The following is a 71,016-nucleotide window of genomic DNA, read 5'->3' as shown; positions in this document are numbered from 1 at the left end:
CTCTGGACCTCAGTGTCTACAGCCGTTTCCAGGTCCTCGCCGACGGGCTTTTCAGCTGTCTGGAGCGCCGGGTGGACCAGCTGCTGAGCACGCTCCCATCGCCCTAATATCCTTTTTAATACTCTCGATAAAATCAATATAAAAAAAATGATATAATGATATAATACAGTAATATATTACAAAGTCAATGTCTTAACACCTACCCTCTATGACCCCCCCTTTTACAGATGCTACCTGTTGCAGTTTAGTTGGGGCCTACCAGTACCTTCCTGAGGACTAAGTACATCCAAGGACACCTGGAGGATCTGAAGACTCCTGGAGACATCTGAGGACACGACACCTGGACATCTGAGGACGTTGCCACACCATGCAGAGCGCACGCAATAACTGCATACCTTTTTTTCCCCCCAATAAATCAGTCATATTGAACTTCTGCTTGTCCTGGGTTAATATATTACCATTATATAATTGTCATCTTATGATAACAGATATAAACAGCAAAACAATAAATTTTTCTCATGCTGCCATTTACTTTAACCATGTTGCCAGGCCACATTGCCTGAAAAACACCCCAAACTAATACTATAGCGATTCTTCACTGTGGGTAATGGGTATGGTGTTTTGGTGGTTAAAATGTTCCTCCCATCCCAAAATGGACCACTTGGCAATCATGCTGATCATGGATCACTCTTCTCCAAATATGCAAAGCTCAGCTTAACCTTTACAAGAGTATACCAAGGGCCTCATTTATAAAACGCTCTTACACACAGATTTGATCTTAGACCGTGCATATGCTCAAATCCATGCCAACGCTTAGATTTATAATAAACAGTCTCTGACGTGGAGACCTGCCCCAATAGGCAACATTCAATTTCAATTAAATTTAAATTTATTGTGCTTATAGAGCGCCAAAACATTACGCATGTATCATGGCGCTTTACAGAATGTAGGCAATCAGAGAAAAAGAAAAGAGGGAAAAAAGAGAAGAAAGAAAGAAGGCCCATGGGTAACAGGGGGGAGGAAAAACTCCCTAGAATTGGAGATACATATAGGAAGAAACCTCGAGCAGATCCACGACTCAAGGGCCTGACCCATCTGCCTAGGATCAATACAGACAGTAAGGTCCAGGCCCGGAGTGGGTAATCGGGAGAATTCCTGGTGGGCCGCTTCACTTTTGGGCCGGTCGAGGGAAAAATATTGACATTTGTCACGTTAATCTATCTTCTCTTAAAGTTGGCTACACACGTTCGCATTCTATGCCTAACACCGCAGCCTCTGCATGAGTTCTCCCCTCCCAAGAAAAGTTAACTGGTTGGGTCCATATAGCCCGTCTTTCCTAAAAAGTTTTCTCAGATAGCCTACCAGCCGGGCCGGCCCTACCGTAGTGATAAGCGTCAAGGAGGATGGATGGTAGAAAGACGCCAAGAGGGACTGAAAAGGCCAGGAAAAAAAGACGAAAAGTATTGGAAGATAATGCTGCCAAATGTGCCAAACTTCCAATACATGAGGCTACATGATCAACGTATATGCCTTGTTTGCTCAGAAGTGGGTGTAGTAAAGGAGCAAATCACCAAACAACAACATGATAGCTGACCCATGCAGAAAAAAAAAACATGTAAACAATACAGTAGTTCAATATGCCTCTTAGTGGAATTGTGGGATACATTTCAAATGCTTTATTTCTTCCTTCCTGTTTTTGTTAACTTATCAACCTATCCTTGTGGAATATTGGTAGCCTATAATAAAAACTACAGGATAAGAGCTGAAATGTTGCCTTATTTATCCAATTTTCTACCACCACTAAAAAAGTGGGCCGGTCTGTGAAAGTTAGGTGAAAGTTACAAGAGGTGGGATGATTACGTATCCGGTATGATAATGCATTAATCATGATTTAGTGAGAGAAAATGCAAATAAATAGTCCGGCGTTGGAATTGTTCATGGAACATTGGACCGTTAAACCACACAATGATCTCAGAGCCAAACAAGGCAAGAAGTGGTTAACAGAGAACAATGTCAGGCCCAGCCAGAGTCCAGACATGAATCCCATCAAAATTATATGGAGGGAGCACAAGGCCTGAGTGATGGCAAAGAACCATTCTATACTCAAAGACCTGGTAACTGTTGCAAGAACATTGCCGTCCAAAATTACTTTGGAGACATGTACAAATATTTGTGATAGCAAATAAAGGCTTAAAGGCCATGTTTCTACCACATTGACTTACAACCTTTTGCGTGTGGCAGTGTTATTAACAGTCAGTACAAACATATTGGTCAAGAGAAAATCAATATTAAATCAATTTTTTCCAAGGGAAAGTTGTATCATGCTGAATTGCCATCCTCATGAGTTAAAAAGAGTAGCCTATGACACTTTTGTTATAGGTGTAACATAAATCGACAATTATCCTAGTAGTGATTCTTGTCAACTTGTCACACACTAAGTAACATAGACATTGGTGTTTCACTCTTATACCTGTGCAATCAGCATCTCTTTATAGCTCTTTTTTGTCATTAGTTCAATAAAGCATCTGATCATTCTGTCAGAGCAGCATATCAACAGTGTTGTTTTGAAACTACGCAACAACATGCAGATGGGGACCTTATAGGGACCGTCTTAGTGTGATCACTACACTAAAACACAGATTACATTTTAAGTACTTTAACAGTAGAAGATTGCGATTTGGAACTCATAATAGAATTTGAAATTCAGTGTAAATGTAACGGAGGTAGTCTCTCCCAGAGCCATATAAAGGTACCTTTATATGGCTCTGGTCTCTCCCCTCCCTCGATCACTCTGCGTTGTGTTTTAGAAAGGATGGACGCTACAACCGACCTTGATTTTACTGTTTATTGCTGAGATGACAGAAAAGAAAGAAACTAATCAGGCATGGAGCGAGCCAGGCGCAGCACAACTCCTCTGCCGTGGGACAGTTGCAAAAGAGCTATTTAAACAAGTCGACAATAGTCGCACAAGTTTACATAAGACAATATTCAAACAATTATAAAATATGTGGCGTACCTGAGATGACAGAAAAGAAAGAAACTAATCAGGCATGGAGCGAGCTAGGGCGTCCACAACTCCTGCAAAACAGACCAGGTAAACCACTTATTAAAACCACGACATCAGTCAATCTATCGGGCCACGCACCCTGTCATAACTCAGCTAGCAGCACACTAACTAGCCTAATACACATGCAGCACTCTAACTGGCTGCAGTATGAGAAAACATTTAAACATATTTAAGTGTGCACGATCGAAATACATTAAAAAACACATCTCATGTATAACGTGCACAACACAGTATGACAGAGCTCTCACCCTACAGATGCATGACAGAAAATAGGCAAACACCAAAATCATAAAACAAAAGAAATAGCACATTTTAATACACCACCTACCTCAGCTAGCACATTTTAATACACCACCTATCTCTGCCGTGGGACAGATATGTATATATCAGTGACCATATGAGGTAAACTCTGCTCAGGTGACCTGTTCAAGCTAATGCTCATATACCCAGACCCAAGGGAGAAGTGTACTGCATGTGAGAAGAGCTGAACTGTACTTGAGGGCACCTCCCGAGCCTCAGGAGCTGTCCCCTGATCCCTACCATTGCAGATAGTACAGCGGCTAAGGCCAGATTTTTACCTGAATCGTTTAGTTTTTGCAGAAAGCACGGAACTTGGTACAGTTATAGTACTACCCCTAGTGATCAAAAATTGAGATGGACCCCAACACATAGCGCCCCCTAGTGGCCCCTATCTTGACTTCAAATATGGCCACCAAAATATGCCCTTTTTCTACATTTATAATGCTATGCAGCTTTTAACACATAATATCTGACGTGTCTATAGCCATCTTTCAGCATTATGAAATACATGTGACAGTCATGCATAATTCAAATGGCAAACATGTTGGATTTTAATAAAGTATCCATAAATTCTGACAGAGTCAAAAACGGTTGTGCATTTAGGCTATGTGTTAAGTTTTAACTGTGTGACTAATCCCTGAACTTGCTAGGGCTCAATCCTTCTAATTTGGAGGCTGGCATGCTAGCAAGGAGGCTAAAACCCATGGATTCTAGCGTCTGTCAAGTCTCTTAAAGAAACATATGCTGCCTTTTGGGAAATTAGCTATTTGGCTTCTACCCTAGAGTTAGATCAATTGGATCAGTTAGATCAAACACCCAGTCAGAGTTAATTAGTACATAACCCAGTCCAACACATCCCACTGTTAGCCTAATTCAATTGAGATGGGTGGGGCCAATTAGCATATGCTAAAGTTTCTTTTAAGGCATACAGTGATCGTGTTTTATTGTAGTTTAACATTTTGCATCCCATAAAATGGTTATACCTGTCCTTGCATCTACAATTTAATGTCTTAAAGGTGCCCTGCCACACAAAACCGTTTTTACTTGCATTTTTTTTAAACATAATAGGTCCATATGTGTTTGTGCTATGTCGTGAATGTGAAAATAAACAGCTACCTCCTCCGTCAGCTCTAGCCACTGAAAAGAAATAAGCAGAGAAATTAGGCCAATTGCAAAAGCTCTTCAGATTGACGTGGAATTGATGAGCTCATTACTATTCATGAGATCGCCCAGTTGAGACTGTGCCCACAAAATTCGCTTAGCTCTGTGACAGTTTTAGTAGGCCTATGCAAGGATGGCTGAATGTCAACTGACTTGTGCGCTATGCACGAATAGAACTTCAACAATGCATTTTGCCCAAGAACCCAGACTTGAGGATCAAATGGCTTCAGTTTATTTTTTGGAACGATGCTACAGGCTTTGCAAAAAGGTTGCTGTTGAAGCCTGCAGTAGACTACCATCGCAGCAGTCTACGACCAGTGCCCATAAGTAAAACGTTATTGTCAACTCAAGGAAGTGCTATGTTTTACAGGTTTAATGAACCCGCTAGCCTAGCAGGTTTTATTTATGCACATTTGGACAACGCTAGCACTCGCTAGCCAAGCAAAGTTCATGCCATGAAGCTAAAATTAGTTGATAACAGCTACCATCCCGGTAGTCTACAACCAGTGCAGTCCGTAACTAAAACTGTCAACTCAAGAAAGTCTTATGTTATAGGTTTGTTTTCTTTGTGTTTCGGGAGTATTTCAACCACAACTGACCTGTCGCTAAGCTCCGCCCCCCATTGTTACCGTGTGAAAACTCGGACAAACAAACCAGACTTGATTAGAAATACATTGTGGACAATGGCAGCTGACAGTATATGAAAGCAGGCTTTGAGGACGTTTTGGTCGATAAAGGATTTACTTTCCTCCAGAAGCTATCAAAAGGGACTTAACTAGATGTACCGCATAGCGAAAATAAATCATATTAATGAATTTGTCTCCATCTTCTACTCCATCCCCACTCTTGAAAATGTGTTTGCTTGTTTGGAATGTGGCCGGGCCGCACACAAAGTAGCCTACTGGCGCTGCAAAGGTGAATAGATTTGTAGCACTTGCCAAAAAATGTGTAGCATTGTTATAAAACCTTTAAAATATCTAAACAATCACAAGTAGGGCAGTTCATCACAGTCCATCCATTGCAACTGGACTGATGGAAGGTACACCTGTAGGCTACATTGTATTTGGGAAAAGCAGAAGGTAGCAGCATAATGTATTTATTTATTTATTATTATTAAACAAAACAATCCCTGTCAGTTCCATGCAGTTTTTTAACAGCTATCAAGAAGAGAGGTCATGTCATGGATTTTTGTGAATGTTTCTTCTTCTACATATGCATAAGTTTAGTCATCTAGTTCATATGATATTCAGCTTTATTGTCAATGGAAAAATTAAATACCAGTAGTCTAAAACAAAATGCCGTTTTACCCAGTGGTGCAAATAACTGACATGTCCAAAAGGGCCTTCATGAAATGTGTTGCTAGACTGTTCATACACATTTTAACGGGCCAAGTTGAAGAGCTACTGTCCGTTATTGTTTGTGCAAATAATACGCTGATTCATGTTCACTTGCATTTTGCAACTATGAGGTCCATGGTTAGTCTGGCTTTTGTCGTGGAAAAACCGGTCCACTTCCGAATCCACTGAACAATTTATCACTTAACTACTTACTAATTAGCACTCTGGGACAAAGCGTCCGAAGGAGACAATGCAGACAGGAGATCTCTGAAGACTGTTGATCTTTATTTACCGTATTGCAGTGATAGTCCAGCCTAAACGATGTCCAGACCAGGTGTCAAGCAATAGGGTGATGTGAGATGTCATCAGCTGGCGCCCCCGATGAGATCTGACTAACAGGTGGCTGCGACCTATCTTTTATACTCCTTAACCTTGGGGTTGGGCCCTCTCGCTACCCTCGAAAGACACCTGTTGGCCTATCAGCATCCACCAAGGTTACAACTATTGGTGGAACCCATTGTCTCATCATGCATAAATTATATGCAAAACTGTCTCCTTCTGGGTTTTTTCCCAGATTCTGTTTTTTTCCAGTTGTAACAGGGCTTCTTATCTTGCCACCTGTTACTTGGCCTTGCTGTTACCACCATTACATCATCCAATTACATCATCCTCTCGCTCTCGACCATCTAGTTCACTGTGAACTCCTTCACCCCCTCGACCATCCAGCCAGGTGTCACTGTGAACTCCCTCACCCCACTCCTTGACTGCTGGTCTGGTCTGTTTAAGATGTGTACAGGCCTTGAAGTCTCATAATAATTGCAGTAATATCAAAGTTTATAAAAACCATACATGCATCCGTTAAGTCATAGAAATCCACCACACTTTCGCCAGACCAAGCTCAATCTTTTAAGAAATCGAAAAGGAATCGCCGGCAGATCAGGCTGAGTTCACCCAGCCTAGTCCATAGGCGCCCGATAGAAATATTGTTTAATTTTGCGATTGAGATATCCACGCACTGTCGCCCCCCCTGCGACGTGTTCATCCCCGGTTTCAGAGCTATTCTAAATGAAAAAATGCATAGAGGGAGTTATGACAAAACCGTTAGTGTTAACAAACTATAGGCTATATAATGTAGGCCCTATGCTAGGCCTATTACACAACATACATTGTCACTAGGCTATGCTGGCTCCTTTGGGAACCAATGGCTTACAGTATCAAGCGGACTTAAAAGGATAATTCCGGTGTGATTTTGACCTAAAGTGTGTTGAAACATGATACCGAGTGTGAATGTATGTCTCATAGCTCACTTTGGCTTGTCCCCTGCACTCAGAAAGCTGGCGCTAGTTAGCCAATGCTACCAACACAGTGTTTCGTTGTGGTGCCTCGAGCATCGGCCTAGCCATGCAAATAAATCACTGTTTCACACCATTTACGAGACTCAAAGTAGCTCCATACTTCATTGGTAGACTTCCGAGGGCCTTGACATTTAAAACGAGACATAGAACTTTGAAAAAGCACTGGTAGTTTATTTACAAGACGATTTATACAGACAGTCCCTTAAAGAATTTTACCGTTCGACGCCATCTTGAATTTAGTCACGATAAGTCGAGCGACGAGTACGAACCAACAAGTATGATAAGGGATCAGATTCCAGTTGCTGCTACTGGAAGCAACTGAATCCATGCATTTCCACTGAATTATTTTTGGAATAATAATAAGCCTAGCAGGTTTTATTTATGCACATTTGGACAATGCTAGCACTCGCTAGCCAAGCAAAGTTCATGCCATGAAGCTAAAATTAGTTGATAACCAAATATCGACCAAAACGCCCTCAAAGCCTGCTTTCATATACTGTCAGCTGCCATTGTCCACAATGTATTTCTAATCAAGTCTGGTTTGTTTGTCCGAGTTTTCGCACGGTAACAATGGGGGGCGGAGCTTAGCGACAGGTCAATTGTGGTTGAAATACTCCCGAAACACAAAGAAAACAAACCAAAATATATCTATGCAAGAACATGGGATGTTGTTGTATTCCAAACAATAAGCCAACAGTCGTGGAAGGGCATTACTACGGTTAAATCTCACTATAATCCCCTAGCTGTGCGATATGTCCCATTACAACCCATTAATTTGATTCGTGTTCTTGCCGTCCACTAGGCTATTTTGCTGTGGCGCGAACAAAACGTGACGTCACATGCAAGGGGTCAAAGTTTTTGGAGAAAGTGGTCTTCAAGCAAGTCTTGGACTTGGACTCTGTTTTCAAGAGTCATTCTACTGAAACTGCTTTTCTGTCTGTGACTGAAGCATTGAGAGTAGCTAAGTCCTCATCTAAGTTGCATCTAAGTCCTCATCTAAGTCATTAGTATTCATTCTACTAGACTTATCTGCAGCATTTGATGCTATTAACCATGACATTCTCCTTTCTACACTATCTGAACTGGGAGTTCTAGGAAAGCCCTTGACTGGTTTAAATCCTACCTTAAAGGGCATTCTTTCAGCATGTCTTGGCAGGTACAGGTATCACAGTCACATGACCTCACAACTGGTGTGCCTCAGGGATCAGTCTTAGGGCCCCTACTTTTCTCTATTTACACCACTTCCTTGGGTGAGACCATTTGCTCCCATGAATTTGATTATCACTGCTACGCGGACGATACTCAACCTATCTTGAGCTCTTGGTGTTTCTACCACGAAGTCAGTGTCCTAAAACCCCAGAGTGCTGGTTCACTGACTAGCATGAGTCTTAATGTGTCAGGAGGGAACTAAACTCAAGGTATTACGTATTTAAATTAGCTTCATTGTCTTAAAGATGCCCTGCCACACGTATTTCATTACTTTGTGGTAATGTCTGAAGTTCTACCATGGAGTCTGTATATTTTTTGAGGAAAACATGCCTTGGTTACCTTGTTTCAAGCCATTCTAGCGTGGTATTGAAAGCCTGCATGAAGACTCAGCTCGAACGAGCTAAGCTGCTTGACTCTGATTGGCTAACAGCTAGTAGGTTTCGTCCATAACATGACAGCCGTTATCAACAAATTTTAGCTTCTTGGCATGAACTTAGTTTGGCTAGCGAGTGCTAGCATTGTCCAAATGTGCATAAGTAAAACCTGCTAGGGTAGCGAGTGCATTAAACCTATAACATAAGACTTTCTTGAGTTGACAGTTTTAGTTACGGACTGCACTGGTTGTAGACTACCGCGATGGTAGCTGTTATCAACTGATTTTAGCTTCATGGCATGAACTTTACTTGGCTAGCGAGTGCTAGCGTTGTCCAAATGTGCATAAATAAAACCTGCTAGGCTAGCGGGTTCATTAAACCTGTAAAACATAGCACTTCCTTGAGTTGACAATAACGTTTTACTTATGGGCACTGGTCGTAGACTGCTGCGATGGTAGTCTACTGCAGGCTTCAACAGCAACCTTTTTGCAAAGCCTGTAGCGTCGTTCCAAAAAATAAACTGAAGCCATTTGATCCTCAAGTCTGGGTTCTTGGGCAAAATGCATTGTTGAAGTTCTATTCGTGCATAGCGCACAAATCAGTTGACATTCAGCCATCCTTGCATAGGCCTACTAAAACTGTCACAGAGCTAAGCGAATTTTGTGGGCACAGTCTCAACTGGGCGATCTCATGAATAGTAATGAGCTCATCAATTCCACGTCAATCTGAAGAGCTTTTGCAATTGGCCTAATTTCTCTGCTTATTTCTTTTCAGTGGCTAGAGCTGGCGGAGGAGGTAGCTGTTTATTTTCACATTCGACATAGCACAAACACATATGGACCTATTATGTTTAAAAAAAATGCAAGTAAAAACGGTTTTGTGTGGCAGGGCACCTTTAAGACATTAAATTGTAGATGCAAGGACAGGTATAACCATTTTATGGGATGCAAAATGTTAAACTACAATAAAACACGATCACTGTATGCCTTAAAAGAAACTTTAGCATATGCTAATTGGCCCCACCCATCTCAATTGAATTAGGCTAACAGTGGGATGTGTTGGACTGGGTTATGTACTAATTAACTCTGACTGGGTGTTTGATCTAACTGATCCAATTGATCTAACTCTAGGGTAGAAGCCAAATAGCTAATTTCCCAAAAGGCAGCATATGTTTCTTTAAGAGACTTGACAGACGCTAGAATCCATGGGTTTTAGCCTCCTTGCTAGCATGCCAGCCTCCAAATTAGAAGGATTGAGCTCTAGCAAGTTCAGGGTTAGTCACACAGTTAAAACTTCACACAAAGCCTAAATGCACAACCGTTTTTGACTCTGTCAGAATTTATGGATACTTTATTAAAATCCAACATGTTTGCCATTTGAATTATGCATGACTGTCACATGTATTTCATAATGCTGAAAGATGGCTATAGACACGTCGTATTATGTGTTAAAAGCTGCATAGCATTATAAATGTAGAAAAAAGGGCATATTTTGGTGGCCATATTTGAAGTCAAGATAGGGGCCACTAGGGGGCGCTATGTGTTGGGGTCCATCTCAATTTTTGATCACTAGGGGTAGTACTATAACTGTACCAAGTTCCGTGCTTTCTGCAAAAACTAAACGATTCAGGTAAAAATCTGGCCTTAGCCGCTGTACTATCTGCAATGGTAGGGATCAGGGGACAGCTCCTGAGGCTCGGGAGGTGCCCTCAAGTACAGTTCAGCTCTTCTCACATGCAGTACACTTCTCCCTTGGGTCTGGGTATATGAGCATTAGCTTGAACAGGTCACCTGAGCAGAGTTTACCTCATATGGTCACTGATATATACATATCTGTCCCACGGCAGAGATAGGTGGTGTATTAAAATGTGCTAGCTGAGGTAGGTGGTGTATTAAAATGTGCTATTTCTTTTGTTTTATGATTTTGGTGTTTGCCTATTTTCTGTCATGCATCTGTAGGGTGAGAACTCTGTCATACTGTGTTGTGCACGTTATACATGAGATGTGTTTTAATGTATTTCGATCGTGCACACTTAAATATGTTTAAATGTTTTCTCATACTGCAGCCAGTTAGAGTGCTGCATGTGTATTAGGCTAGTTAGTGTGCTGCTAGCTGAGTTATGACAGGTACGTGGCTTCGATAGATTGACTGATGTCGTGTTTTAATAAGTGGTTTACCTGGTCTGTTTTGCAGGAGTTGTGACGCGCCTAGCTCGCTCCATGCCTGATTAGTTTCTTTCTTTTCTGTCATCTCAGGTACGCCACATATTTTATAATTGTTTGAATATTGTCTTATGTAAACTTGTGCGACTATTGTCGACTTGTTTAAATAGCTCTTTTGCAACTGTCCCACGGCAGAGGAGTTGTGCTGCGCCTGGCTCGCTCCATGCCTGATTAGTTTCTTTCTTTTCTGTCATCTCAGCAATAAACAGTAAAATCAAGGTCGGTTGTGGCGTCCATCCTTTTCTAAAACACAACGCAGAGTGATCGAGGGAGGGGAGAGACCAGAGCCATATAAAGGTACCTTTATATGGCTCTGGGAGAGACTACCTCCGTTACATTTACACTGAATTTCAAATTCTATTATGAGTTCCAAATCGCAATCTTCTACTGTTAAAGTACTTAAAATGTAATCTGTGTTTTAGTGTAGTGATCACACTAAGACGGTCCCTATAAGGTCCCCATCTGCATGTTGTTGCGTAGTTTCAAAACAACACTGTTGATATGCTGCTCTGACAGAATGATCAGATGCTTTATTGAACTAATGACAAAAAAGAGCTATAAAGAGATGCTGATTGCACAGGTATAAGAGTGAATCACCAATGTCTATGTTACTTAGTGTGTGACAAGTTGACAAGAATCACTACTAGGATAATTGTCGATTTATGTTACACCTATAACAAAAGTGTCATAGGCTACTCTTTTTAACTCATGAGGATGGCAATTCAGCATGATACAACTTTCCCTTGGAAAAAATTGATTTAATATTGATTTTCTCTTGACCAATATGTTTGTACTGACTGTTAATAACACTGCCACACGCAAAAGGTTGTAAGTCAATGTGGTAGAAACATGGCCTTTAAGCCTTTAAGCCTTTATTTGCTATCACAAATATTTGTACATGTCTCCAAAGTAATTTTGGACGGCAATGTTCTTGCAACAGTTACCAGGTCTTTGAGTATAGAATGGTTCTTTGCCATCACTCAGGCCTTGTGCTCCCTCCATATAATTTTGATGGGATTCATGTCTGGACTCTGGCTGGGCCTGACATTGTTCTCTGTTAACCACTTCTTGCCTTGTTTGGCCCTGGGATCAATGTGTGGTTTAACGGTCCAATATTCCATAAACAATTCCAACGCCGGACTATTTGCACTTTCTCTCACTAAATCATGATTGATGCATTATCATACCGGATACGTAATCATCCCACCTCTTGTAACTTTCACCTCAGGTGCTTTAAACACCATGTCCTATTCTCCACACCTGACTATCATATGCATTTGTCATGTGTACAGACCTTCCTGTCAGGCCCTTTTTTCCTCGCTCCTGTTACCCATGGACCATCTTTCTTTCTTTTCTTTTTTCCCTCTTTTCTTTTTCTCTGATTGCCTACATTTTGTAAAGCGCCATTATACATGTGTAATGTTTTGGCGCTCTATAAGCACACTAAATTGAAATTTAATTGAAATTGAATGTTGCCTATTGGGGCAGGTCTCCACGTCAGAGACTGTTTATTATAAATCTAAGCGTTGGCATAGATTTGAGCATATGCACAGTCTAAGATCAAATCTGTGTGTAAGAGCGTTTTATAAATGAGGCCCTTGGTATACTCTTGTAAAGGTTAAGCTGAGCTGTGCATATTTGGAGAAGAGTGATCCATGATCAGCATGATTGCCAAGTGGTCCATTTTGGGATGGGAGGAAAATTTCAACCACCAAAACACCATACCCATTACCCACAGTGAAGAATCGCTATAGTATTAGTTTGGGGTGTTTTTCAGGCAATGTGGCCTGGCAACATGGTTAAAGTAAATGGAAGCATGAGAAAAATGTATTGTTTTGCTGTTTATATCTGTTATGATAAGATGACAATTATATAATGGTAATATATTAACCCAGGACAAGCAGAAGTTCAATATGACTGATTTATTGGGGGGAAAAAAGGTATGCAGTTATTAAAGTGTGTGCAGTCTCTGTGTGTGTGTGTGTGTGTGTGCGTGCGTGTGCGCTCTGCATGGTGTGTCCAGGTCCACGGCATGGTGTGGCAGCATCCTCAGATGTCGTGTCCTCAGATGTCCAGGTGTCGTGTCCTCAGATGTCTCCAGGAGTCTTCAGATCCTCCAGGTGTCCTTGGATGTACTTAGTCCTTCAGGAAGGTACTGGTAGGCCCCAACTAAACTGCAACAGGTAGCATCTGTATAGAGGGGGCATAGAGGGTAGGTGTTAAGACATTGACTTTGTAATATATTACTGTATTATATCATTATATCATTTTTTTTATATTGATTTTATCGAGAGTATTAAAAAGGATATTAGGGCGATGGGAGCGTGCTCAGCAGCTGGTCCACCCGGCGCTCCAGACAGCTGAAAAGCCCGTCGGCGAGGACCTGGAGACGGCTGTAGACACTGAGGTCCAGAGAGAACACCTCCTCCAGGAACGCCCGGACGTCCGCCTACAAACCAATATACCGGTTAGTATTACACTTTTGGAGTAGATCACAGGAAAATGTTCTCAGGGTGCGGTCAGTACTTACCTGCAGCATCTGCCAATATTGATGTGCAGCTGGTGAACAGGCCTCAAAGGGCAGGAAGGCATGAACCACTGCAAGCAGTCGGTCCATGAACCCACCCTGCACCCGCTATGGGGGAGAGAATAGAGAGAAACAGGGTCAGTTAGGCATCACAACACAATGAAATGCGTCACAACAGGCACGGAAAGTGTAGCGTTGCTTACAGGGACCAGCTGGCGTTGAGCCACATCAAACATGCCAAACAACACCAACTCGAACACGATGTCCAGCACATTGATGTAGTGGATCTGAAACAGAAACACGACATGAATTATACATCTATACAAGAGATGTGTCTGTGCTATGAGTTTATAATGCTAACATACCCTCGCCTCTAGAAGCTCCACCTGAATGCTCAGGGCATTCTCCGGGTTCTGGACGTAGGCCACCAGGTCATCAAAGGCCCGCTGAAAGAGATCCGCATCCTACAGGAAAGATAAAGGTGAGAATGAGATAGGTTGTAAATGCTTACAGTATGTATCAACCATCAGGATGGGCACATTATCTATAACACAGATGTCAGATAAAGCGCATACCCTCCCATTCAGCGTGGCCAGGTTCCATGGGATCATCCTCACAGCAACTGGCGTGGTTGCACTGCTGGGCCGCTGCTGAGTAGGATCTGATGGAGACAGGACAGGGTTTTGTTAAGGAATCGCTGTCACTATCCACACGCACATCTTTCCTGCACAGAAGAGATGAACTACTCACGGTGAAGGCCTGCCTGAGGGCTGTCAGTCTGGTCGAGAAGTCCTCCAGGTTCTTGGACTGGAAGAAGTTGCTGTTTTTTTGTAAAAAATGTAGTTAGTGCATTTCCAGACAGTTTGAATGGACTACCTGGGCTGTCAGTAACCATATGAGGTAAACTCTGCTCAGGTGACCCGTTCAAGCTAAAGCTCATATACCCAAACCCAAGGGAGAAGTGTATACTGCATGTGAGAAGGGCTGAACCGTACTTACAAGATGAAGGGCACCTCCCGAGCCTCAGGCAGGAGGCAGCTGTCCTCTGATCCCTACCATTACAGATATTCATTTACAAATCGTCAGCATGGTGAGGCAAATTCAGCTGGTCTAAACAGCAACTAAACAACATAGAAGATACCTTTCTGTCGGTGGTTGGTTGAGTTAAACACGAGTGCTCAAAATTACCTGGGCAGAGCTCTGGGTGTCGTCAGCAGCAGCTGAGGCGTCAGCACCAGGTGGGTCAGTGGGACCAGAGGCGTCAGCAGCACCAGCAGCACCATCAGCAGACGGGTCAGGGACCACAGGGGCCGGGACGGAGGTGGTTTCGGACCTCTCTGAGCTCACCAGTGATCCGTTGGCAGACAAGGTCACCTGCTTGTAGGTCTTGGATGTTTGGATGACCTGATTGGAGACCATATCATTGTATGTGAAAAATGAAAACCTGCTCCATCTGTTAGCACAAAATGTAAAAAGATAATTTGATCATAATTAAAACTAGTTTGTACCGGAACTCCATCCATGAGAACCAACAACTTGGACTCTTGCTCATGGTAAGACACTGCACGGACGACCTCACCACAGCGCCACTAGAAAAAGAAAATAAGGATAAATTTTAAATGAATGAATGATCTCCACACAGCTACTGGTATGTAAAGGCAAGAGGACTGGTAGCTCAGTAATTCCTCTTCAGCCAAATCAACACCATCTCTACCTCGATGATGGTTGCAGCATCAGTGGTGGTGTAGGTGTCACGGTTGCCCTGAGTAAACAGTAAAAGACCGCTTTATGTCTTGATCAACTAAAGCCAATTGTAATACATAAGTAATACAATGCAATAATAAGTAATACAATATTATCTTTTTTTAGTTACCTCTGCATCAAGCACACAGTTCTCATCAGCGGTGAACCAGAACTGCGTCCTCAGAGATCCCTCCACTGTCTCCCCTGAGCACCGCCTCTCTCCGACCATCTGGATACAAGACAACATGTGGGAAGGAGACAAGAACATTCTAGATGGATTCATATCCACAATGATATCTAACATTTTCAAAATGGTGTATGTGCATACCACAGGACCGCAGAAGAACAGGGTGGACGATCTGTACACCATGGTGTAACGAAGCAGGGTCTGGACATCCCACTGCAATTTCACAAAACATTATACATTTTCAGTAAGGCAGACACACTGAGCGTTTCAATTTTGAACTGGCTTCACTTGGTCATTTGGATACATTTGGATATTTCTTTTCTTTGTTAGGTTGTTTGATGAAGAATTACAAATATCAGCACCCTTGTCAAAATCAAATTGATTAAATACCCCAGACGGCTGCAGCTGTCCATCCACGCCATCCAGAGTGACCTATAAAACAGAAAACTGGTTAAAACTTGCTGTTGTAGCCTACATTTGGGTTTTATTGCTCAAAGTAATCAGTAGAGTGCTAAACCAAAAGACAAAGACAAACAAATGCCTGCTTACCACCTGGGGTGCGACAGTGTCCACAAGGATGAACCCTGTGATATGAATCAAATGTTTAAAGAATTCCAATTATTTTTTCATAAAACAACCTAAAAAGAGTGATCACTATAAGTTAACAAAGCGCACAACTGTTTATCTTATCCGACTAGATTACAGGGTAGTTAACCTGATGTTTGATTTACAATATACCTAACACATTCAATAGTTACCGTCTGTCCAGTCCGGCTGAGTTCCGACCTCCGCGGTCTCCCACACAGCCTGGGTTGCAGAGACAGCCGTCTCCTGTACCGCCTGGACACCTGCCTCAGCCCTCTGACACTCTGCCTGAATGCCAGCCTCCACCGTTTCCCATTTGGCCAGGGTCCCAGCATCAGCCGTTTCCCAGCCGGCTTGGGTCGAAGCCTCTGCTGTTTCCCACAGTACTTGGGTCCCAGCGTCAGCCGTTTCCCAGCCGGCTTGGGTCGAAGCCTCAGCTGTTTCCCAGTCCGTCTGGGTGCCGATCTCGGCAGTCTCCTTCCGCCACCTGGAAAACAGAAAAACAGCGCCCACTGCTGTCGCAGTCAGGCCTGCTGTGCAGACCACTGGGCGAAATCCTAATCTAGCGAAGAGGTTATCACATGACGCCATTAAAAATATAAAAATAAACTGCAACAATTTAAAAACAAACAAACCCAACAATCTTGTGCCTATTGAATTTGATTATAGCTAACTTTGCTAAGTTTCTTAGCCTAGACTAGCCGATAGGTTTAACCTGATGAACCAAGTAGCCTAATTGACAGTTATCAAACTTTAAATGAACAAAATATAAATTAGCAGTAGGTTGTAAAATGTAATTAGCAGAAGATCAAGATCTCAAAGTCGTTGGAGAGCAGTCAAAATGCGTCTGGTCAATGTGTTGTCCAAGAGCAACTGATCGGAAAAGTGCATTTTTCTTAAATTTATACTTTGCACGGGTTCTAGAATTTCTGCAAAATTCTAGATTTCATGACGTTACAGGTCAAATGCATTATCTAGGTTTCATGCTATTTCTTGGTGAAACAATGAATGATTATCAATGAATAAATCGTTAAATTTGTCGTTGTTGTAACTTTATTTTTATGATATTTTGCATATCATAAAAATAAAGTTAAATGGTATATGTAGTAACCGTTTTAGAAAAGTTTATTATTATTATTATTATTATTATTCAAATGTTTGAAAGGATAGCACCGTGATGGGTTACCGACATGTTCAGCTGGATGGTGACGGATAGTGACGCGCTGCCCAGTTGGGTCGCTCGCTCAGTCCAGCTGGATGGGTGGTGTCCTTTTTTGCTTAAACCTTTGAATTATTTGGCCTCTCCCACACATCAGCACTAGTTGCAGCGGACGGGTCAGGGACAGGGGGCCATACGGAGGATGCCATGGTGATTGTGATGGCTTATTAATTGCGATAATGTAGGCTAATGATATTGTAGCCTAATGATAACATAGTAAGGCCGTGCTGTGAATAAAACTAACAAATAGCACAACTTAAATTTTCTAAATGAATGATTTGCGAACCCGGACAGCAAAATATAGTGTCAAATCGACGTTAATTGTTGGTCAGATTGATCAGTTTCCGTCAGACGCCCAAAATTCAACATCGATGGCATGAGTGGTGGTTCTCTCAAAGTAGAGAAGGGTTCTATCTGGGAAGGGTTATCATGGTAAAGAAGGGCTAAAAGACTAGACTGACGGAAATGTAGGTTACAAAACGTCACGTCATGCACAAGCCAACTAAACTACAGTAGCCTATACGATAGGCTACTGGAAGACACTAAAGATAATTAGTTCATGTAGCTGTACTTTTCCAAAATGTACCAGCAATGTAGGTAGGTAGTATAGCCTACAGGAATAAAATATTTCCAACAGTTTATTTTGTGTTGTTTCAGTTGTCCTACAGCGATAACTGGTATAAATTACATTAATGTCATATAAGACAATCTGGGTAATTTAACTCTTTACACATAGGCTTCAGTAATTTTTGGTGCTGCTGTCAATTGTAGCCCATTGAATAATTTGAAATGATACTTTGAAGTCAAGCAGAAACTCTTTAATATTTGCTCGTTAGCCTACTTGAATGTGGAGATCATATGCTCCATGCCTACGTCTGATCAGTCAAAGAGATGAGGCCTACATCACTTTCAGTGCTCCATGACAGTTGAAAATATATGCATATTTAAGGGTAATGCAAAGATTTTGTATTTAATTAGGTGTGCCCAACCGATTTGAGGGCCGCTTGGGCCAAATATGCCAGGGTCGATTTTTGGTCCCAGTCCGCCCCTGTATACAGTCCATACGGAAAGAATTCACAGCGCTTCACCTTTTCCACAGTTTGTTATGTTTCAGACTCATCTTAAAATGGATTCAATATAATTCAATATTAAAGAAGTAATTATTCAAGGCCAATTTCTTAATTTTATACAGTCAGATTAATCATAGTTTATCGCAATATTACCACTGCATCACCATTATGTCCTAATGTTTGAGACGCGTTAAGTCTTTTCCTTGGCCAATGCTATTCTCTTCCTGGGGTGTTGTAACCTCAACAACAATTTAAAGCTGCAGTTGACTGACAGATTGAGGGGACTTAGCCAAAATTTTGAATGTAGTAAAGATTTGTTATATCCTCCTGAGACCCAATCCATGGACCTATGTCCTCTGTAGTGGACATAAGTTCTAGATGCATACCCCTTTAACCCTTTGAGCTATTCTATCAATTCCTGTGGTCTTTTAAAGAGGACATCCCGGGCTTTCTAAGGATATATCATGTGATTGGCTGGGTTGTTGGGAACCTCCTCTTTCTTGTTCTCAAAAATGGTTGAAAACAAGCACATTTTATTGAAGGAGAGATAAGTCAAATAGTGTCTTCTTATTAAGCATTCATTATGATGGCAATATATGGTCTTGTTAATGAAAATGTCAGGAATCATATGATTAATTTGGAAAGAAGTTAAGTTATTTACATTTTGAAATAATAGTGACTTTATGAATGTCCATTATAATGGACACCAGGACCAAAATATTTTGATTTTTTTGGGAAATTTAGGAGATCATTTGTATAGGATGAATGAGGGGGGGGGGTCAGATTTGAAGCTCTCAGGTGATGAGTGAGTGAAACAGAGATGAAAGAAAAACATGAAAATGAAATTAACAATCCAGAAAAAAGAAATACAACTGTCCAAAAAGGCAAATAAAGTAGTCTAGAAGGATAAATAACCTTAATTTAATACCACTAAAAGCATAATTAGTCCATTTTTGTCTAAATTTCATGGCTACATTTTCACACTAAAACGGTTCTGTTGTCACCCACAGGGGACATGCTATAAAATTTAAAATAAAAATAAGTAAGATGCTTTTTTAATCCTAAATAGAAAGGAAATCACAACAAAAAATAAATTGTTGGAGAATTTTTCTTGGTTCTCAGGAGGATATGGTCCTCTGATGGATTTGTCCCCTCATACCCATTGAGATCAATGAAGGTAAAAAAGATTTTGGCTATGCTGTAATTTAAATTAATTATAAAAACATTTTTGAGAAATCACATTTGTTACAATTCTTTGATGGTGAAAGCAACTGTTGAAAACCAGTCTCCTTACCATCCTCCTCATATACCAGTACTGTGCTTCTGAGTTCTGAGCAAAGCGATCTTAGCAAACTAATATACAGTACAGCACCACAATGACGATCTATCTATTTTAATTTAAAACTTTTGAGAAATAACATTGTAACCATTCTGTTATGGATGATAGCAACTAATTGCAACATCAGTGTTTGTATTTGTACAGCTACCTTGTATCGTCCGTTTTGAAGAGTGCCCGCTCACAATGATTTTTTTTATGCTCAATGCACAGATGACCTCTTAATTGTTGTGCACACATTCATATTGCTGCCAAGGTTCAGTTTAAATACGAACACACACACACACACACACACACACACACCTTTAAACTAGACAGAAACACAGGACTAAAGGCTGTACTAAAATTACTTTATTACAGCTGATCTCTCCAGTATTCTTCCATCAAATAGTAATTACAGTACAAACAAAATAGTACATTTGACCCTAGACTCTTTTCATATCCATGTTTTATATTTTCATACAATTTCAATGCTTTTGCTTCTGTTTTGCTTTAAATTTTTTATGTATAATCTGTATAATCTTTTTTTAGACATTCAATAACATGTTTCACAATCTATACAGTTTAATACAGGTTACTCATGGGTTGTAGTGGTGATGTGGAAGGGGGTGAATACTGACATACTCTATACACACAAAATGGATTTTTTTTTTCCTCTTTAAAATTATTCCCCATCTCCACTGCTTTGCTTGAGTCATGGGATGCTATGAGCTCCTCCTCTTGGTTACTGCCGGAACTAGTTCTCATTCCCGTCCCGAGGCGGAAGGATACTCCAGAGTGGGGCCAATGCAGTAGTGTTTGGGCTTGGCAGCTCATACTGTAGATGGCACAGTGTTCGACCAGAGGCTGAACCTCTAATACGCTTTTTTTTGTATCTCCAAAAAACAAACAAAAGGTTTAATATTAAAAGGTTTCCCCCTTCCTTTAACTCTCTTTCTATACGTTCAGTCAGTAGGACATAAAAGAAGGTGAGTATCATTATAATACTAAAATAATTGTCCACAGATGTGGAGAGGAGATGTCGGGTAAATAAAATTAATAGGGCCAGGGGGAAACAAAACACCTCTACAGCCTCACTCTCACGGACATTTATCAAAAACAAGAATATCAACAAAGGCCCTCAGTATGTACATGAGGGCAACTTAGCCATAGGGGTACAGTTCAAACCAGTGGAAGGTGATGAACGCCTGAGGGATGCTGCTGGTCTGAGGCAGAGGGGAAGGGGGAGGGACATGGACACACAGCTGAGGTGGTGGAGGCAGGAAGTCAGGTTTGACAAAAACTGTTCCTGGATCAGACGCTTGAACCTGAACCTTGACTGACAACCTGAGGTCTGCCATATTTTTTTTTTTTTTTCAGTGGCCAAGAAACAGCTTAAGTCTTGTCTTTTCTGGTGCACAGTGGAAGCGTTACATTCTTTGCAATGCTAAAAACAAAACGTAAAAAAAAATGCTTTCTGGCATGGTGAAGTTGAGAAGTGCCAACTCATTCTAATGGGGCAATGGCTTGCCAGGAGCCTGAAGTGGGTGTGGGTGTGGCTTGCCAGGAGCCTGAAGTGGGTGTGGGTGTGGCTTGCCAGGAGCCTGAAGTGTGTGTGTGTGTGTGTGTGCACATAGGTGGCATCATGTAAACACTAGTCCCTGATCTTTTGAGACTTGCAGGGACCTCCTGCCACGGTCTCTCAGGACACACCGCGGCACAGTCCTCACCCCGGCACAAACGGCCACACGGCTCCTCTCTCAATCTGCTCTGGTCTTCAGCAAGAAACTAAAAGAAAAGCTGTTGGTTCATTGGTTGTTTTTTTTTTCTGCATTGACCTTTTCAGTCATAATTTACAATTTTACACAAACACATCCTCCTTCTCTCTCTCTCGCACACACACACACACACATTTCTTAAAGTGTTCTGCTTTCTCAAACCTCTTAAAAGTTAGTAAATGCATTAAAGTGTCCCCAGGCCTCAAATGTCCCATGGAGAGGTGTGTTTGCTCTCCGAAGCCTTCAGGTGTGTTGCTTTAGTGTGAACAGCAGGGGGCGAACAGCAGGGGCAGCAGCACTCGTCTACCCAGAAAACCACAGAGGCTCTCGGCAGCATGTGCCCTCAGCCCAGCTCAAAGGCAGAGAGAGAGAGAGAGAGAGAGAGAGAGAGAGAGAGAGAGAGAGAGAGAGAGAGAGAGAGAGAGAGAGAGAGAGAGAGAGAGAGAGAGAGAGAGAACACGCTGGATGGACAGGAGGGAGACAGAGTGAAAAAATGAGCAAGTGTAAACACACAGACACACACACACACACACACACAGAGAGACACACACACACACACACACACACAGACACACACACCATCCCTGCCACTGTCACAGTGCATTCTGCCTAAGTGCTTAGTCAAACACTTTTAAAGATGCATAGAAAGTATCGTTGCGGAGGGTTTGAGTTGGTGATGGAATCAGAACCTTTTTCTCTGGAAATACTGCAATAATTATGCAGAAATCATTAGCCTTGACTAATGTGCTTTGATTGGGTGCATAGTGTTTTGTATTTCATACGTATTGAGGGACGATGTGTGCCTCAGTGTGGCGCTGTGAGATCTGAGAAACACCAGCCCACTCCGAACAAGCCATCAGGGTTCTTCAAAGGAGAAGGAGCAATAACGGAAGCATTTTTCATTATAATTATAATAATAATAATAATAATAATAATAATAACAACAACAATAATAAACAACAACAACAACGACACACAAACACCCTCTGTTCTCCGCTCAATTCAGCCTTGTGAGTAAGCCCTGACTGTGGCACCAATTCTACTCCTTCAACCAAGCTTCATCAGACCTTTCAGTAGTGAAAGCAATCCACATTCAACTCCACCCAGTAAGAGATGTCTAACCCACAAACACAAGATTCAACTGTAGGGAAACCGAATCTGAAACTCAGTTTTTACCACCACCCCAAAAAACCTCCGACACAATATTTCCACTTGAGTGCCATCGCCTCAAGGCTCCATTTAAAAATCAGTAAGGCCATCCTTAAAAATATTTTTGTTTGCAGTAACAGCCAAAAAATTAAAAATGGGTCGGTAGGTCAATATTTTTTTTCAAGATTCAAAGTAAAAAAAAAAGTACAATTTTGTCATGGTGATTACTAGGAATGAATTTACACAAATGTGCATATCGTGATCGTAACTGACTGGGTCTTCAACCCGTGCCTTCAGGCACCATTGCAAACCTCATTCTGATGCAGGTTATATAGACCAGCCTTTCTCAAACTTCTTTGACCTGAGGCCCGGTCATGGCAGACTTTGGGTCATAGGGCTCATCTACATGTACCCAGAAAGAAGGCTACAATAGCTCTTGGCCACGTTATATTGAAATTTGACTATACAATACTCAATGCTATACAGTGTATTATACAGTCTCTGCTCTGTTTCTAAGGAAGTTCCAAAACAACGCCGTTCTATTAAGTTTCGTTAAATAAATAAATAGCCTTCCAACAGGTTGAAGCGGAGCTTTGATACCAACGTTATCGATTAGTTTCAGTTTCTCTCGCGCAGACGCCGCATTGAATGAATGCTCATACCACCACTTAATTGTAGGGCTCCATGTTTAATGACATCGATAGCAGAAACGTTTGTTTTCTTTTTTTTCGCCGATCCGGGTTTCTTGATCAACTGCGCAGCAAATTATCAGATGAAGCACCGGGCCTAATTTCACTCCACGACTCCATGGACCAGCAGTCTCCATGTTGCAGACCCATATTTTGAGAAATGCTGAATAGACCACAACCAATTTCAATACTCCGACAGGGTCACCGTTAGACTAAGGGGAGAAGGGATGAGAAAGATCTGGCCACAGTTCTTCCAGAACTTCGTGCCAAGTAAAAAGCGTTATCAGTTTGTGTGAATGAAACGGCGTAGGGCCATAGTGTGGCATCGTAAAACCAATGGTGTAGAGATGACGCCACAGGTTTTTTTTATGTGAGCCACGTTTGCATGTAGGCAATTTGTATTCTCAATACTTGGGCCTACTAAAAGAAATATTATTTTATTGCATTTGTATAGGTTGTTTAGAGTAAAAAAAACAATCGGTCGGTATTAAAGCAAGTTTACAACCGGCAAGTCGGTCGGACTAAAAGGGGAAAAAAATAAATATTTGGGTCGGTTCTAAATTGACAGGGTCGGTCGGGTTACGGCAAACGAAAATATTTTTAAGGATGGCCTAACTCACCTGACTACCTAAACCTTCTAATAACACATGACCAAGCTTGGCAAAGAAAAACAAGTAACTTCTCATTACAGTACATTCTGAATCATCAACCAGTTAAACATATTATGTGCAAGTACACCTGGGCGTTCAGGCTTGCATCACTTCAAGACAGACACACACACACACACACGATTAGAAACCCATCTGACAGCTGTAATAAAGTGCTTCTACTTGGCAGCTGCCATACAAGGCACCATGGAAAATGACCACTGTCCTAACACTGCGATTAGTTTGGCGTAAACTCTATGCATGTTTGCTGGCATGGGATAGATACCTCATCAATCTTTATCTCTTACATTACAGCACATTTCAACATATGCATTTGAAAAATATAATTTTCATTTGGGACTATATCTGAAACAATATAACATTCATTATTCTGCTCAGTACTGTACATACTTCAGTACTAAATAATCATTTCAAGGCACTGAACACTATGCTTTTGGCTTTGGGATCCCTAATAATCCTTGGGAAGTATACAATAAGTTACACCCAATGGCTGAATGTTAGTATGACACGGGAGCTGGGGCTATTGTTGTTCAACAACAATAAACAAACAAACAAACAAACAAACGACACAAATAATCCTTACAAACCTGGGAGCAACTGTATATCACAAACACGCCACTAGGTGGCAGGGCAGGCAGCCTTTCTGCAGCACTGGACCGCTCATATGCAATGTAACATCCTCTCCTTGGGCCTAGAGAAGACTCTGGCCTCTTAAATCAAGATGGGCATTTCCAGGACCCCATGTGCATGTTAACGGGAACTGACTGGGGGGGTGCGTTCGGCTGGCCCTGCCTTGCACATCCAAGCCCGCTTTAAAGGGGAGGGAGGAGGCACATTCCCCATAACGGCTGTGCCGAGCTCACTGGAAGAGGACTTGGAGGAGCTCTCCTCCCATTGGCCCACATGCCAAACGCTGGGAACATTTACTCAACCTGGGTCTGTTGGGGTTCGTCCACACAGTCCACCACCGAGCAAGACCCAGATCACATGACGGCACGCTCAGAGACAGGGGGGAGGGTTCAAAAGTGCAACCCCTACAACCCCCCTGCTTTGATACAAGAGCTAGGCTATAGAGGGGGAGAATAATAAAACATGTTAACAAGTTTCATACCTGAATCTCATTTCAAGGAGCTTAGCAAAAACCTGGACACGCTAACTCATCTTCAAGTCACCTTACATAAAAAAAACTCTCAAGAATGAAGGACAGAAAGAAGTCTATGATTAAATAAAGGGAAAGGGTATGGCAAATATTACACTGCAAAGCAATGTCGACACCCTGTTCAGAAAAAACTATGTCAATTAAATTATCCTGTAGCTTCATCACTGCAGTCCACTTCATGATCTGTGGAGTGAATGGGACATACTTAAGGACCACCCTGCTCCAACCCCTCCACACCTCCAGCCCTGCTCTGGTACGAGGACAGGTGGAGGGGGACTTCTGCGGCTGGGTGGAGGTGGGCCAGTGTTTCTCCACAGCACATCCGAGACTCTCACTGCCCCACAACACTAATCCTGATGATAGAGGCCACACAAGTCCTTATTGTTTGGGTTTTAAGGGGCAATTTTTAAAACAAAAAGCTGTTTTTTTGGAAGAAAACAACTGGAAAAAAACAAAGTTTGGGGGTTCAAATAAAATAAAGAAAAACTCAAATTCAATGCTGTGAGACTGTAACAGAAGTAGTGTTTATATGTATTTATAGACAAACGTGCACTGGGCTGACCTGTGCTGGGCAAGTGCACTGCAATGTAAACACCCACAAAACTGCACAACTTAAAAATCACACACACCCACACACTCACTCATTTTCACACGCACACACACAGACTCACTCATTTACACACACACACAGACAATGGAAGTAGAGTAGGAAGAGAGCCAAATGAAGAGTGAAAAGAGAAAGAGAGAAGAGAGGAGGCGCTAAGAGAAGAGGAGGTGCCATGTCCCTATCGCTCCCTCTGAAGTGTAGGCTGTAGCAGAGCTTGACCGTGACCCTGACCTTTGACCTGGCCCTGCTGTGCTGTGCTGTGCTGGGGAGCATTACATGAAGGACAGGTGGGAGCCGTTGGATATCTGCGAGGTGATGCTGGTGCTCCTGCTCATGGGCTGCTCCCCGTGGCCCCCCGACGAGGTCCTGTTCAGGGCCTGGGGGCTGTTGCGCGCCACCCCCACGCTGCTTTTTGGCATGGCCCCCGACGACGGGTGGCCCCACGGCGAGCCTCCGCTGCTCTGGCTCCCTCCCGGACTGGAGTGGTAGTAGTGGTGGCCGCTGCCGCCACTGCCGCTATGATGGCTGCCCCCGCTCCCTCCGCTGCCCCAGTGGGGCCCCTGGGAGCTGCTGGAGTGGTGTGGGCCCTGCTGCTGGGGGGCCCAGCTGGCCGGGGCCCCGGGGAAGCTGTGGCTGAGGGCCTCCGGGGAGATGTTGGCCAGCAATATGTTGCTGAAGCCCAGGCGCATGCTCTCCGAGTCAAAGGCCTCGATCTCGCGCGCCTGCCGCTCTAGCAGCGAGCGGATGCGCTCCAGGCGGTCGTTCTGCAGGGCCAGCATCTCCTCCTCGATCTGGAACACACACACGATACACACACACACCCACGACACACACACACACACATACAAAATCAGAAGTGCACCATATTTCATCTTCATGGTTCATTTCTGGCATTATAACCACAATATTGTTAATTTCTGGCATTATAACATAATGTCAAAATGTTAAGCAAGTCCTGTGTCGAGTTCTGTAGATAGTGAATTGATTTGTCCTTGGTACTTCAAAATCAATAAAACTCAAAAATATATTTCTGAGTCTTGGTTCTGAGTGTCAAGAACAGACCTGGGTAGAGCCAGTGAGTGAGGCGTGTTGAGTAGGACTGCAAGGTGTGAACAGAGGCTGAGCACAATAGCTTGATTGTGTCTGTGTGTGTGAGCGAGCGAGCCAGCATGAAAGAAAGAGAGCGAAAGATTAAAGTGTGTGTAAGCATGTGTGTGTATGTGACACACGGGGAGAGTGAGATAGAAAGAAGCGAGAGAGAGAGAGAGAGAGTGAGAGAGAAAGAGAGAGAGAGAGAGAGAGAGAGAGAGAGAGAGAGAGAGAGAGAGAGAGAGAGAGAGAGAGAGAGAGAGAGAGAGAGAGAGAGTGAGTGAGTGAGTGAGTGAGAGAGAGAGAGAGAGAGAAAGACTGACCTTCTGTTCGAGCAGTGCCCTGCGCAGAGACACCCTCTGCTCCAGCTCCTTCCTCTCGCGCTCCTGCTGCGCGTCCGTCTGCATCTTGATCTTGCTCTGGTAGGCGTTCAGCAGCTCCAGCTCCTGCTGCAGCTGCATGCGCAGTGTCTGACACTCACCCTCCTGCGCCTCGTCTAGACGCAACTACACACACACACACACACACACACACACACACACACACACACACACACACACACACACACACAGAGAGGGGGGTTTTAAAACAGGAGAGGAGCTAAAATGACAGAATGGAGCTAGCAATCTTACCCCTTCATAAAATGTATTACAGTACATAACATACAAAAACATGAATGCAGAAATGGCTAAATTCCTATGCACTACGACTAGGATTAAAAGGATTAAAAGAATGGATATACACTGAAGCTTTTATTTGTGAAAGGATAGGAGATTTGATGCACCAGCTCTGACATGTGCTGATTAATTTACTGGACTTGCTGAGAGTGTGTGTGTGTGTGTGTGTGTGTGTGTGTGTGTGTGTGTGTGTGTGTCCATGGCACACTCACGGCCTGCGTGGAGAGCATGTCGTTGATGGAGTGGTCGTACTGCTCGGCCAGGATGGCCAGCTTACGCGTCTGCTCCTCCTTGATGCGCTTGAGCACGGCCTTGTGCTCGCTCTTGGGCGTGTTCTCCAGCAGGTGGTTGCGCAGCGCCTTGTACTGACGCGTCTGGATCTTACACGTGTCCTGGAACTGCTTCTTGATCTGGAGCTCTTTGGACTGGGAGACGAAGCACAGACACAACAGACAGGATATGCGGATGAGATGAAGCAAGCTGTCGTGTTTTGAATAGTATCCAATGAGACTAATAGTCCCCAATGTAGGTTTATTTCATCAGGTCTTTGGAAATTAAACAGACAAGCTGATATGTTGGGCTGTTGGAGGATTCAATATCCATGACTTGCCTGTATATTGAACCTTTATTATAAGTATCCAACATAATGTTACACTGTTAATCGACTACAGCAATAGCTATTAAGTTAACTAATGCTAAGCAAGTGGTGCAATAGTAATGTAGTAAGTAGTAATGCAATCAATCTAGATTAGAGCTTCTTGGAAAGCTATTGATTTGTTTTGAAGATAGCCTCCAGTGTCACACAGTGAACCAGTCTGGCTTAATCAGCTCTCAGCTGAAGCACACAGACTGAAGGGAGACAGACAGCAGGAGGGAGAGGACCGCAAAACAGAGGAGTGGAGAAAGAGAAAGAGAGAGAAGAGGAAAGGAATGAGAGGAAAGGAAGGAGGAGAGAAGAGGACAGAGGGGCGGATGAGTCCTCAGAACTAGAGGTACCGGGGCTGCTGGTGAAGAGAGGAGGGAGAGAGAAGTGAAAGAGGGAAAGAGAGAGAGAGAGAGAGAGAGAGAGAGAGAGAGAGAGAGAGAGAGAGAGAGAGAGAGAGAGAGAGAGAGAAGAGAAGGAAAGAGGGAATTGAAGAGCAGGCTGCTGTGCTCACCTGCTGGTGGAGAGGAGTAGAGAGAAGGAATAAAAGGAGAAAGGAGAAGGAGAAAGAGAGTAGAGAAGTAATGACCGAGGAGAGAAAGAGAGGAGAGTAGAGAAATGGAATGACCGAGGAGAGAGAGAGAGAGAGAGGAGTAGAGAAATGGAATGACCGAGGAGAGGCGGGACGAGGCGAGAGCGAGGAGTGGAGCGCTCACCTTGAGGCTCTTGGGCTGCTGCCGGACCTCCATGACGTGCTTGCGGCGCAGCTCGCGCTCGCGGCGCTTGTTGTACTCCTGCTGGTTGGTGAGCTCGGTCATGTGCTGCGTGCGGATCAGGTCGGCGCGCTGCCGCTGGATGATGTTCAGCTGACGGAACTCCAGCTCCTGCATGGACTCGTGGTGGCGCAGCAGCATGGCGTGCTCCAGGTCCTTCTGCGTCTGACGCTTGTTCAGCTCCTGCAGTGTCGCACACACACACACACACAGATTCAGAAATGTTGCAGAAATCAATTCCGATCAGATCAACTTCACACATAAACCAGGAGAGATAGTGAGAGATAAAGGGATAATCAAGTTGAGTCATTTCATAGGACAATATAAAACCAAATGTTTTAGACTATCAAAAGAGAGGGGGGGGGGGGGTGAAAATAAATAAATTAAGATAACAACAAAAAGACAAGACTGAGCCAGCGGACAGAGGCCCAGAGATGTCCAGTGGAGTCCTCCTCACCTCCCGGGCCAGGTCCTGCTCCACATTGTGACGGGCGATGAGGATCCGCCTCTTGAAGCGGCGACACTCCAGCTCCAGGTACTGCCTCTGGCGACGCAGCAGGTTGGCCTCCTCCTCCGCCTGGAAGTGCTGGATGTTCTCCTTCTGCTTGGAGAGCCACTCCTGCTTCTCCTTCTTTGGTGTCGACTGGTTCTCATTCAGTTCCTGCGGATGGAGAGACACAGATGAAATGGGAGCGATAAAAAAATGAAATGACAGAGGTAAAAAAAAAAGACAAGTAAAAGAAAGAGTGAGTGATAGAAAGACAAAGAAAGAAAACAAAAAAGAAACTTGAAGCAGTGTCACAAAGTCTCATCAATGTCTGTTGTTAACATCAAAAGAATCCGAATGTTGTTGTAATCATGGCCTTTACCTCTTTCAGCTGTTCCTTGCGGAGTTTATACTCCCTCTTTTGCGACTCCAGGAAGCTGTTGAGCTCCTTCTTCTGCTGACTCTGAATATGCTGCTGGAATTTCTTCTCATCGTTGGCAAAGGTCTTGGCCTGCAGACAAGAACACATGAATAGCACTTCAAACTAATTTAAAAATACACTATAACAACTAGATCAAGTTAATACACTAACAATACACTAACTATATCAAACATATTAAAACCATCAAGTCAAGTTAAGAGGTAAAAACAGCAGAAATAAATAAATAATCGTTAATGTAGCAGAATGAACCAAAAACGTGTTAGGGGCTACTGCTTGGCTGGGCACGTACATCTTTCTCCATGGCGACCTGGTGCTTCTTGATAAGCTTGTCCATCTCGGAGGAGAAGCTGCTGCGCTGACTCTCGAGCTCCTTGTCCAGCCGCAGGCGGTGTTCGTCCATCTCGGCCTTCAGCTTGTTCTCCAGGGCCATCAGCTGCTTCTGGTGCTGCCGCCGCATGCGCTTGTAGCCCCACATCTGCTCACGCAGCTCAGAGTCCTGCTCGTGCTCCTGGATCTGACGCGTCACCTGATGTGCGCACACACACACACACACAAGAATTACAAAACCCTGCCAGGCGTGACAAAATAAGGTGCATTACTGTACCCAAATGTAAAGTAGAGGACATTCTGGGCATCAAACGAGACCATTTGTCATTTCATTGTAGTGACCCAACACTAAAATAAATCAAAATTTTCTTAAATTAAGACATAAAACAAGTAAATTTATCTGCCATTGGAGTAAGTAAATTTACCTTAAATTGTCTTAAATCTTCAATCTTATCTTAAATTAAAATAAAATTACTTACTTACTTTGAGTCAAATAATCTTACAAGAGAGCTCAAAGTAAGTATCTTAATACTAAAAACAATACTAACTAGATTTGTTATCTTAATACAAGATTATTATAACACTTGGTAAGATATAATTTTTTGCAGTGTAGTCAAAGTTATACTATACTGGGAAAAAAAAACACTACTGAAGTTTCACTTCAACGTTTGATCTGACAGGATGTCTTCACAAATCAGCGCTGTCGACTCGTACGTCAAGATGTGCAGCCACAAGATTGGATTATGCAAGCGGACACAAAACATCCTGCCCAACGCAATGTGGCCCCTCTCTGATTACTGAATACAGTCAACTGTCTATCCGTCAGCACTGGGCTATGTGACCTTTAGAGCTGGCTTTCGTGCATAAGAAAATAAAAATCTAATTAAAAAAAAAAAAAACAAGACTTCCTAGAGAGAGAGAGAGAGAGAGAGAGAGAGAGAGAGAGAGAGAGAGAGAGAGAGAGAGAGAGAGCGCGCTCACCAGGGAGGCGGTGCGGATGGTAGCGAAGTGCTCGCGGTTGCGGAGAGGTCTGCGGGGTGTCTGACTGGGAGGAGACTGGCCCGGCTCAGAGGGCCTGCTCTGGGGCTCAGTCTCCTCCTCCTCCTCCTCCTGGTAGCTCTCCCCCGCCTGCACACACACACACACACACAGTTGGCCTGGTGAATCAACTTTACATAAAGAGGGAAAACACATCACAAGAGACATAGAGAAGCAAAAACAACATCCACTGGGAGCACACAGAGACAGCAGGGCAAGATGGGAGAGGAGAGAGGTGCATACGGGTTTGAGGTGGATGACGGAGTTGTTGGACATGACTGTGCGGTCGCCCTCCAGCAGGTCCAGCTCGCTCTTGTTGTCGGCGTCGGCAGCGTCGGGCAGGCTGTTGACGGAGCTGCTCTGGGAGCTGGCGCTGATGGACATGCTGGGGATGGACTGGTTGCTGCCCACGCTGTTCACCGTGCCGGTGCGGCCCACGCCGCTGTGGTCCGTCTCCTGCCAAGAGAAGGGGCAGTCAGACGGGCGGTCGTACATGTCAGACAGATACGCACACACATACAGTACAACAGCACACAACTCAAAATGCAATGCAAATTTTATGAGTGCGCCTCAAATCATACCTCAACCTACAGTCACAGCAAAAATGTTTTGGCAGTGGCACACATTTTGTGTTTCAAAAACTATTTTTAGATTATTTTTTTTCATATGTATACTGAAGAATCAAATATGAAACACACTCTCCGCTGTTGCGATATGGTATAACTGAAATGATGTTAAGTCATGGGCCAAAATGCGGTGAATTTTTTTTTTTTTTTGTGTGTGATAAAGTTTACTTTTTATGCCAATGAAGCTATGCAACGAATTATTGGTATTATGCAAAAGCTGTAGCAATATTTGTGAAACATAATTTTTGTCAGTGACGCAAATGTTTTGGCCACAACTATACTGTCAACATGCACATGACTTCCTACATTTCTACAAAAAACGGAGCATTCATGAACATGATGCAAGTGTCATTAGAGACAGAGAGAGACACAAATAGCGTGTGTGTGTGTGTGTGTGTGTGTGCGCGCGTGCGGTCAGCTCCACCGACCTCCTCCTCATCTGCGACCTCAGTGGTGGGGCCGTTGTGGGCCTCCTGGAAGAGGATTTTCTTCATCTTCCGGTACTGCAGGTTGTCCAGCTCGCGCACGGCGTCTTTGGTGCGCTGGATCAGGTCCATGAGCACCGACTCGGGCCGCTCACGCTGGACAAACGCGTGCTGATGGGGGAGAACGGGAGGTGCGCAGAGGGGTTAGGGAGAGAAACATACAGCATAGGGCAGGAACAGAGCAGCGACACTCTCAATATGTGAGCCTGCTCACGCTTGCTCTGAAAGACTAAATGCTCATAAATGCAAATAAACGCATGACTCTTCAATCTAAACACCAGCTGCAGTAGTAAGGAAGGAACCCCAGCAGTGGGACTCTATGGAGTCATTTCATCTTCATGTGTCAGTGTCTGCATGAGAATTCATTATTTCATTATGCGCACGAGACATGAAGGGAAAGGATGTCCCTCAGATATACTCATGTAACAGTCAAATATATTGACCACTTAACTATTGATGTGTTTTGGAATGTAGAGGTGGGTCTCCCCCCCAATTTATTTCCAAAAGTGAATCTTTCATATATTCTAGATCCATTACATATAGATTGAAATAATTCAAGCCATTTTTTGTTTTAGTGTCGATGATTATGGCTTACAAATCAAAAATCAGTTATAATAGGTTATAATACAGAAATGTTGGTTTCCTGAGCCTTTAATCTCTTAGACAGGTTCAGTAAGCACAACCAATCATGGGAAAGACTGCAGACTTGATAGTTGTCCAAATGACACTCATTGACACTAGGTCTGTGTATTGGCAAGGAAAGATGTATAAGGAAAGATATTCTAATATGTACCTGTATATGTGGACACCAAATTCATACAGTGAGTGAGCATGTCACATGGGCGTACTGTGACGTGTGAGGACTGTGATGCGTGTAATGTGATTGACGCTCACTCACCTTGAGCAGCTCCTCAGAGGTGGGCCTGTCCTGAGGGAGCTTCTGCAAGCAGGAGTCCACAAAGTTTCTAAAGTAATCCGTCCTGGAGACAGAGACAGAGACACAGAGAGAAAGATAAGAAATGAAAAAGGGAGAAGATGGGAGAAAGGGAAAGAGGAGAGAAGAGATAGAAGATAGAGATGGAGAAAAGAGAAGAGCATGGGGGCAGAGAGTCAGTGACAATGACACAACATAGATAGAAAAAAAGTGTGAAAGATGTGAGAACCGTAGAGGAGGGGGGAGAGGCAGCGGACAAGAGGCTTGCTCCTGCTGCCCTCCTCTTCCCCCGGCTCATATAGTGAAGGTCAACTAAATTATGCATGAGAGGAGTAAATAGTGGCATTGGAGCCGAGGAGTACTCAGGGTTCGTACACCTATTCCAAGATCAAATTCAAGCACTTTTTAAGCACTTTCAAGGTCAATTTTCAAGCTTTTCCAGCACTTTACAGCGGTGGCAAATGACGTATTATATGACTATACTAACTCAAAATGATTTTTACTTTTTTATCATTTAGAGATGGTTTTAACAGACAAAATTGTGTTTCTTAATAGCAGGAAAAGAAATTAAAGGGAAACTTAAAAATGTGTCACCTGTCTGGAAGTAGACTTTGCTTGCTATCTAACTGAGTGAGTCAATATACCAAAAAACAACAACAAAAAAAAACATTACATAAATAAATAATTAAAATAAAATAAGAAAATAAATCCCTCACTATTCTTTGCTGAATATGTAAACTCAAACTAATGTTAAGGCTCACTCTCATGACAGTCAAGACTGATTATGTCTCTTTCTTGCCTACAACGGCATGCAGACAGGCCTACATCTGTTATCATGAGCTACTAACCAGTAGGCTAGAAATGCGGAGATGTGACGTTGGGTGACGTGAAGATGACTGTTATATAATTAGATGAATTTAACTTCTTGCCAAACGGCACGATATGCACATATGCATGGTGTTTTAATGTCCTTTCCACTTGTAGAGCCTATAAGCATTAAACCACAAAACTGAGCTGAAGTTTGAGACATGACCAAGGCCGTAGCCAGGATTCAAATACCGAGGTCAGGGGTGTTGATAGAAATACTATGGGGGTCCAGGGGCATGCCCCCAAGGAAGTAAAATGTGAAAAATAACCCCTTATATGATGATGATGATGGTGAATATTGCGGAAGCTAATTGATAAATTGACATACATATAATGTATACATTATAGCATACATCACACTTAGAAATACAGCCTATTAGGCATATGGTACATTTATAAAAGAGCAAAGTAGCCTATATATGCTTATGAAAGATTTAGCCTTTACATTACAGACCTCTATGGTTATCATGATCATTTTGCCGTCTGACGTAGAAACATTTGTTCAGTTTTTTTATAACATGTTTATAACCAACACACTTTTCCCACAATATCCTACCTTTTTAGATGCACCTGTATATTTCTCCAATTGGTTTTAAGGATAGTTATACTGATCTCTGCTCCATCTTTAATTAGGAATGCTCTACTTCTCCTCATCAGAGTAGTGAATGTTGCATTTATAAATTGCAGGGTCATAGGCTGCGGAGCTTGTACCTTCTGACACAGTGAGTGTCACATCTTGACTCCTTTGCCTATTATTTGCCTCTCTTCTCCTAACTTTCTCCTCATTTCCACCTTTCTGCCTGATTTCCCTTCTCCTGTGTAAATAACTGACCAATAATCAATATCATGCTTAGATATCCATATAAATATCTACTATTATATCTAGGCTAGGCTACTATATGCTAGGCCTAGGCCTACTATTGGTCCAGACTCTGATATCTAATTTTCAGTGCAGGTTAGCCTCCACTAAATTTCAGCATAACATTTTGAGTAGGCCTTGAAGTCAGCCTTTGTTCAGGTCTGACGATTATTTATTTTGGACAATGGATTTGTGGGTATTGAACTTTATTTGAGCTGCGCGAGACACTGTGTTGCGTCATGTCAGAGGTAGGCTATCTACAACTATGTGTTGCGTGACGGTGCGTTGATGCAAGGATAATTGTCTCGTCGGCTATTTTTAACTAATAAATGAAACTTGAAATTTGAAGAAAGAAAGGTGACCTCTATGGTAGATACGGACATAGACATGACTGGTGCGGTTTTGCATTCACATACCATAAAGTTTCGTTTCCCTCTTCAACCTAACTTTCTCCTTGTCTTCCAATGATTGGAGCTAATAGCCTATTCAATAATATGTTAGCTTTAATGGCGACCTAGCTAGCAATGCATCTGTATGACCCTACATAATTTCTGTTCAGCAGTCCGAAATCGCTGTTTTCTAACCAACGTTTATTAAAACGGCAACCTCACTTCATGTTGGTGGTGCTGGTGCAGTCATCTCCGACTGTGTGCAGGGGGGGGCGTTGTCACGCATGAAAACAGATCCATATACTGGGCAGATCAGTCACACACGCAGAGGCGCAAGCAAGGACCATGGCGGAGAAGTTTTAATTTTAAACTCTCCGACTTTCTGCATCTAATAAGCTTATTATTCCGTCAGAAAGCTATTTGTGTCAAAAGAAATACACTTACAATTTTAAGCATTTTCAAGCACTTTATCCGAAATGCAAGCACTTTTCAAACCTTGAAAACGCAACATTAAAATTCAAGCATTTTCAAGGATTTCAAGCACCCGTACAAACCCTGAGTACTAAGGAGCAGATTAATACTGGAGACACTCACCACTCGCTGGACTGCAGCGTGGGGCTCTCATTCTGGGCTATATGGTATAAGGCACTCATGGCATTCATGTTGAAGAGGGGAGGTTTCCTCTCAGCTGCACACACACAGAGAGAGAGAGAGAGAGAGAGAGAGAGAGAGAGAGAGAGAGAGAGAGAGAGAGAGAGAGAGAGAGAGAGAGAGAGAGAGAGAGAGAGAGAGAGAGAGAGAGAGAGAGAGCGAGAGAGCGAGAGAGAGAGAGAGAGAGAGAGAAAGAGAAAGAGAGAGACGAAGAGAGAGAAGAGGCAGAAATCATGTTAATCAACTGGCATAAGCAGTTACATACACGTCATGCAAAAACAGTGGACCTAGCTGCATTCATCATCCATACAGGGAGTAAGAGAGGGATAGACAGACAGAGAGAGGGACAAAAATATAGACAAACAGATCAAGAGATCAGGAGAGGCAGAGAGAGAGAGAGCGAAAGCACTAGTCCAGGCATGATAAGAAGTCAAAGCACACAGGAGAATGTGATCAACATGGTGGGTATTTTCTAGCAGCAGGGCGTGAGGTGTGCTGAGGCCTGTGACTGACCTAATTCAATACAGGTGATCCCCAGAGACCAGATGTCCACCTTGCCCTCATATTGCCCCTCGTCCATGGCCAGGATCACCTCAGGGGCCATCCTGAGAGGGAAAGAGAGAGGATTGTGGTTTTGTTTATGTCTTTGCATACCTTGCTATGACATAAAAGTCTTTAAATAATTAAATTAAATACATTTTTAAATAATAACATGTTATTGCTGATGCTATGAAACTCTACCGAATGATCACCAGCTCACTGCATTTCAACCCAAGCTTCTCCAACTCATAAATCACAACACAACACAGACGGAGTTGTTGAAGTAATTCATTTGTGTGTGTGTGTGTGTGTGTGTGTGTGTGTCCGACTGCAGGCTCACCAATATGGAGTCCCCACAAAGGAGTTGGCTGGGGAGACCAGGGAGGCCGAGCCGAAGTCCGCCAGCTTCACCTGCCCCGGCTCGGTCAGCAGGATGTTCCCCGCCTTGATGTCTCTGAGAGGGGCAGAGAGCAAAAGAGACAAAAACCAAAGGGTGCGGGCTCACATTAAAAAAACTCACCTTCTTCGTCCTTAATGTCTACCTGAACAATTAGATATCCAAAGGTATATGAAAAACATATTCTAAACTATGGTATATGCACATGATAATCACCACATGAAAGCACACTTACTGCATTGCAGTTCATCGCTTATTTTACAACAGTGCACGCACACACATACGCACCTGTGAATCATATTATGGGAGTGAAGGTAGGCCAACCCTTGCAGTGCACCATGAGTAATTGCTGCTATTTCTATTTCTGGTAATGGCTTCTTGTGCACTGGAACAGACAAATCAATAGGCAAATCAATGCTCTATCTCTGACTTCAAGGCAAACCCAACAGGCTTATCATGGTTGTCATTTGTGTGTGGCTGCGGGTGGTTTTTGGCCGAGTGTGATGAATACACTTACCCTCTAAAACATCCGAGGTGGATCCCAGGCAGTACTCCATTACCAGCTAAAAAGACAAAGACGCATGTTAAGTCCACTGTCAAACAGCACACAAAATCTGACCATGTGCCTTTTATCAGAAATGCATTAGATGAAGCCGGGGGTGACTGCCAGCTTTGCAGACAAGCAGAGGGATCTGGAGATTGTTTCTGTTCTGCAAGTGTGAAATGAAAGTGCTCCTCCACTGCCACATCAGTGGGGTACTCCAACCACACTGGTAGTGGGAAAAGTGTATGGACTCAACAGATTCATTACTAGACTGCTTCTTAAAACAAAGTGCCAAATTTCTTTTTTCTTTAATTACTTTATTAGCATATTTCATCAGCACATTTCAGCCCATCAAACATTTTTTCATATTGCATTGAAAACTTTTTTTGATAAAAAATATGCTGAAATTCTTGAGAGCTGTTTAAGCAATTCTGTCACTAGTAAAGGCGGTAATGCTATTGCTAGAATGGTTTGCTATTGCCAGAATGGAGAGGACGGACTGGACTCTCACCCATGCTGTATGCTCACGCAGGTAGCACCCTTTATACTCAATACTGTTGGGGTGCTGGATTTTCTGAAGAAACTTCACCTCTTTAATGATGTCTTGCCATTTCTGCACATTACACAGAGGAAAAGAGAAACACAGGAGAGAAAAAGGCACAAAATCACAAACAACAAAACACTTAGTTGCTAACGTGACGCACAAAAGAATAGGAAACTACGTTAACAACAACAACATTCTGCATCACGCTTGCTAAATCTATGCACATGGTTTCAGTAATCGTCAAACAGGTTCTCTGTTACTAAAAATAAAACACACCACCCCTGGACTACTGTTTGCATCACTGTCATCCCAAACGCTTTTTCTGTCTTTGTTCTTTAACAAAAAAATAAAAAATAAAAAATGTCATGACGCATTTATGACGCCCCAGCCTCGCTTACTCTGTGAGCTCATCGCTCCGAGTTCTGAACCCCCTGCAGCAGCGGCAGGGAGCTCTAGGTCCAGAAAACTCGGTCTACATTAGCGTAGAGGAGGGGCGAGCCCCCTCACACTCTCTCTCTCTTTCTCTCTGTTGCGCAGAGGGTGACTAAAGCAGCTTGACCTCGGATGAGTAACACAGAAGCGGCAGAATTCTTGACTCCAGCATCTCGGCTGCATACGAGGCAAAATCCATATATAGCAATGGCACAGAAGGGGCATGCTAAGACCAGACCAGTTTTAACCAGACTGCAGTTCAGTCAGTGCAATCATTAGACCTACATTGTTTAGAAAAACAACTTTGTTTCCCCCCCAACCGGATTCTTCTTCCTATGCAACAACACTAGTATAATTTCATGTAAACATATTCAGAGTATCTTTAGGTGTACGAAAGACCTGGATTAGTAGAAGTTTGCCCATTAGCTCCACACTGTACAACCAGCACGAAGTAGCCCGAAAGCAACTACACCTTGTTCTAGCATAACACACAAGTCCATTAGTCACTCCTCACCCTCTAAACACCAATGTTTGAACAGAACGCATTCTGAACATACTGTTGAAAATGGTGGCTCACCTCATTGCACTGTTTCCCACTGTAGGACATCTTCTTGATGGCCACCACTTCTGAGGTCCGCACATCCCGAGCCTAGGGGGACACACGTCACATGACCACTTAATCACACGCAAACACCACTGTTGTGACATCTGACCACTGGACGGACCAGCAGCAATTCAGCTCAAGTTGTGAGGATTTTTCTTGGTTGGGAATGACGTTTGTGCTTCTGTCTTCACGGAATATGCATCCCATTTATTTAGCTCACTGATATAAAATAAACGGCTTTGAGTTCATCTGTATACCCATAATCCACTGAACCTCAGCACAAAGCTCTGGGTTACTGCTTGGCTACTGGCTACTCACAAAGTAGACGGCGCCGAAGCTGCCATGGCCTATCTCACGGAGGTCGGAGAAGAGCTTCTCGGGGTCCTCCTTGAAGAAGAGCTCGGCGATGTCGGGGTCCTTGAGGCTCCCGGCGCGGATGCCCTTGTGCATGCTGGGAGCGGGGGGCGGGCGAGGGGCCGCAGCACAGCCACCAGCAACTATCTGGGTCTGCGACTGCGACGCGACAGCCCCCACCGACGGCTCATCTGCAGGACAGCGGCTGCATGCAGATCCACACCTGAGACAGAGAGAGAGAGAGAGAGAACAGAGATCCAGCTGTTAGAGGGGACGCAGCATGGAGAGAAAACATGTAAACATTCCATGTGTGAGATATGTGTGTGTGTGTGTGTTAATTATAGGCATAAGGGTGGGTAGCTGTGTCAGGGCTAGCGAGCCCAGGAGAGGCGGCCACTTATAGCTCCAGGTTCCCACTGAGGTGGCCGCACAGACGCAATATGTGTGTGTGTGTGTGACTGAGTGAATGAATGCGTGAGTGAGTGTGAGTGAGTGAGTGAGAGAGAGAGAGAGTGTGAGTGAGTGAGTGAGAGAGAGAGTGAGAGGAGAGAGAGAGAGTGTGGAGAGAGAGAGAGAGTGAGAGTGTGAGAGAGAGAGAGAGAGTGTGAGTGAGAGAGAGAGAGAGTGAGAGAGAGAGAGAGTGTGTGAGAGAGAGAGTGAGAGAGAGAGAGTGTGAGTGAGTGAGTGAGTGAGTGAGTGAGTGAGTGAGTGAGTGAGTGAGTGAGTGAGTGAGTGAGTGAGTGAGTGAGTGAGTGAGTGAGTGAGAGAGAGAGAGAGAGAGAGAGAGAGATAGAGGATCATGTAATATGTTGGCATCTCAGCTCTGTGCCCAAGTTGTTTAATGGTGAAGAGGAAAATAGAGAAAGAGAGAAAACTCTGATAAAGAGAAAAATAATCAAGTGACCCAGACAGAGAATCACATACCACATGGGGATTGAATCAGCCTCTATGAGTGACAGACAGACAGACAGAGAATCATGTAATATATTGTCTCCTTTGCCTTCTCATCTCTACCCGATGTATCTAGTGCTGAATGGATGGCAAGAGAGCAGGAGAGAAAGAAAAAGACGACTAGAAAAGGGTGAGAGGGAGGGACCCAGAAGCACACACACAGAGGAACACTGAAGGAGAGCCAGAGACAGGAAGTGAAGAGGAGACACCCTCGAGCGGCAGCCACAACACCCTCAGCACACTCCCAGCAGGTCTCTGCTGTATCCACACACACAAGCCTGGAAAACCACACACACACACCCCTCTGTGATTGCCATCACTGATTATCTGCACTGTCGTCGCTGCCAAAAGCACTTCATGCCATCCAAACAGTTCGGTCACCTCACTAGTTCTAGTGAGAGATGGGCGTCGGAGTCTGCCTTGATTTTCACTCTGCCAGGATGAGTGATGTGTGTATATGTGTGTGGTGCGTGTGTGTCTGGCCACTTCAGGGAGTGATGCGGGGGTAGCGGAAGTGGGCTTGTCCGAGCCGTGTGTGTGTGTGCGTGTGCGTGTGTGTGCGTGATAATTATAGGCATAAGGGTGGGTAGCTGTGTCAGGCCTAGCGAGCCCAGGAGAGAAGGCCACTTATAGCTCCAGGTTCCCACTGAGGTGGCCGCACAGACGCAATGGCGTCTGGAGAGAGAGAGAAAAAAAAATCAGCCCTCTGGTTGCCATGGCGATGGTACCTCCTGCACATTGTGGACTGACTGACTCCAACCCAGCATCAACCAATAGCCCAACACTACCCCCGCAAACTCCCTCCCTAAATACATAAATAAATAACACCAAACTCCCTGGTATCCTGCCTCTTCAGTCTTTGCGCTGGTTTGCTACCTTGAATGTGCGATCCGCCAACGCAGGCCTGGCAAAAGAGGCTTGCATAAGCACAGGTGAGAAGCACAAGGGGCATGACAGGGACACGGCAGTGCAGGAACAAAGCATACCGCTCGCACAAGTCATCAGTCACACTGCCAACGACAAAGAGAAGCATCCTTTCATCGCCGCGCTGACCAATTAATCTCACTGTGGCACATGACATCGCCCAATAGATTCATTACCAGTTTGCTTCTTCAAACAAATTGGAAGGAATTCCTTAAAAAAATCTTTAAGAGAAAACCATCACTGTCTGTCACTGAATTGCAATGGAAATGCCAGAATCGTCCGATTTGTGCAATTCTCAACCATCTTAAGAATGCCATGGGCAGAGTTCTCTCCGATCCCACAGACACGTTCAAAGCATTTCTGGTGTTGAAATTCATAATTGCAAAACAGTTCTGCTATTTTGGTGCCCTGACTAGAGGCACAAATGGACATTTGTCAGCAGGAAGGCGTCAGTCACACTCTTTTCTCATCGCCACAACACAGTCATAGGCAACACAACGTAAACAACTGCACATTGGCTCTGTGCTTTTTGGGTGTGAGGGCAAAAGCCTTTTTTTCTAACTCAGCAATTTCCTGATACCAATCAAGTAGTTTCCCCCCTCCTTTCAAACCACTTTTAAAGGCCATATACACCACCACCATATAGGCTAGTCATTATGCCATGGCCATTCATGCTTGCATTTAACAAGTGCTCTCTCTGCTTTCTTCCCCAGTGGGGCTGCAATGCTCCATGACCAAACCCCCTTCAGTTAACCCAACAGTGGAGTTACAGCATGCAACACTGTGTCCTCGTTTTTAAATAGCATTTCGTTTATTACTGCTGCTTGGGCAATGCCCCCCATTCCCATCTCTTCAGTCTTCACACACACACACACGGCACAGCTCAGATGATCAGCTTCACAGACACAATACTGATGACTGAGGTCTGATGTTTGAGTCACAAGACTGGCCCTCGCTCCCCCAGGCCGCCCAGCTAGAACAGAAACTAGCTCTCAGCTCACACACACACACACATACATATAACTCAGGCATGCACAAAAACAAAACAAAAAACAAAACAAAAAACACATGTCTCAGTGTAAAAGAACAGACAAATTTAACATTTACACACACAAAAAAAGAAAAAGAGACGCATAAAACTTCAATACATTAGAAGGTGGCAGAGCGTTAAAGATCTTGACTATATGGCCATTACTTAAATTCTATAAATGTCATTACACCTTTTCCTGACTTCATCAACACATCAACTACACTACTCCACTACACTCAAAACCATGACAGCAAGTGATGAGTAATTAGCAACCCCAAACTGTACAGAAACGCAAAGCCCATAAGAAAACAAGTTTCTGACAGCGTCGCCGTTCTGTATTCTGTGGAACTCTCTCCAGTCCAGCATCCAGTCTGGTGGCGGCGCTGTGGCCCTAATCAGACCGGGGGAGAGCAGACAGAGCCCGGGCCCTGGGCTGGTAACAGGTTGACTGACACCATTGCGTGCCACTGAGCACACACAGATGGCAAGAATGCGACAGGGCAGGACAACAAAGGGCAGGAATTCCCTTCGCACGTTCTCCCTGTGCATACAGTCTGCACTCCACTTCCTGGTCTGGCTGCTCTCAGCTAATGCCAATGGGGAGGTGGGGTGGGGGGTCATTTCAACCTCTTCAGCACTGCCATACCGCGCACACAGAACAATAACAACAACAACAACAACAACAACAGCACAGCAGCACACTATTGAATACTTACAATTTACAATTAGAGCTCAGTAACCCCCGACCCCTGCAAATATTTAATGAGCCTTACTGTTGAAACACAATACTGCATCTCCATACAACTGACAAATCCCTGTCCCACACGGACACCGTCAGATCACACCAAACCATTTCTGACACCCAGCAGATAGAGTACTAAGATTAATCTTCTTATACTGTAAAACACTCTGATACGTCATAGCCTACTACATAAATACAACCATTTGCTGATAAAGAGAAGCTGCAAGAGCTTAACTGATAATTGGCCTACATGCTGATTAATCACTCAACAGATCATTGCTCCCCAGTGTAATGTAATAATTAGAGGTCTTATTTCATACAGAACCCACTTTAAGGTACATCCTCATGCCCGTCAGGCTAGTACTCTCAACATGTGCATGTTATCTTACTGCTTCACTCTGTACAAAACAGAATCATGTACGATGCTCCACATGAATGAATACTGCAAATTATAATTGTCATCCCAGACACAAAATTATAAGGGGGGTGTGTGGGGTGGGGGAGGTATCACACCATCCATTCAACAACATTTTCATTTCTAGGCTCACACACACACACAGTAAACAATGTTTATTCCACTGAGGGTGAGACAGTGTTCCCATCTGCATCATGTCCACATACTGCGCTGGCTGGCTAAGGTCATTACGGCGGTGTCACAGGCCTGCTCTGGATTACGTATGTGCTGGAGCCACGACTGCTGTTGCTACCCACACGCCCGCCTGCATGTCCACCCATGGCCCAGCCCTGATCCCTCCCTCCCTGCCTCGCCCCCTCCCCTTCCTCCCTCTGGCCACCAGCTCGCTGGAGAGGCCTGAAAAGCCGCTTTGTGGGCCCCATCCTCCGACGTACATTCGTAATCATGCAAGGCCTGGCTCGGGGATGACGACAGCGTCATTGGATATTCTGCACACGGGCCACCACATTTACATGTGCACAATGTGTCAATTAATGAGCGGGCCGGGATGAAGACTGAGCTTCGACATAAGATGCTTAACTTTCATGATGGCCCGCAGATATAATGTGCTGCATGCACGCTGCTGAGGTCATGATTTCGAAGGATCAGTAGGAACGTGATGTTTACTAGAGTTCGCAAATCTGGTTTAAAGAACATATTTTATTCTCCTTAGGTGAAGTACAGTCAGATTTTGTCATTAAGGTTGGTAACTAATAGGCCTAGCTGTATATGGAAGGAAGATTGACTATAAAAATTAGGTTAACTATACATTGGCCCATCATGTTAAGTCAAAATCTAAAGAAAAGATTTCAAGATGTGGCCTACTGAAAACATAACTGTTAGACGAGGAGATGATGAATGTTAACCAATTGAAATATTTCTGGTGGGTTCATCACTAATGGAAAGCAGCAAACATTCCATGAATATCATGAGAAACATGTTCCCTCTTTCTTCAAAGACTCTCAGACACACTCAGGTCATGTGATGCCCAAGCTAAAAACATTTTTGATCTGTTTATTTGCAAACCTTAACTGCTTAATGGCCTTCAAAGGCCAGCCTCCTACAACAGACCTAATGTCAGGTCAATAGTTAATATCCCACAGCAAGACAACTTTCTACGCAAACAACCTGATATTCAAATTGCCCAATACCCTAAAAACTGTTGAAACATTTGCTTAAACTAAGATTAGCTGTAGAAAACCTTTCATTCCGACAACAAGAGATGTTTGCTTTGCGTGACACATTCCATCTTCAAATAAAAGCTCTTGGAGAACTATCCATGGATCATGGGACATCCCATTCATTATTAAAGAGCTCTTATCATTTGATGACTGGGATCCAGCAAACTTCGCTTTTCATTTTTATGACACTATTGTCTGGTAGTTCCCAAGAGGGTTTCAGCCGAGTGGCTAACACGCCATAAACGTCCACTCTGGGGAGAGTTTAACACCACACTCACACTACAAACTAGCAATGAACAAACAGAAGATAAAACTTGTTGTACAATCCATTAAATGTTATTTGATACAGCCTAACATTAAGTTTGTGCTGTGCATTCAATGATCAGGCTGTTCTGGTACCACTGGCATTAGCTGTACAAATAGTCAGTAACAGGAAAAAACGTATGTAGGAATAGACATTGTTGCTATTAAGTTTGCTTACAAACTTTCGGTGTAGATTCTTAAAACTTAGCCATCTTATTATTAATATTTAGGCTAGTGCTGCCCAAAATTAAGACTATTTCAGGTGCAAACTTAAGTGCCTGATATTGGCGGATCTAACAGTGTGGACTGGTGGTATAAGCGCTTTATCAGATGTAAGTAAAAGTAGCTTTAAACTAACTCCCATGCCAACTCGAGACAAAACAACACTCTGCAGAGGTTTTCAGATTAACAAATTCAAATTTAATGAAGATTATCCACCCGGTGACTGAACACAATTCATGGTACATGATATGGTATGAAACCATGTATGTCAGTCAGGCCTGCATTTTCTAGCATGTCCTTTCATGGCATAGCTGGCAGATGATGGTATGCATGGTCAAACAGCAGGGGCTGAGCTGAACTGAACTAAACTGAAGTGTCCAGGAGGAGGAGGAGACAGAGAGAGAGGGATGCTTTAAGCGACAGCAATGAGGTCAGAGACAGACAATTGCGGGGAGACAAGGGACCGTGTCTCCTCTGCACAGAGACATCATTCAGTCGAGCGTTCACACACATTTCAGTTTGCATGTTTCTGTGTGATATACACCCAAAGACAAATAGGCCATGGCAACAATGCCCAACGCATCCACAAGTACCCCCTTTAAAACGATTTCTTCCAGTGGATGAACAAGTATATCAACACCACCCAAATGTGTCTTATAGCGCACACTGTGTGACAGTATGCCTCTTGTGGGGGCTTGTTGCTCCATAAAACATGACCAAAGGGAACACACCCAGGAAAGTCAAGGCATAATGCATGGCCTCCATATGGAAGTGTGTGCCTGATGAAAGGTTCCTATTTCAGTGGGAGGGAGGCAAATGAATCTGGCACCAGTGAGTAAGCATGTGCTTACACCATCAAAGGCAAAAAGGTTAGAGACTTAATGAACCAGTAACATGTGGACATGAAGGCAACTTCTTAGTAATAATAGGGTAGAAATTACATCCACATGCCACAATGTCACGTCATGAATAATAGAGTATTGCAGAAGCCTACATACTTTTATCGACTTAATTACACAAAAGATTTAGAATTGAGTTGTTTTTGTCGTCGCTCTATACCTGAACTACTGCATAGGGCCTGTCTTGCTGATCTGTCAGCATAGTAGTTTCAGGGGAGATGAGTCAACGTTTGACATGAGGAAATGAAAAGACCAAATCCGACGCAATAGTGCTTTGTAATCATAGCAATTGTACATAGTTGATTTTGGTTAACATCGTAATAAGAAGCATAGCATATTTAACATCTATCGGTTAAAAAAAAGTAACGTTATTGACAATACAAGACATTCGTCACACAGCATAAGGGAAACGGTGGTCTCCACACAATTAGGCGTTGTTCAGAAACAGGATGAGATGCTTGCTCACGGAGGCTGACAAAATAAATAATACTTGTTGCAATATGTCACAGCCAATTTGGCAACTCGTAACTGCTTAAAACGACCAAGCTAGCCAGCCATTCTAGCTAGTATAGTTAGCTACCCTATGCCAAATTGGCAGGGTTACACTGGACCACCTGGGTCCCAGCTTAACATTAATTGGTCATGGCACTATAATACCATGTCATTTTCAATCTTCAAATAATTTGCATAGCCAGGTATAGATACAACATCACTAATGCATCTTGATCGTGGTTAGATACCTATAGTGCGAGCTTACAACCACTAAACTTGACTAAGGCCTGTACTCTGGCTAATGTTAGACATCCACTAACGTTACAGTTAGCAAACGTCAGCTAGTAAGTTAGCTAACGTTAGCTAACATTATAAACCAGCGGAGCTACCTAAACAGATTCACATTAAAATGTTGGCAAACGTTGATGAGTGAGAGATTAGCTGTCTACATAATGACTCATGCAGTTTATGAATCAAATATAATCAAAATGTCACGAGTTAGCGATCAGTCATTATTGGGTAACATTGACTTATAATGTTACTCAAAGACAGACAACTTCAGAACTTCCAGAACTAGCTTGCTATTTGCTAGCTAACAAATAGCTTTAACGTGGCAGTGTATTTGGCTACTTATGTCATGAAGTTACATCATTTATCAACTTATAACTTAAAATCCAGTAAGTCTGACAACAATTAACTGAATATCTACTATGTTAGCTAATTGTAGGTGGTTCTTCTCGCTGGCTCTCCCAAGGCAAAAGTTACTTGGCCGTTCATAGACAAGCGGGCTGGATACCATAGCTAGTTAGCGAGCCAGCTAAATCTGCTCATACTAACGTTAGTGCAGCTGCTGAAGAATGTAAGGCGGTAACTCACCCGTCCGACAGGCCAGTTTTAAGAGGACTGAATATTGCCTGGAATCAAGAAGTGCTGTCCATCCAGATCAGAGTTAGGATAAGTCTGATGAAGGTCCAAACTGGCCTTCGATCGAGTTTTGACGCGTATTTAATCGACAGGGTTTGATTTTAACTTAACGTTCCTGATTTTGCTAGTTGACAATGTTAAAACTCCACCCCAGGGCTAACGGTGGCCCAGAAGCTTGATTTCCCCCTCACAGACAAGTCCTAAAGATGGCGGCCAGGCAACTCACTCCCTCCGTGTCAAATCCGACGAGGAAAATATGAGGGAACACTCCTAAAAACAATCTAAAAACTAGCTGCAACCACGCCCTGTGAGAAGTCCGATGGCTTACAGGCCTCGCAGTATTAGATGGAGTTTGCAGTTATATTTCACTGTTTGTGTTGGGACTGTGATTTTCTCTCCCCTCCTCTTCCCGTCTGTTCCTGGAACGCCAGTTCCGCCCTCTTTTTCCTTGGATGCATTCTACAGCCTGTGAGGGACATCAACTGTTTGCATTTTTTTTAAGTCAAAACCCAATGATATGTGGTGAATCTTGACAATTTTTAAAGACATGAAAATGCAAGTTGACCGTTGGCAGCAAATAAGGATGCATACTACTAATAACACTTAACTATACAATACATTTTTAATAGGCTGCATTAATGGTTATTAGGCATGGTCCCCTTTGATTCTGATGATTCAGGCCTAGGCCTAATAAGAAACATGAACACTGCTGAACATCGAAACTGAGAATCGAATTATATAAATTTTTCTGTTAACAGAAAGGACATGTCATGTTTTGTTTAAACTACATGCATATACACAAACTAGTCAGTATTTAATATTAAGCATGAGGAATTCAGACATTTTTCTCAGTAGGCTAAATCCGTTGTGATGAGTCAGTGAAAGGTTAAAACACTGCACAGGGTATACATCTTTTTGCCTAAACTACAAGCCACCAATTGGTGTGCAGAACAGAAATCAAGACTCTGGATTGGCTCTAGGCTGGCCAATCCGCTCTGATTGCAAGAGAGCCTGGTTCTTTGCTTCTGTATCCAGGCGAACATGGAGCTTTGAAGCTTACTGAGGATGTAACATGAATGGGAAATTCAGCTCAGAGAGTACAGTGGGGTTATGCTGCATTTTTTATTATGCTAACAGACCCTGTAAAGTGTTATGTAATCCCTTGAGAAGCAGAGCCTAGGAAAAACAGATAATACTGCATGGCTGAGTGAAAGGGTTTGCATAGAGTAGATTTGACACTATTTCTGCCATTACTTTTATTCAGCATTGTTAAATTAAAGACTATTTTCAAAGGTAAAGAAGACAACCCACTGAAGCTTAAATTATAACATTGTGTATCAATAGTAGGTAAATATCTATATAATAGTATATATAACCTATGTAACATAAGTCAATGTCATTAAGAAATGAATGTGGAAATAGACTATTTGTGTTATTTGTTTGTTATGTTGTTGTTGATTAACACAACGTTAAAAGACAATGGTAGATATTTTTCATCTCAAATAGCTTATCTTATCAAATCTCACATATCTCAAATTCATTTCATTTGTCCATTATAAATGCTTTCCAGTTCTGTAGGAATGATTTAAGAATGGATCACAACATAAGAACAATGAATGCAGAACTGCAGATCCTGTCTGAGAACTTCCTCCAAACCATATCTCTCCCTCATGGCATTTCCTGAGATAGACCCCACTGGACTTAGCCTACAGAATGAAGCATACCATGTCTATGTGACTGTCCTCTGCATCCTAATAGGAAATATGATGTTTGGAAAGAGCAGAGTTAATGGACTTAAATGAATGAGTTATTAAAAATGTGAAATGCAATAGGATTAAATGCACCATCAGTGCTAGAAATGGGCATTCTGGACAATTAACTCAATGCTACCACCTAGAGGACACACTGGTTACTTGCAGATATTTATTTCCCCTTTTTTGCCACATGAGTGTCCTCCAGTGTTTCCTTAAGAAATAACAATTTTGTCCTAAAGGTCTGTGTGTTTGTTAAAATCTCTGACCTGAGACTATACAGCCATGTATATTACATTTAACCCTCATGTTATCCTTGGGGTCAATTTGACCCCCAAGCAACGTTTAACATCATAAAATATATGGTTCACTTTTTTTTTTTTGCTTCATGTTTCATGACTTTTCCTCAATTGAAGGGTACAACAGAGTTAGCATGACATTTGTACAATAATTTGTTTTCAATGTCCTGTACAAATATTTTGTACATTGATGTTCCTTTGGGGGTCAGTTTGACCCCTACTGTATGAAACATAGGATACATGAATATTTGACACATTATGGATATTATTATTTGAATAGTATGAGAACATATTGTTATTATCATTATTACATACACAAGTACATATTACATATAAGTCATTTTGGCACTGTATAAGTCAAAAGGGGAAGCAACAGCAAGCCTTTGGGCTGCTGACACTGGATGGGCAATATTGCCAGCCAGGGTTCCAAGGTTCATAAAGGGGTGTGTGTGTGTGTGTGTGTGTGGGGGGGGGGGGTTGTAGGGCTTTTGATGGTAAGATTTGAGGATAACACAAGGGTTAAAAAGCTGTGGCAAAGGGATTCAATGAAACTAAAAGATGTAGCCTAGTAATGTAGCCTATACACCATGCTATAATATAGCCACATAGGTCTAATATGGATTTTTTATTCCCAATACAAAGGCTTCCAGAAATAGGATAGAATAGAATAGAATAGAATATCTTTTTTTGTCAGTACACAGGCACAACAAGATTAAGTTGGCAGCATCCCATTCCCAACACAATTCCATGAAAGACAATGATTAATAGCAATGATTTATCAAACAGTAGTCCTATAGTCAGTGTCCAACAAGGCCTAAATAGTACAACAGCTCAGTGCAAAACTTGAGTGATGCATGGCAGCCATTATGTGCCAGAATGCTCACCACACACACACACACACACACACACACACCACCTTGAGGTGGAGAGTGAGGGAATACATTAATGAACCAATGACACTGGGGGATGATTAGGGGGTCAGATTAATGAGCTAGGTTGAAAATTCAGCCAGAACACCAGAGAACCAGTATAAATGCCATGGGATCTTCAATGACCACAGTAAGTCAGGACCTTAGGAGTCAGTATACATGTATGTACATGTATATTCTATTTTTAAATGAAATTTTAATTGAGCGAGTTTAGTTTGTTTTGGGCAAAGACAGGATGATCCGTGTTAGCTGCAAGGCCTGTTCCTAGACAGCAGGTGGCACTCACATAATTATGTAAAACGAAATCAACAGCACGCGAAGAAAAAAGGCCGCGCATGAAAATTACGTCATCTAAAGTTTGGCGTACACGTGGGAAGAAGATGGCTCCGAGTGAAGATCAACAACAGGCACACCGGCCTGGAGTTTTTAAACAGAAAAATAAAACACACAAGCATGGCAAGCATCGGACGAAAGGCGAAATTGGGCGGGAGAACAAAGGTGAGATTATTAATTGGCTTTTAAGGCTATTGTTGATGATTAACGACATCGTTAGCGGTAGGCTACTAGCTGACATTGCCATATTCACACTTGGAACCACCACGTGTGTAATAACTCAATATGCTCTAAACCGACGTGACATGTGAGATAATAATAATAATGTGATAACAATGATCATTCCTGAGTTTGTTGTTCGTGCGAAAAGAGAGTGGTCGACTTAACGAAATGTAACAATAAGTTGTGGTTATTGACAGGCCGTGTTGCAGTCATGGCACTTACTAAGAAACAGCGGAGAGAATCGAGAAAAATGGACCGAAGACACAAAGCGAACCAGATACGTCGGAATAAGAAGGATATGGTAAGGAAAATGCATACGCGTGAATTGTTCTAACAATAGGTTATCCGTCATACGCGCCAGCATCATTGATGGGTGAGATATTCCGGTGTTTTGATTAGGTCCTGACAGAGAAACGGCGTTTGGGCAGCAAAGATGGACCCCCACATTTAGTGGCAGTCGTAGCACTTCATGCTGATGTGGATGCTGCAGCTGTGACACGGTTGCTCAGAGCAGAGGGGGCCGGTGGATTGGTAAGGGACGATCAGGGAGTGAGTGGGGCAAAGGACAGTTTTGGAATGATCCTCCCCCGATTTAAACAGAGGTTCATCTTTCACCGACCAGACCCATGTGAGTAGCAAATGAATGTTTAGGTGTGATTAGATTTCTGCTATTTGTATGTTGTTTAAGATCTCTATAATTGTCCTGCTCTCACTTTACAGCTGACCTTCACTCCCTCCTTGATGTGGCGAAAGTTGCAGACAGTCTCATCTTTGTATGTGAGCCTTCAGCTGGTTGGGACAGTTATGGAGATTACTGTCTGTCATGTCTATTTGCACAGGGATTGCCAAGCCATGGTAAGCTTTTGGTAGATCCACCTTCACCTTAGTGAATCAACTATTTCTCAGTGGCAATAGCAATGTTAATAATGTCTTATAATAATAGCAATGTTTTAAACCTGTCTGGATCTTCTTAAGGCAAAGGTTAAGGCAAAACCGGCAATATCACAAGCAAAATCCCTTTGTCAGGCTGAATTTTATACACAGTTGTCTGTCACCATAAGAGCACTGCATTCACATCCTTACATTTCAGTAACTTCCATATGTCATGGCATTCAAATGGAGCATGGTGAGTGGTGATGGCTGTCCTGCAGTGACCTTTTTGTTGTACCTCAGCTCTGGTGTGTCAGGGAGTGGCTGTGAAGAAGCGCGCAGACTGTCGGCGGACGCTGTCCAAGCTGGTGGAGTCCCGCTTCCCCGAGGCGCGCCTCTTCCCGCTGGACTCAGACCAGGACGCCACGCTGCTGCTGCGGCACCTGAGCTCCCAGCGGCAGAGGCGGCTGGGCTTCCGTTCCCGCCGGGCGCACCTGCTAGCGCAGCGCGTGGCCTTCGCGTCCAGCCCCACAACAGGCCTGGGCACGCTGCAGGTGTCGGGCTACATACGCGGGCGGCCCATGCAGGTCAACAGGTTGGTGCACATCGTGGGCCACGGGGATTTCCAGCTGAGCCAGATCGACGCGCCCGAAGACCCGCTGCCCATCCAGGCTACAGCTCCACGCCCCGCTAAGAAAAGAGGAGACGTGGAGATGATGATGGTGAGTGAGGGAAGGAAAAACTCCCATTCATGCAAACAAGCATACTTTAGTGGACAGTTTGAGGGTTCAACTTCTGAGTATTTATTCTGTTGGGATTTGTAGTCTGGGAGAAGATCAATAGAATTGTGCTTGTTAGGTATGTAAGTGAAATTGTTGTTCAAACGCCTAGAAGATTTTTTTTTGTTGTTCAAACGCCTAGAAGAAGTTTTTCCAAAGTGCTTCAGGAGTCGTAGTTCTTTGTAAGTGCTGGTCGTGGACTCCTAGTTGCAGTTGGTGGGCTGTGGGAGATGCTGTAAGAAGCTGTGGGCTTTGTTTGTTTTCAGGATGGTGGAGATGGGGGTGTGGTGCGGGTGCTGATGAAGGCTGACCCGGCCAAGAGGCAGAGTCTGCAGGCGGAAGCGGAGGTGGACCCCATGGATGGAGAACAGACATGGCCCACTGAGGAGGAGCTGCAGGAGGCCGATGGTAAGTGTGTGTGTGTGTGTGTGTGTGTGTGTGTGTACTTGCATGGAAAGTGGATTATGTACGGATGAGGACTATGCGTGAGTGGAAAGTTAGTGCACTCGTGATACATGGACGGTCATGGTCATATAGGGAGCAGGCATTCTTTTGGGGAAATAATGTAACAGAGTTGCGGCGCAGTGATTTTATATGTGTGAAATAATCGTGTTATTTTCAGGGTTACTGATATTGTTAGCACAGAATAGTTGAATAGTCAAAGTAGTCATACTGAATTTGACCATGTTGACATGAAATGCTAAATATAACCATAACATGAATCAATGTGAAAGGGGTTATGAAGGACCTTGGAGAATATGCTGGGATTCCAGCCAATTTAAGATTTATTCTAGTGCTGAGCCATTAAGAAATACACAGGATCTTCTCTAGCCCATTCTTACAGTCCCATAGACAGCGCGGACATGGTACATGGCGAGAATAAGGTGTTAAATCAATGACCTCTCTTCATGGACATGGCCATACAGGTGCTGTTGTCATTCAGACAACAATTGTCAGTTGAAAGGAGAAAATGTTATGTTTGTGGTTTTACCATGTGTCTTGTTGCATTTGTACCCAGAATGTTACTACAAACAACATTAGTTTTGTTCTCTTTAAGAAGTGCTTCCCTGTTGGGTTACATCACAAGTAAACTCGACGTAAAATGAGGTCGCTCACTTTGTGTCCTCCAATCCTCCTCCAGATGAGCAGAAGAAGAGACGGGTGATGAAGGTGCCCAAAGGGACCTCGGAGTACCAGGCTGCATGGATCCTCAACGACGAACAAGAGAACGGAGACGACTGTGAGGACGATGACGATGACAGCGTTGATGATGATGATGATGATGATGAAGATGACGCAGAAGACATGATGGAGGATGGAGAGGAGATTGATTCTCAGGTCAGAACAGAAAGACGAGCAACATTTGAATGAGTCTAGAATGGGATTTTACAGGGCTATGCAAGAGGGCGGCACAGACCAGTTAACAACATGAGTGCAACATGTGGAGTACTTAATTAATATGTCTGTGGTGTGATACATTTTTCTTAGTTTTGATGACCTTGTTCCACTTAGTCATGTTGACAGTATTACAGTGGTTGTATACCACACAGTAGCCAAGCCCACTATCCTTTTTATAGAACTGCAACAGATTGTAGATGCTAAATTGTCAGTGAAGTATTTGTGACCTGACAGGGTGTAGTATGGAATTTATCCACACTGTCTGAATCATGGCGCAGGAAGTCACTGGTATGCAGGCTACGAGAAGTCTAATGTCTCAAGTGCTCAAGCTGTGAGAACAACTTGGTCCCCGCGCCTTTGGAAGAACAGTCGGTGCCGCACATTGACCCAGTGTGGTTTGTTTGTGTGTCCGTTTCTATGGCGGCAGCGGTATCAAGAGGGGAGAGCGGGGGGCGGGGGGGGAGAGCCAGACAGGATGTGCTGGCCCTGAGGTCAAGCCGCTGTGGACCCCCTAGCGACGTCGTGGCCCACGGACAGATAGAAGATCTCTCAGGGTGGAGCCCCTGATGGGTAGAGAGAGAGAGAGCGAGCGAGCGTCCTACCCTGGTGACATCAGTGCGGGGGCGATTTCAGTCGCACGCCCCCACCCTCGACTGGACGGAACCGAGTGCATACGTGCCGGTGCGTCAGTGCGCCACGCAGCCCGCGGGCCCCTGTTTGTTTTCCCAGCGTCTGCCTCCCGAGCCCCTGTGCCAGGCTACTCCCCGACGCAACAATAGTGTTTGGAGCCGGGGTCCCGGGAGAAGCCTCGCCGGCTTCCTGCTCTTTAGACACGGCTTCCCGTCCAGGCCTGGTGGAGGGGGGGGCGGGGTCGGCGGTCGGATGGCCATTTATTTATATCGGGGCTCGCACTTTGAACGCCAGAATGGGGGAAGCTCTTTATGTTGTAGTAGCAGGGCCCCACTCAATTTATTTTCATTGGGCTTGCAATTAGCATAGTGTTTGATGTCTGTGTGTATGTGACTAAAGGAGCACAAAAGAGAGGGCTTTTTCTTTCTGTTCAGTGGGAGATGGGAACAATGGGGGAAGTGGTAGAGGGGATGATGGTGGTGGTTGGTGATTATTATTATTATTGCACCTGCGATTGTTCGGCTTGGTTATGAGTCCGGTGTGAAGGTAGGGGGGGGGGGGCAAGCCACTGCTTGCCTTCCATGTCCGACCACACCAATCGCGTTTGGGTCAGAGAAGGCACCATCACCCTTAGTGGTGCACTTCAAAAGGGTATTTTGACTTTGAGGCACTTGCCGTTTATTGGACTTGTTGTATCCGGTAATTCCCCACAATGTTGTATTTTTAGAGAAAGAGAGAGAGAGAGTGTGTGTGTGTGTGTGTGTGTGTTTGTCTAAGGCTTGTTGCTTTCAACCTTGTGTCTCTCAGGATGCTGGCTCAGGCTGTGGCTCCGGAGATGATGAGGAGGAGGAGGAAGAAGAGCTGAAGTCCTCGGATAACGGTGGGGTCGACCAGCGCTACGACGAGGCCATAGATCCGGCGGAGGAGCAAGATGGGTTGAAGCGGTACCGCGAGGCTCGGGCCCACCAGATGTTCCCCGACGAGATCGACACGCCTTTGGATGTCTCTGCCAAGACCAGGTAAGGGCTCCAGAACCTCGGTGGATCCAGGAGAGTTCAAAGCAGAGTCCCACACACACACACACACACACACACACACACACACACACACACACACACACACACACACACACACACAGTCCCCAGCTGACAGACCTATAACCTGGCTCACAGTGCTGGAGGCCCTTCACAGGCCAGAGCGTTTATGAATTGGACATTTCCTCATGTGGCCCAGGGGAGGTCTGCTAACCGCCTGGCCTCACCAGGGGAGGAAGGCCGAGGAGCACAAGCCGCCTGTCGGAGCACTCCACAGGCCAGGCCCCGGGAGCCATCTGGGTCCATGTGTTTGTGTCATACAGAGAGCAGGCCTGAATTATGCTTCATCTCTGTCTGATCCTCTCTCTCTCTCTCTGTGTGTGTGTGACAGGTTTCAGCGTTACAGAGGATTGAAGAGTTTTCGTACGTCCCCCTGGGACCCTTTGGAGAATCTGCCGTTGAACTACTCGCGCATCTTCCAGTTCCAGAGCTTTGAACGTACGCGTCGCCGTGTGCTGGCAGAGAGCAAGGAGGAAGAAGAGGGTGCTATGGTATGTGTCTTAGGAGTGTAATGCAGTGTGTGTGTGTGTGTGTGTGTGTGTGTGAGCAGTTATTCTGTAGCGGAATGTGTGTATGTGTCAGTATGCTGATATCTGTGTTCTGTCGATATATATTTACCAAGTGTGGAACAACATTGAAGCTTCAGTACACTAGGTGGCCTTGGAGAATACACTAAAGTACTAAATCTGCTCAGAATGACAAAGTGCTGATAAGTTTTAGTGGCTTCAGCTTAATTTGGGCAGCCAGGGGTAGACCGCTCTATGGGCCTGAACGTGTGTATTTGGATATTCCATCTTTCTTTCTTTCTTTCTTTCTTTCTTTCTTTCTTTCTTTCTCTCTCTCTCTCTCTCTCTCTCTCTCTCTCTCTCTCTCTCTCTCTCTCTCTCTCTCTCTCTCTCTCTCTCTCTCTCTCTCTCTCTCTCTCTCTGTTGGTAGGTGGGCTGGTATGTGACCCTGCATCTGCTGGACGTGCCTCCCTCTGTGCTGGAGAGTGTCCAGCAGGGCCGGCCGCTGGTGCTCATCTCCCTGCTGCCACATGAACAGAAGGTACAGCACTGCTCTCTCTCTCTCTCTCTCTCTCTGTTTAACAGCTCACTTAGTCCTGACGAGGAGAGCACTCTCTCCTGTCAGTAAATCAAACTGTATGTAAGCTCAGTTTATATAATATGATATAATATAATACAGTATATTATGAATATAGTGAAGTTTATTTATATGGCGCATTTCATACACAGGTCATTCAATGTGCTTCACATAAACAAAAGCAAACAGTAATAGCTAATAAAAGCATATTTTATATAACAATATAAAATATACAAAAATATAAAAAAAAATATATAACAATTTAAAATGAAAATGAAAACAATTTAAAATGAATATGGACAAAAATCTACAGAATCCAATATAGTATGACTGTAGTAATATTGACTGTAGGAACAGCCTCATGATAATACTCCACCCTCCACAGATGTCGGTGATGCACATGGTGGTGCGGCGGCACCCCAGCAACACAGAGCCCATCAAGTCCAAAGAGGAGCTGGTGTTCCAGTGTGGGTTCCGTCGGTTCCGCGCCTCGCCCATCTTCTCCCAGCACACCTCTGGTACTACCATCAGCCACATGGTCTCACGTTCGAGAGAACTTGTTGGTGTTGCCATTTCATCAGATTAGATAAGAAATACTTAATTCATCCCAAAGAAAATCTGACTGTCACAACAGCACCGTCCTGTGCATGTACACACACACACATACAAAATAAAGATAAGTATAATGACGATGATGATAATTAGTTCATCATTGAAGTAAAATTGATCAAAACAGCATATTGAGGTGATGATTTTGAAGTGAGGTGTAATTTTGTGCCCATTTAGATGTCAAACTGCTGAGGGGCTTTCTGTCGTTCTCAGATGAGAGTGACACTGACCTGTGTGTGTGTGTGTGTGTGTGTGTGTGTGTGTGTGTCCAGCTGACAAGCACAAGATGGAGCGCTTCCTCCGAGCCGACGCCCCCACGGTGGTGTCCGTGTACGCCCCCATCTCCTTCCCCACCGCGGGAGTCCTGCTCTTCAAACAGAGAGACAACGGTAAGGTCAGACGGTTTCCTCACCGCCAAGCACAGTGCCCACCGTCCCCACTTGTGTTCTCTTCCTGTCCACTGTGTGGACAAGCACAGCTTAGATCATTGTATGTTTGTTTCGGTGTAGAAGGAGATTGCTTGAGTAAACAGATAGATGGGCTAATTCTGTGCCTACAGTACACTTTTGTAAATGTGTGTTGACTGTTCCCCTATCGGAATGTGTGTAGATATCACGTGGCGTCTTGTAGACGCGTATTGTGTACGGAGTAAGAAAATAAAGTGATCCAGTCGCCATGGTGATGTTTTGGTCTGCAGGTATGCAGGACCTGGTGGCCACAGGCAGCCTGCTGAGCTGCGACCCCCAGAGAGTGGTGCTGAAGAGGATCGTGCTGAGCGGTCACCCCTTCAAGATCAACCGCCGCTCCGCTGTCGTCCGCTACATGTTCTTCAACAGGGGTGAGCGCTCACACCACAGCACTTGCAAACACACACACACACACACAGACACACACACACACACAGACATACAGAATGTGTATCCTAAAACCCACAGAACCGTGGAGCAATTGAATGCATGTAGGTGTTGTGTGTTCATGCCTCCTTTCTCTGGCAGAGGACATCCTGTGGTTTAAGCCGGTGGAGCTGCGTACGAAGTGGGGCCGAAGAGGCCACATCAAGGAGGCTTTAGGTGAGCACTAATCTCCGAACCTCAGAACCGGCAGGATCACTTCTTATCCTCGCACTAATCTCCTCTGGAAATGTATATTACAGCCGCCTGTACTCCAGACCTCAAGGGTTCGCTCACATATGCCTGCGCAAAGTGGTTTATGTCTAGATTACCTGATTATCAGGGCCATAGGCTTCTAGGGGATTAGGGGGAGAACACTTTGGATTCAGAACTGACTGGATGGGAACATTTGAGTGCTTGCGAGATAAACTCATTGTGTGTGTGTGTGTGTGTCCCAGGTACGCACGGGCACATGAAGTGTGTGTTTGACAGCCAGCTGAAGTCTCAGGATACCGTGATGATGAACCTCTTCAAGCGAGTGTACCCACGCTGGACCTATGACCCCCACGTGCCACTCCCCCTGCCCTGGGTCAAGCAGGAACAGGAAGTGGACATGAGCGAAATCGACATGGAGTAGACCAGGAACGCATCATCCAAACAGTGTCTAAGAGTGGAGTGTCACTTTAAATATCACATGTATGTAGTAATAAACCTACGTTTCAAATCCAAAGAAATGGTTTTTTTTTTGCGGTTTACGTTTATGTTTTTGATTGAAACAGTGAAAAAGCATGGCATGAAATGTGAGTTTAAGACATGGCCACTAGATGGCAGGCATGTACTGGAGAGAGAATGAGGAAGGCCCTCTAGCCAATACTGGATGAGATGCACAGCAGAAACTACACGACTGATTATCTTTTAATGGGCTCGGCGCAAACTTAACAGGCCTGAAAATCTCCGAAGGGTTGGTATTGCAAAAGCACGCAGATAACATCTTAAATGTTTAACTAGATGTGGATATGTTCTTGAGGAAGGAGTCCATGTGGATTTCATTACTGTGATATCAAGTGTTGTTATACTCAAAACCTGGGGTTCAGTAGTTTGTACCGCATCAAATTCACAAGCCCAATGTATTCTCAAAAATCCATAGTAGGCCACCCTTTAATTTTTTAACAAGCAAATGTGCTTCTTGTTCTCCCTCAGTTGTCACTAAACAACCGATTTAAGAGCTGCAAACAACCGTTAATAACCCTTGTAATTAATGCCGTCTATTTTTCTCCTCCCATCAGTTCAACATAGAATAGGCCGTTTTTATTGCAATTTAAACTAGTTTTGCCGTTTGTATTAGCCGAGCGGGAACATTGTGTAAATTCCTCCCCAGACCTCAAGCGAAAATGTTTCGGCTTCACATGGAGCATGTGTTGGGTGAAAAACCGCATCTAAACAAGCGCGAGTAAATAGTTGTCTGAGTGTGTTTTATTTCATACTTTCTGCTCAGGCCCAAACCTCATGCTGGGAGAGGATCCGCCACAGCTATGTCAAACCGACACAACGGGGAGTGGGGGTCCGGCCGGCCACTATCAGCCGTTATGAGCTCGCAGGAGACACTGAGGGAGAAGTGTCCCGGCTGACTTATTGTCTTACACACACACACACACTCACACTCACTCTAATGACTGAGGCTTGGTGCTACTCCCAAACGGCCAGGACTTCCAGCTCTCCACGGCTGGGAGCAGCAGGGAGGGAAATAAAGTGCAGCACGCCTCAGCACTGGCCGGGCCTGCTGCTCTCGCTCTCCCCCCACCTCGCCCTCTCCCCGGTGGTCCAGCCTGACCTGAAGCCCCCTTTTCACCACCATTCTGGCTCACACGTGGGAGAGCACGACCTTGCTGTTGTTTTCTCTCCGGATCCCAAAAGCTGTACAGTTTTTTTCTCTCTCTCTCTCTCTCTCTCTCTTCTCTAACCCCTACTTTCCCTAACCCCCACCCCCTTTTTTCATCTCTTCTGAGAAACAAATGATTTATGAATTGTAATATTTATCATAAAACAGGGCCCTCGCAGCAACATGATTCATCCCTGGGCTGTGTTGGGACCGAACCACAGACGCATGCCAATATGTCTGGGAAAAGAGAAGGTGAAGACTCGAGTTGGGAGCCCGGAACACGATCCAAGAAAATAGGGGATCAAAAGTTCAATACGGACATTTTTTGAGGGGGGGAGATCTTACTGTGAATTTGATTACTGTGGAAAAAGTCAAAATAATGATAAAACAATCGCACAAGGGTAATACTTCTTTATTGCTTGGGGCTGAGCTCGAAGCTCTGGACAGTTTAGTTAAAGGCACTCAATTTATTTTCTGGTTCTTTTTTTTTTCCCGAAATGTGCAACGTTGTTGCACTGGGGGCAACTGAGCGGAGATGTGTTAAACACATCTTGTTTAAAGCTGAAGGGGTGTGGTGTGCCTGGCCAAATGTTCGTAATCTACAGGGGAAATTCAATCCTCCTGCTCCAGAGTTTGTCAACTTTAAGGACCAGATGCATAGGTCTCCCGTTCTCTCTAGCCAGTCATCTGACATCTCTCCTGGCCAGGTTTCTGCACCGAGACGTTAACAGCTTTGAACAAATGTGAGAAAGGAACAGGGAGGTATACTTCACATGGGCAAAAAGGCCATCTTTCTCTCTCTCCCTTCATTCCTCTCTTCTTCTCTCTCTCTCTATCTCTCTGTTCTAGAGGGGGCTTGTGATGTTCTAGTGCCTGTCATGTTCGGAAGGAGTTAACGCTGGTGACTGTGGGCTGTTTGGATCAGGAACGTCCTGCGGTTCCCAGTTCACTGCCACCACACTCGGCTGGCTCCCATTGAAGATATAATGGGTGAGAGATTTTTCCGTTGGATGCGGATGAAGAGTGGGGTAGGCGAGGGGAGAGCGGGAGAAAAAAAAAGAGAGAGAGAGAGAGAGAGAGAGAGAGGGGTGGCAGAGGAAGATGGGAGAGAGGGAGGGAGAAAGGAAGAGAGATAAGAGGAGACACCACAGCGTGTCTGCATCTGACAGGCTCACACTTGGAAGGAAAAGGGAAATAAGAGTGATCTAGAGATGAGGAATGAGCCATATCAAGAGCGAGTGAAGAAGTTGGAGAGGAGAAGAAGGAGGGGTGAGAGGAGGGGAGGAAGAAGGGAGGAGGGGTAGAGAGAGAGAGAGAGAGAGCTGCGGCAGTGGGCGAGGGAGATGTGGAGCGAGAGTGGCTGGCGTTTATGGATAGCAGATGTGGCGCTGTGGGGTTTTGGCAGGGGCCGAGCGCCTGGGTCCCACACCGGCTGGGTGGCACCGGGGTGAGAGGGAGGTCACCGCACCGCAGCACACAGCCCATAAAACACCAAGAGAGAGAGAGAGAAGGAGAGAGGGATGAAGAGAGCAAAGGAAAGAGAGAGAGAGAGAGGAAGGGGCGCACAGGGAGGAGGATCCCTCAAAGGGCCACCATCCCGGGGATAAGGGGCCACGGGGCCCGGCTATCAGCACGTGCTGGGGCCTCTCACGTTTCCAGGTGCCGCACACACACACACACGCTCACTCACACTCACACACTAGTGCACAGCCTTTAAAACGGCAAATTAACCTCATCAAAACACACTCAATGAAGCTTGGAGTGCTTTCAATTACTAATACCTGTAGCGATTTTGTGTCTTTTTTTGTTAATTTCTTCAGCATTTCATCAGAGGATGATCTATTGTTTGAATGACTTGGGTTGTTGTCTTTGGGCTAGCACTGGGTACATACCAACAATTAATTTAATGACAGCATCTCCCGAGTTCAACTGGTGGTGATTCTCCCGGTCCCTTAGTCTAATCAAACATCCGGCTAATTTCCTTTTAAAACAGTCTTGCACAGCCCACCGAGTCGCTTCCATTATCTTTCTCTCTCCCGCTCACTGTCTCTGTCTCCCCTCCTCTCTCTATCTCAGTCTCTCACTCTCTCTCTCTACCCCCCATCCTTCTCTGTTCTTCCCCCCTTTTCTCTCCCCCCTTACCCTGGTCCTGACTCCTTGGTTCCTGGGGCCTGGCCAAGGCGTGTGTCCCTGGAGGAGTCAGCGAGCGAAGGAGATGGAGAGAGAAAGGCAGAGAAAGAGAGAGAGAGGGGGCAGTCGGGGGCTGAGAGACGGGCTCCAAAACCACAGCTGCAGCAGCCTTTCCTTTCCCTTCCCTTTCTCTCCTCTCCTCTCCTCTCCTCTCTCTTTTCTCTTCTGCCTTCACTTCACTTCGCAAGGAGCTGGCCTGGCACACTCCCCAGCTCTGCCATTAATCAGGGTGAAAAAGAGAGGGAGAGAGAAAGAGGAGGGGGGAGAGGGTTAGTTTGTGTGCATGTGTGTGTATATGTGTTTACGTGTGTGTGTATGCGCTATGCGTCTCTGTGTATGTGCATATGTGTATGTGCGTGTGTGTGCGCGAGTGTGTTTATGCGCTATGCGTCTCTGTGCATGTGTGTGTGTGTGTGTGTGTGTGTGTGTGTGTGTGAGAGTGTGTGTTTGCTGATAGAGAGCTGGCGGGGAACGAGGGTGGGTGGGTGGGTGGGTTGGGGTGGGTGGCGGGGCTGGTGGTGGTATGGAGACCAGGACCTCCCAACAAAACTGAAGAGTTCACCCAGCGAGCGCCGAAGGGAGGAGGGGAGGCTGACAGACAAAAAGCCTGGTGCACAGATTGTGACTTGTCAGTGAGGGAGACTAAGAGGATGAGAGAGACGCAAATTGGAGCAAACACAAAGATAGGGAGAGAGGGGGAATAGACGGATGCAGAGAGAGAGAGAGGGAAAGAGAGAGAGACAGAGAGAGAGGGGGCAGAGGAAATGGACCCAACGTGGGCAGAGGAAATAAATGCATCCAAGATTCCAACTTTCTGTCTATCACAGCATGCGTAAACATGGAAAAATCTCATGGTTCAGTACAAACAGATGTAAAGTATGCACTTAATTCTCATTAGGACTGCAGAGCGAGCTCCTATATGGATTTCCCAGATGCCAGTCTAAAAGGCTGAACTCACAGCCAGCGTTGTGTTACAGTTCAGTGTTCAACTCAGTGACCAGCCATGTTACTCGCCCATGAGGTGAAATGGCCAGCCCGTTAATGTTCCCCCAGACGAACCGCTGCGGTCTGATTCACTGACAGCCTTAATCCGCCTATCTTTACATCATTACATCAAAATGAAATGAAAATGCTTGTCAACATGTGTCTCAAGTTCTAATCTCATTAGCATCGAGTCAAAACTACTCAGGGGGTGACCAAGAGGGGACGGTAATAAATGAAGGCACTTTACACAGGAGAGGGTGGACACACACACGCACACACACACACGCGCACACACACACACACACACATACTGTCACACAAACACACTCACACTTGTAGTGTGTGTGGAGGCCGGTGTGTGTGTGTGTGTATGTGCATGGATCTCTGTGAGGCTGGTGTGTGTGTGTGTGTATGTGCATGGATCTCTGTGAGGCCGGTGTGTGTGTGTGTGTATGTGCATGGATCTCTGTGAGGCCGGTGTGTGTGTGTGTGTATGTGCATGGATCTCTGTGAGGCCGGTGTGTGTGTGTGTGTATGTGCATGGATCTCTGTGAGGCCGGTGTGTGTGTGTGTGTATGTGCATGGATCTCTGTGAGGCCGGTGTGTGTGTGTGTGTATGTGCATGGATCTCTGTGAGGCTGGTGTGTGTGTGTGTGTATGTGCATGGATCTCTGTGAGGCTGGTGTGTGTGTGTGTGTGTATGTGTGTGTGTGTATGTGCATGGATCTCTGTGAGGCCGGTGTGTGTGTGTGTGTATGTGCATGGATCTCTGTGAGGCTGGTGTGTGTGTGTGTGTATGTGCATGGATCTCTGTGAGGCCGGTGTGTGTGTGTGTGTATGTGCATGGTGTGTGTGCGTGTGTGTGTGTGTGTGTGTGTGTGTGTGTGTGTGTGTGTGTGTGTGTGTGTGTGTGTGTGTGTGTGTGTGTGTGTGTGAGGGTGGGTGGGTGGGTGGGTGTGTGTGTGTGTTATTATGTGTCATACGGGAGGGGTGTGTATGTGTGAGTGTGTGTATGTGTACGTGCATGGATATCTGTGAGGCCGATGTGTGTGTGTGTGTGTGTGTGTGTGTATGTGTGTGTGTGTGTGTGTGTACGTGTGTACGTGCATGGATCTCTGTGAGGCTGGTGTGTGTGTGTGTGTGTGTGTGTATGTGTGTGTGTATGTGTGTGTGTGTATGTGCATGGATCTCTGTGAGGCCGGTGTGTGTGTGTGTGTGTGTGTGTGTGTGTGTGTGTGTGTGTGTGTGTGTGTGTGTAGAGGCTAATGAGCAGAGAGCAGAGAGCAGAGACCACTCAGCGGACAGCCATGTGTTTCACACATGCCCCACTGCCTGCCTGCCTGCCTGCCTGGCCGGCCTGGCTGGTCTGCTTTACCTCAGCGGGAGAGAGACCAGGGTCTCCCAGCGCCATCATCGCCACCCACCCACCCCCGGCCCTGCGCCACACCGGCCAGACCCTGCCCTCAGCACGGGCCAGAGGGGACGCAGTGCACCGTGGGGGCGACAGCTGGGCACGCTGACCACAGGTTCACCACTTTCCCATGATTTAACTCAGGTGCCTGTGCCGCCACACAACAACAGGAGGCCCGAGAAAAAGTTGGTTCAGAACACGGTGCTCTCTTCGCAAAAACAAAAACAGACTTTTTTCTCAATTAGTTTCAAGAAGGGAGAAATAACTCATAGGGGGTCAGGCGAACAAATGTTTCAATCATGCAGGCTTCTTTCTCCTGATGATGAGGATGCCAATGCACACTGCACTGTATCGTGGCTGATCTTCGAGAGAGCGCAAACACAATGCAACAATTCCAGCTGATTGTTGTTCAGATTTTCTTTTTTTTTTTTTCATCGATAGAACTCGATCTTGAACTCTAGAACAAATCAGACATCTGGCAACAATAGAGATATGCATGATTTCCAAAGGGGCTCTGAGGAAATGGTGCACAGTCATACCACTGCACATTGCATCTGGCTTAAGAAATATTTGCTGGTATTGCTTGCATCACGTACCTATTTCGCTTTCGCGGTCCCACCTGTGGAATTGCTGTGAGAGCCATTAAAATCCCATTTATATCGACGCGATCAATCATGAGCCCTTCTAATCTGGCCTCCATGTTGGGGGCAGACGTTGCTCAACGCTCAGCAGAGAAAAGGAGCTGGGAGCCCGTGCCAAGTGCCTCACAAAAGCCCAGCGCATGCAAATGACCTCCCTTGCATGCCTCTCCACTAAAGCTGTCTCGAAGCGTCTCATTAAAGTGAATTAGGAGAGGGTGTGCGTAAATGTTGGGCCTACCGCTCAATTTCTGGTGAGATGTTGGTTCCCAGGGGGTGTGTCTGGCATGAGCTGGATGGTGATCTGGCATGTGGGGATCTTTTCGGTGGCCGTACCCACAAAGAGAGAGAGAGAGAGTGCTCATCTTGCCCAGGCCACGGAGACAGGAAGAAAGAGAAAGAGAGAGAGAGAGAGAGAGAGAGAGAGAGTGCTCATCTTGCCCAGGCCACGGAGACAGGAAGAAAGACGGGGGGAGGGAGGGGACAGGGACTGAGAACGAGGGGGCAGGAGAGGTGGGGGTGGTGGTGGGTGGTTGTCTGCACAATGGCCGCAGTGGAGCAGCCACCAGTCGTCCTCTTGTTCTCTGTTCTCAGGCAGCACTGTCTTGACTTCAGGCCACCTGCCAGACAAATAATGGCGCAATAATAACTTGATTGGAATGCTATTAGTCACACGGAGCGCAAATTGAAACGAGACACTTTGGGCCCCTGAGCCTGATCGACCTCACTGCCCCCAGCCCCCCCACACACACGTTACTCCCCCCCAGTATCTCCCCTCCTGGCCCCCTCTGGCCTCCCCCAACTGCATGCACCCCTAACTCTCTATCCACAGAGGAGAATCAAACGAGCTGCAAACATTCACTGCCAGCAACTCCCCCATTTTCCTATGTGTGCAAGGCAAACATTCATCACATACAAAGCATGTACTAAAGGCAACACACACACACACACCCACACCCAAAGACATACACACGTGCACAAACATACAGACGACACACAAACAAAATGACTGAGGGAGGTAGGTAATTTAGGAGGTGGCAGCCGAGCGCTAACTGCCTGTGGCTGTGTGGAGCTCCAGTCTGGCCTGCCTTATCTCCTGCCTCTGCTTCCCAGTCCCGAGGCCTGCAGGAAGCCTCGCCGCAGTGCACTGCGCCACACTGCACTGCGCCACACTGCCACGCTGCACCACGCCGCGTCCCCTCTGGTTTTATGTTCAAGCGCGGCTCACTCGTTCGCTCGCTCGCTCTCTCAGCCAACCTAATTCAATCAGCGCTCCGCGCCAACCCGGTTTTTGGGAGGCTCTCTGAAGAAGTCTACGTGCCGCCAGTTCATTAGGAGTTCAGCGGTTCACATTTGCTCTTGCGCTCGGGCAGGCTGCAGTCTGGCAAGTCCTAGGTGAGGTTCAGAGCTCGCTTCCACAGAGTGGGAGATGTCTGAGATAAAGACTGGCTGAGGTTGGTGTGCTCAAGCTGGCTTCCGAGACTATGTCCAGGTGCCACCTTCACCACAAACTCATTTAGGATAAACAAACAAAAACAAGGAACAACAACAACAAATGCACAAAAAACAATCACAGTTAATTGTAGATTTTTACTTTTTTCCCATTAAAACATAAAACCATTTTTGTGTAACTGTCTATTAGTCTTCAATCTTTGTATGGATAAATCATTTACTCTCATTAATGGCACCAAGGTCACGTAAATAACTACTGGCACTTGACCATTCTCCAGACCCATTGTGAGCTATCTTTATACGTCGCTTCCTGAGTCTAGTGGACCAGGGCAGATGTGTGAAAAACATGACATATTTAATTGAATATCAGACAGGGAATTGACTGTAAAAACAGCTGGGTGCTGGTAGGCCCGTCTCTTCGGCGGTCCAAAACAGCTCTGCCTACCTCTGTTTGCGAGGTTATCAGCAGTTCATCGAGAGAAACTGGAAGTGAAAGACAATACCGCCCTCCTCTAAAGCTGGACTCTACTGACTGTGACCACCATAATGAAAGAGCAGCATCTTGAACTTTTGTAATTTGAAGGGGAAGACCTTGGAACAGAAGTTTGTCAGCTGTTGTTGCGCCTCAGAAACAAGGGGGCAGGCAGAGACATGAACCGGCTCCTGCCAGGTGAGTACCGCTGTCTCTCTCTCTCTCTCTCTCTCTCTCTCTCTCTCTCTTGAACGCTTCTTTTATCTCAGTGCAGCAGGTCTCGTGAAGTCTTGAGTACAGGTTGAGGTGGAGTGGGGCGAGGGTGGAGGTCATAAAATAACTTGAAACCACAATGCTCTGATAGCATCTAATTTAGGAGAATTAGTAGTCCCCGTGAAGTGCTGTGGATTCTGTCTATGCTGAGAGAACCCTGAGGACAGAGTTCCTGAGGTGAACTGGGCCAGCAGGACTTCCTCAGTGCAGGCCTCTCTTACATTCCTATAGTATCTGAAGCAAGTGTCTTGTCTGAAAGTCCTGTTGATCCCTATTCATCCCTACTTATTATCCAAAGCCATTCACAAGCAATAGATGCTCCAAGAATGAAAAAAATATGGGAGAAAAAAAATCTTATTTTTTAAAACATTTGCATACAAACATACAAAGTATTTAAGAGTATTTAGATATTTTCATGAAATACTTAGATCTATTTAGTTAGTTGGTAATGCTTCAATTTGAGACAATCTGAGACTTTCATAATAGTTTTGGCTCCTGTGACATAGCCTACTAATCCCAGTCGATGCAAGAGTTACAATTTGTGATTAGATGTCGAATATAACGCACAAAAATGTTTAATAACAGAACACGTTATATCTAATTAAAAATTCCACCTGAATATGTATCTTTAAGTGAAATGCTGAATGAGGAGTTTAAATGTGGCGTCGTAATCATTCCTTATATCAGGCGAAGTCGTTGGTTTAATCTCAACCGATGGGTGTCGCTGCACGCGCGCCCACCAGGTCGAAATGTACCCAAATTTTGATCGGAGTCAGGGTAAATCTGAAGAGGTGTCTAATACACTATTGCACGTGAGGAATAAAAAGTCAGTCTGGAAGCGAGGGAAGACAGGGATTGTAGTAAAGGAGACAGGGAAACGCGGAACAACTAGGTAAACGCTCTCGAAGCTGACCTCTTGGAGAGGGAATTTTGACACCGGAAAGTCTGGATGGGGGAAGCCCACGGAGGGAAACTCTACTACGGGGAGGATATCAGACATGAATCCGAGGTGGGTTGATGACCGTAAACCGGGACAAGCGATGCTCCACATGAATAGAAAGTCCGGCGCTATTTTAGTATTTAGTGGGATTACAGGTGGCTTCATTGAATGTGTATCCAAATGTATTCATTTATGTGCATTTTACGCGTTGGTGCTTTGACAGCTGGCGTGTCTCAGCAGAGTTTAAACGCGAAAGAAAAGGGAATAGTCAAATTCTTGCACCATAGAGTCTCATAACAGGTTCCCTCATTAGGCTATCCCAGAAAGGGAAAAAGTCAAAAAGACATCTGCCATGTATATTCTTTGATCATGACAAATGTACAGTCTTGACACCCACGCGACAGGGCTGTCAGTTCTTCAAAACTCCTGTGCTGTTATCTCAGTTAAATGCTACTGATAGAGCCAAAGTGGCAACACGTCTTTGATGGCTCAAACTATGAAAGTGACATAAGAGTTTTCACTTTAAAGAACAAAAGCTGCGATCCGGAATAGTGAGGCCTTAGGCTACTTTCTGATGGCTGGAAATATTTAGTGTGATGTTGCATGTTACCTGTCACCCACGTCATATAGTAGTCTACCATGTAGCCTATATGCGCAAACATTTAATTTTATAGAATGATAAAGTAATATACAGTTGTTTTCATTTCACTGTTTAATTAAGCTAGTCTAATATAAAAAAGTGAAATATAAATGGTTTTGTTCAATATGCCAGGGTATTAGGCTACAGTCTCATAGGCCTACTGAGAGCATAAGGACAGCATTCAGTATTCATAAAGGTAGGCCTACTGATGAACATGCATGGAGGTTAAACAGCTTTCGTTGCTGCTTCCATTCGGATTGTTGTGGTACCATCATGGTATCAAACTTGGCTTTGTCATATAATTCGTTGCCCTTATCTCAAGGCTATAGGTAAAAGAAAAGGCGGGTCCTGCGTCAATATGTAGACATTTGAAGGGGCATTAATGGTTATCAGGGTTACTTTACTTTGTTCACTGTATATGCTATAATTAGACTACGTTTTGTGTAGTGTAGTGCATGCCCTATTCTTTCAATGGTATAAAATACAATATAAGGTCCTACAGCATCGTTTGACATCCCCAACATGATTTCAAGCGGCATTTAATCAAAGACAAACATGTGTGAAATGTGAATACGTTTTTTCAGAATGTTAAACATAAAACAAAAGAAGTTTCTAAGATGTATACAGGAGAAGACTCCCTATATGCGTTTATCGGCATGCTACTGTTTTAAGTTCACATTGATAATATTGGCACGGCACGGTTCTTGTGATATACAGTAAAATGCCTGTCTCTTTAAGACCGACCCGCGATGTGTTGCGAAGTTCAAGTTGGGGTCACTTGAAGTTCCTGCCCTCGATTTTACCTTTTCGTTTTATTATAGACTGACATCACACGGGGCGCTAAAACACTTACGCCGCATAGAGGTCCCATTATCATCTCCCTTCGCGTTATTGCCTAGATGTAAAAATAGCCAAGGAAATTTCTAAAATAAAAAATCGAAGGAAACTGATGCTGGACTAAGCACGTATTTTTTATAGGAGGGGTGAGAGACAGAAAGGATAGGAAGGGAGGGTAGAGAGAGAGAGAGAGAGAGAGAGAGAGAGAGGAGGAGGGGAGGGCAAGCAACAAGAAATTCATAGCAATTAATAATAAAAAAGAGTTGGCAGTCGTGCTTGGAAAACTGGCATGGTTTTTGGAGGCTGGCAGTTCAAAGTTGAAACGTCAGAAATGACTCCAGAAGTCTGTTGAGATGATCATTAAGGGAGACTTAGATCGGATGGCAGAAGAGCTCGGGCATCCAGGTAACTTCACTATATCGCTTTTTGATCAAATGCTTGGAGCAACCAGCGATCAATGTGTTAACAACAGATAACTCATTTCTTAAATTGTCTTTCGGCGATAACGTAAATTAAGGCTACTTTTACATCTTGACAAACTATTTTCTATTGGTGATACAATCGCTGTCAGGTACGTTTTGAGGTTATAGACTAAGCATAATGCGTTATGTTATCAGTCACCATGCTGGCAGATGTGTAGCCTATCTTAAATAGGCTATTTTTTTTTACTTTTCACTCGGAACATTGGAATAGGCAGCTATAAAGTCTCTAACAAGGTAAGTTTGTAATTTGATTACTTCGGTTAAGAAATGTCCTGTTGGTGGATAGTAATTTGATGTTTACAAGACACACAGGAGCATTGTATTTCGAGCTGTCTCCTGAAGTGTAGCGGTTGATGTGGTCAAAGCTCTCCTGCTGTCGATGCCGG

At 44.5% G+C, this 71,016-nt stretch overlaps 5 protein-coding genes across 9 annotated transcripts in view; 3 read left to right on the top strand and 2 right to left on the bottom strand.

The window, feature by feature from the left end:
* The window catches only part of LOC125308056, a 2,703-nt gene extending 2,329 nt beyond the window's left edge, over window positions 1-374 (top strand). Inside the window, exon 12 of the mRNA XM_048264277.1 lies at window positions 1-374. This exon is cut by the window's left edge and continues 34 nt beyond it. Coding sequence (XP_048120234.1) covers window positions 1-107 — 107 coding nt within the window. The 3' untranslated portion in view covers window positions 108-374.
* A 13,791-nt stretch (window positions 375-14,165) lies between these two features.
* LOC125308634 lies at window positions 14,166-16,931 on the bottom strand. Its single transcript, XM_048265197.1, has 11 exons — window positions 16,241-16,931; window positions 16,032-16,066; window positions 15,873-15,914; window positions 15,624-15,695; window positions 15,426-15,524; window positions 15,267-15,314; window positions 15,061-15,141; window positions 14,741-14,956; window positions 14,552-14,604; window positions 14,303-14,372; window positions 14,166-14,213 (listed from the first exon to the last, which is right to left on the bottom strand). Exons 1-11 carry the CDS (start codon window positions 16,656-16,658, stop codon window positions 14,166-14,168), a joined length of 1,182 nt encoding a protein of 393 aa, XP_048121154.1. The 5' UTR covers window positions 16,659-16,931.
* A 6,864-nt stretch (window positions 16,932-23,795) lies between these two features.
* taok1a (TAO kinase 1a) lies at window positions 23,796-47,990 on the bottom strand. Of its 2 annotated transcripts, XM_048264275.1 has the most exons (21): window positions 47,498-47,990; window positions 39,388-39,646; window positions 39,043-39,114; window positions 38,001-38,102; window positions 37,463-37,508; window positions 37,234-37,330; window positions 36,889-37,002; window positions 36,522-36,613; window positions 35,952-36,045; window positions 33,207-33,288; window positions 32,252-32,419; window positions 31,441-31,653; window positions 31,141-31,287; window positions 30,122-30,358; window positions 29,773-29,901; window positions 29,361-29,564; window positions 28,847-29,086; window positions 27,700-27,912; window positions 27,134-27,316; window positions 26,784-26,864; window positions 23,796-26,512 (listed from the first exon to the last, which is right to left on the bottom strand). In XM_048264275.1, the coding sequence occupies exons 2-21, from the start codon at window positions 39,517-39,519 to the stop codon at window positions 25,994-25,996; spliced, it is 3,165 nt and encodes a 1,054-aa protein (XP_048120232.1). In that variant the 5' UTR covers window positions 39,520-39,646; window positions 47,498-47,990; the 3' UTR covers window positions 23,796-25,993. The 2 variants fall into 2 exon arrangements, with proteins under 2 accessions (XP_048120232.1, XP_048120233.1); XM_048264276.1 differs by lacking the exon at window positions 26,784-26,864 and having other exon boundaries at window positions 47,498-47,989.
* A 2,877-nt stretch (window positions 47,991-50,867) lies between these two features.
* On the top strand, window positions 50,868-59,160 carry tsr1 (TSR1 ribosome maturation factor). Its single transcript, XM_048264603.1, has 15 exons — window positions 50,868-51,022; window positions 51,277-51,380; window positions 51,479-51,707; window positions 51,800-51,934; window positions 52,253-52,671; window positions 52,995-53,136; window positions 53,870-54,066; window positions 55,564-55,775; window positions 56,182-56,341; window positions 56,787-56,897; window positions 57,319-57,451; window positions 57,815-57,931; window positions 58,240-58,380; window positions 58,538-58,612; window positions 58,891-59,160. The coding sequence occupies exons 1-15, from the start codon at window positions 50,905-50,907 to the stop codon at window positions 59,067-59,069; spliced, it is 2,472 nt and encodes an 823-aa protein (XP_048120560.1). The 5' UTR covers window positions 50,868-50,904; the 3' UTR covers window positions 59,070-59,160.
* Window positions 59,161-67,599: 8,439 nt separating this feature from the next.
* The window catches only part of hic1 (hypermethylated in cancer 1), a 12,094-nt gene continuing 8,677 nt past the window's right edge, over window positions 67,600-71,016 (top strand). The window contains exon 1 of one of the 4 annotated variants that reach the window (XM_048264734.1): window positions 67,600-67,656. In XM_048264734.1, coding sequence (XP_048120691.1) covers window positions 67,638-67,656 — 19 coding nt within the window. In that variant the 5' untranslated portion in view covers window positions 67,600-67,637. The other 3 variants (XM_048264735.1, XM_048264733.1, XM_048264736.1) reach the window with 3 other exon arrangements.

This window comes from Alosa alosa, chromosome 15 (assembly GCF_017589495.1).
Source record: "Alosa alosa isolate M-15738 ecotype Scorff River chromosome 15, AALO_Geno_1.1, whole genome shotgun sequence".
NCBI classification, from domain to species: domain Eukaryota; kingdom Metazoa; phylum Chordata; class Actinopteri; order Clupeiformes; family Clupeidae; genus Alosa; species Alosa alosa.
The sequence above is the reverse complement of the archived record's forward strand: the minus strand, read 5'-3'. Positions and strand labels throughout refer to the sequence as shown.

Coding starts and splice junctions, on each gene's coding strand:
- tsr1 (XM_048264603.1), top strand. CDS start 50,905: ATGGCTCCGAGTGAAGATCAACAACAGGCACACCGGCCTGGAGTTTTT. Junction 51,708..51,799: donor CTTTCACCGACCAGACCCAT/GTGAGTAGCAAA, acceptor CTCACTTTACAG/CTGACCTTCACTCCCTCCTT. Junction 57,452..57,814: donor CTTCTCCCAGCACACCTCTG/GTACTACCATCA, acceptor GTGTGTGTCCAG/CTGACAAGCACAAGATGGAG.
- taok1a (XM_048264275.1), bottom strand. CDS start 39,519: ATGCACAAGGGCATCCGCGCCGGGAGCCTCAAGGACCCCGACATCGCC. Junction 31,654..32,251: donor AGGTCGCAGATGAGGAGGAG/GTCGGTGGAGCT, acceptor TTCTCTTGGCAG/GAGACGGACCACAGCGGCGT. Junction 27,317..27,699: donor ACATGCTCTCCACGCAGGCC/GTGAGTGTGCCA, acceptor GTGTGTGTGTAG/TTGCGTCTAGACGAGGCGCA.
- LOC125308634 (XM_048265197.1), bottom strand. CDS start 16,658: ATGGCGTCATGTGATAACCTCTTCGCTAGATTAGGATTTCGCCCAGTG. Junction 16,067..16,240: donor TCAGCCGGACTGGACAGACG/GTAACTATTGAA, acceptor TTCATATCACAG/GGTTCATCCTTGTGGACACT. Junction 14,605..14,740: donor ACACCCAGAGCTCTGCCCAG/GTAATTTTGAGC, acceptor CTGTAATGGTAG/GGATCAGAGGACAGCTGCCT.